We start from the raw sequence: 72,089 nt of genomic DNA, 5'->3' as shown, positions 1-72,089 counted from the left end.
TAGTTTTGCTTTATTTCAACTAAATAACAGAAAGTAAAAAGAGGGCAGAGAAGGTTGTGCTTTCTAACTTCATCCATCTCATGCTCATCAAAAGGAATCCACTAACAAGGTTGATCAGGTCTTGTTAACAAACTCATTCCGAATAACATGGAACCGGAGAAATTTCGAATAGCACTATGTTACCTCAACGGGGATATGCACATCCTCAATAATAAGAATATCATATTTCTTCTTGACAATAGGCAGAGGAAATTCAAAACCTCCAAAAATAATCGATGGAATTTTTCCAATAGAATTGATACTGTGGACTTGAGGTTGTTACCTCGGAAAGTGTACCGTATGCTCATTACCATTAATATGAAAAGTGACATTGCCTTTGTTGCAATTAATAACAGCCCCTGCAGTATTCAAAAAAGGTCTTCCAAGAATAATAGACATACTATCGTCCTCAGGAATATCAAGAATAACAAAGTCCGTTAAAATAGTAACGTTTGCAACCACAACAGGCACATCCTCACAAATACCGACAGGTATAGCAGTTGATTTATCAGCCATTTGCAAAGATATTTCAGTAGGTGTCAACTTATTCAAGTCAAGTCTACTATATAAAGAGAGAGGCATAACACTAACACCGGCTCCAAGATCACATAAAGCAGTTTTAACATAGTTTCTTTTAATGGAGCATGGTATAGTGGGTACTTCTGGATCTCCAAGTTTCTTAGGTATTCCACCCTTGAAAGTATAATTAGCAAGCATGGTGGAAATTTCAGCTTCCGGTATCTTTCTTTTAGTAGTAACAAATTCTTTCATATACTTATCATAAGGATTCATTTTGAGTATATCAGTTAATCGCATACGCAAAAAGATAGGTCTAATCATTTCAGCAAAGCGCTCAAAATCCTCATCATCCTTTTTCTTGGATGGTTTAGGAGGAAAAGGCATGGGTTTCTGAACCCATGGTTCTCTTTCTTTACCGTGCTTCCTAGCAACAAAGTCTCTCTTATCATAACGTTGATTCTTTGATTGTGGGTTATCAAGATCAACAACAGGTTCGATTTCTACATCATTATCATCGCTAGCTTGAGCATCATCATGAAGATTATCATTAACATTTTCACTAGTTTCATGTTCATTAGTTTCAGCATCAGAAATGGAAATATCATTTGGATTCTCAGGTGCTTCAGCAATAGGTTCACTAGAAGCATGCAAAGTCCTATCATTTTTATTTTTCTTCTTTTTAGAAGAACTAGGTGCATCAATATTATTTCTCTGAGAATCCTGCTCAATTCTCTTAGGATGGCCTTCAGGATACAAGGGTTCCTGAGTCATTTTACCAGTTCTAGTAGCCACTCTAACAGCATAATCATTATTCTTACTATTCAATTCATTGAGCAAATCATTTTGAGCTTTAAGTACTTGTTCTACTTGAGTGATAACCATAGAAGCATGTTTACTAATGAGTTTAAGTTCACCTTTAAGTCTAGACATATAATCACCCAAGTGTTCAATCATATAGGCATTTTGTGTTAATTGTCTACCAAAATTAGCATTGAAATTTTCTTGTTTAACAATAAAATTGTCAAACTCATCTAAGCATTGTCTAGCAGACTTATAGTGAGGAATATCACCTTCATCAAATCTATAGAGAGAATTTACCTTTACTACCTGTGTCGGGTTATCAAGACCATGAGTTTCTTCAATAGGTAATGGATTAAGATCATACATTTCTTCAACAGGCGGTAAATTAAGACCATGTATTTCTTCAATAGGAGGTAAATTCTTAACATCTTCAGCTTTTATACCCTTTTCTTTCATAGATTTCTTTGCCTCTTGCATATCTTCAGGACTGAGAAATAGAACACCTCTTTTCTTCGGAGTTGGTTTAGGAATAGGCTCAGGATCTGGCTCAGGAAGTGTCCAATTATTTTGATTTGTCAACATATTATTCAATAGAATTTCAGCTTCATCCGGTGTTCTTTCCCTGAAAACAGAACCAGCACAACTATCCAGGTAATCTCTGGAAGCATCGGTTAGTCCATTATAAAAGATGTCAAGTATTTCATTTTTCTTAAGAGGATGATCAGGCAAAGCATTAAGTAATTGGAGAAGCCTCCCCCAAGCTTGTGGGAGACTCTCTTCTTAAATTTGCACAAAATTATATATATCCCTTAAAGTAGCTTCTTTCTTATGAGCAGGGAAATATTTAGCAGAGAAGTAATAAATCATATCCTGGGGACTATGCACACAACCAGGATCAAGAGAATTATACCATATCTTAGCATCACCCTTTAATGAGAACGGAAATATTTTAAGGATATAAAGTAACGAGTTCTCTCATCATTAGTGAACAGGGTGGCTATATCATTTAATTTAGTAAGATGTGCCACAACAGTTTCAGATTCATAGCCATAGAAAGGATCAGATTCAACCAAAGTAATTATATCAGGATCAACGGAGAATTGATAATCCTTATCAGTAACAAAGATAGGTGAAGTAGCATAAGCAGGATCATATTTCATTCCAGCATTCAGAGTTTTTTGTTTAAGCTTAGCTAATAATTTGTTAAGATCACTCCTATCATTGCAAGCAAGAAAGTCTCTTTTAGTTTCTTCATCCATAACATAGCCCTCAGGCACAACAGGCAATTCATATTTATTAGGGGGAGAGTGTTCATCATCACTATCATCAAAATTATCAGTTTCAATAATTTCATTCTCTCTAGCCCTAGGAAGTTGTTCATCAAGAAATTCACCAAGTGGCACAGTAGTATCAAGCATAGAAGTAGTTTCATCATAAGTATCATCCATAGCAGAAGTGGCATCATCAATAACATGCGACATATCAGAATTAATAGCAGAAGCAGGTTTAGGTGTCGCAAGCTTACTCAAAACAGAAGGTGAATCAAGTGCAGAGCTAGATGGCAGTTCCATACCTCCCCTCGTAGTGGAGGGATAAATTTTTGTTTTCTTGTCTTTCAAGTTCTTCATAGTGACCAGCAGATATAAATCCCAAGTGACTCAAAGAATAGAGCTATGCTCCCCGGCAACGGCGCCAGAAAATAGTCTTGATAACCCATAAGTATAGGGGATCGCAACAGTTTTCGAGGGTAGAGTATTCAACCCAAATTTATTGATTCGACACAAGGGGAGCCAAAGAATATTCTCAAGTATTAGCAGTTGAGTTGTCAATTCAACCACACCTGGATAACTTAGTAATTGCAGCAAAATATTTAGTAGCAAAGTAATATGGAAGTAACGGTAACGATAGCAAAAGTAATATTTTTGGGTTTTGTAGTGATTGTAATAGTAGCAACGGAAAAGTAAATAAGCGGAGAACAATATGTGAAAAGCTTGTAGGCATTGGATCGGTGATGGAGAATTATGCCGGATGTGGTTCATCATGTAACAATCATAACATAGGGTGACACAGAACTAGCTCCAATTCATCAATGTAATGTAGGCATGTATTCCGAATATAGTCATACGTGCTTATGGAAAAGAACTTGCATGACATCTTTTGTCCTACCCTCCCGTGGCAGCGGGGTCCTAATGGAAACTAAGGGATATTAAGGCCTCCTTTTAATAGAATACCAGACCAAAGCATTAACACATAGTGAATACATGAACTCCTCAAACTACGGTCCTCACCGGGAGTGGTCCCGATTATTGTCACTTTGGGGTTGCCGGATCATAACACATAGTAGGTGACTATAGAATTGCAAGATAGGATCAAGAACTCACATATATTCATGAAAACATAATAGGTTCAGATCTGAAATCATGGCACTCGGGCCCTAGTGACAAGCATTAAGCATAGCAAAGTCATAGCAACATCAATCTCAGAACATAGTGGATACTAGGGATCAAACCCTAACAAAACTAACTCGATTACATGATGAATCTCATCCAACCCATCACCGTCCAGCAAGCCTACGATGAAATTAGTCACGCACGGCGGTGAGCATCATGAAATTGGTGATGGAGGATGGTTGATGATGACGACGGCGACGGATTCCCCTCTCCGGAGCCCCGAACGGACTCCAGATCAGCCCTCCCGAGAGGTTTTAGGGCTTGGCGGCGGCTCCGTATCGTAAAACGCGTTGAATCCTTCTCTCTGATTTTTTCTCCCCGAACACGAATATATGGAGTTGGAGTTGAGGTCGGTGGAGCAACAGGGGGCCCACGAGGCAGGGGCGCGCCCCCACCCTCGTGGACAGGTGGTGGTCCCCTGACGTGGATTCTTCTTCCAGTATTTTTAATATTTTCCAAAAATAAGTTCCGTGGAGTTCCAAGCCATTCCGAGAACTTTTGTTTCTGCACATAAATAACACCATGGCAATTCTGCTGAAAACAGCGCCAGTCTGGGTTAGTTCCATTCAAATCATGCAAGTTAGAGTCCAAAACAAGGGCAAAAGTGTTTGGAAAAGTAGATACGACGGAGACGTATCAACTACAGGTTCCACACTAAGGAACAACAGGACTTCTATGAGACTGTGCTCCTGGATAAGAAGCCCATAGTCAGTGATTTGAAATGGGTTGATTGGGAATACATTGATGAAAATGTAGATCACTTTGTTGGAGTTCATGAGAGCTTCAGAATGAATGGAGTTGATGCCTTTGTGGGTCAAAAATTGACCAAGTGGAATGATGAGCTTATGATGCAGTTTTATTCAACAGCTCACTTCTACCCAGATGGAAGAATTGTTTGGATGTCTGAAGGTACAAGGTACCAGTATACTGTTGCTGAGTGGGCCAAGCTTATCAATGCCTTTGAAGAGCATGATCCTGATACATATGTGTATGCCAAGCCAAGGAAAGGACACAACTCCATGGCACATATGTACAAGGAGATTCCTGATGCAGCCTTGGAACATCACAAGTTTGGATCTGTCTATTACCTTCTGGCAGGACTGCCCACAATCAATACTATCCTCAGGCACACGTTGTTTCCCAAGTCTGGAGATCACAGAATGATAAGAGGGCATTCCATCAATTTGCTGCATATGTTTGATGTGCCCGAAAAGTTCTAAGTGATGACACTGATTGTAGAGACAATCAAGAGGACTGCTGCTGATCAGAAGAGATCATGTGGGTATGCTCCACACGTTCAAATGCTCATCAACTCCAAGATGGGCAAATGCATATACCTATTGGACAAAGAGAACCTTCCCTTGAGGCATGATTTTGAGGACAACACAGTTGTCATGGATGCTACAGATCCTACTTCAGTAGAGGTTCAGGAGAAGAGAGCAAAAGCAAAAGCAGAGAAGGCAGCCAAGATGCCAAGTGTTGAAGAGGCATCTCAAGTTTTTCTCAAGTCAAAACAAGACCAACTTGGCTATCTTATTCAGGATACTTTGAGGATTGAGAAAGGATTGGCCACCCTGACTCAGAATCAAGAGAGACTTGAGAGAATTTTTGAGACAAAACTTCATGACTTGGATGTCAAGGTGACAGAGATTCAGACTTCTGTGGAGAAGATCCAAGAAGAGCTTGAGGATAGGAGTGACAAGACCACCACTGATGCTTATCAAAGGGTGCCCAGAAGACAGAGGTCTGCAGCAGTGCTAGTGACAGACACTAGAGCTACAACTTCAGCTCCTACAGCCACAGCTTTAGTTGCCCCTCCAGTTGCAACTCCACCAGCTCCTACAACCTCTTCAGATGCATTTTTTGCAGGACTCCTCTCCACGCCACCTCCCGAAGATCAAGCTTAGAGAGCCGCATAACACTATGCATTTTCAAGCTTTTTGGTAACTTGTTTCCAAAGGGGGAGAAAGTGTATAGATCATAGGCTGAGAGAGAGAGAGAGAGCTTTGATTCTTTTTGCCTCTTTTGCTACTTATTTGCTACTTGTTTGTTTGCTTGCTTGGATGATACACTATGGTTGTGAGTGTGAGATACTTGTATGGTCATGTGGTTGATTATATCTTCCTTTAATGTGTGTGCTTGCATGATAATATTTTCTATCTCTCATGTATGATCATTCACTTTGTCTTGGTGATGAGTGTATATTTCATATGCTATAATTTTGAGCGCTCCACCAAGATGTATGTGACATGGAAGAGTAACCCATGTTCCTAATCAATTGTGCATTTGCATTAAAAAGAAAATTTTAAATAATGCACAAATTTAGGGGGGCTCTTGCTTATCACATACTTCTCAAAGCAACGATTTATTTAAATCTATTATCATTTGTCGAAGCTTTGATCTATATGTTGTCATCAATTACCAAAAAGGGGGAGATTGAAAGTGCAACTAATCCCTGGGTGGTTTTGGCAATTCTTAACAACATATAGCTCATTGAACTAACACTCTTTCAAGATGATCATTTCAGAAAGTTCAATGATTGGCATGGCATGGACTAGAGATGTGGACCCCTCAAAATGCTAAGGACACATATTGGCAAAAGCTCAAGACTCTAAATTTTCATTTTAGTGATCCAAGATCACATTGAGTCCATAGGAAAAGCCAATACTATTAAAAGGGGATGAGGTGTTGCTTAATGGCTTGCTTGCACAAAGTGCTTAGTGATATGCTCCAAAAGCCCTCAACCACTTTCTCAAATCCACATATGTCCTAAACCTAAAGTCAAACTCGGCCCCACCGATTTGATCTATCCGGCGCCACCGAGTTCATTTGACATAGCCACAGCCAGAAACCCTAATCGGTTCGATCTCACCAAGATGGGATTGCAAACTCTATGTTTCCTTTTCACAGCATTTTGGTCTAACCGAAATGAGCGATCGGTCCCAGTGAGTTCGCAATGCAAACTCTCTGTTTCCTTTTCTTAACGGTCTCACCGAAATGAGCGATCGGTCCCACCGAGTTTGCCTGACCAACTCTCTGTTTGCCTATTACTGAAATGGATCTCACCGAGATCAAGTTATGCCCTAACCCTAGCACATCGGTCTCACCGAGTTGATCATGTCGGTCCCACCAAAAAGCCTATCGTTCACATTTTGAACGGAATTAGTCTGACCGACTTCCACTATTTGGTCCCACCGAGTTTGGTAAATTGTGTGTAACGGTTAGATTATTGCGTAGAGGCTATATATACCCCTCCACCCTTCCTCCATTCATGGAGAGAGACATAATAACGTGCCTACACTTCCACTACTCGTTTTCTGAGAGAGAACCACCTACTCATGTGTTGAGACCAAGAATTTCCAATCCAACCACAAGAATCTTGATCTCTAGCCTTCCCCTAGTTGCTTTCCACTCAAATCATCTTTCCACCATATCCAAATCTGGGAGAGAGAGTTGAGTGTTGGGGAGACTATCATTTGAAGCACAAGAGCAAGGAGTTCATCATCAACACACCATCTATTACCTTTTGGAGAGTGGTGTGTCCTAGATTGGTTAGGTGTCCTTGGGAGCCTCCGTAAAGATTGTGGAGTTGAACCAAGGAGTTTGTACGGGCAAGGAGGTCGCCTACTTCGTGAAGATCTGCCCTAGTGAGTCAAGTCCTTCATGGGCGATGACCATGGTGGGATAGACAAGGTTGCTTCTTCATGGACCCTTCGTGGGTGGAGCCCTCCGTGGACTCGCGCAGCTGTTACCCTTTGTGGGTTGAAGTCTTCATCAACGTGGATGTATGATAGCACCACCTATCAGAACCACGCCAAAAATCTCCGTGTCTACTTTGCGATTGCTCCCTTCAAACTCCTCCCCTTTACCTTCATATGCAATGATTTACATTCCGCTGTTATACTCTTAGAATTGCATGTGTAGGTTGATTGCTTGACTTGTGCTAAGTTGCTAAAATCTGCCAAGACTTAAAATTGGGAAAAGGATAGATTTTTATTTGGTCAGGTAGTCTAATCACCCCCCTCTAGACATAATTTCGATCCTACAAGTGGTATCAGAGCTTTGGTCTCCATTTTCCTTGATTTCCATAGCTTTGGTGATCATAGCCTTGGTTTCACAACCTAGGAGAGTATGGCGTCAAGCGAGGGAAATTACCACCATAGAGGTCCTTACTTTGATGGTAATAATTTTGCTAGTTGGAAGCATAAGATGAAAATGCATATTCTTGGACATAACCCCGCCGTTTGGGCTATTGTGTGTATTGGCTTGCTAGGTGAAATCTTTGATGGGAGAGAACCAAATCGTGAAGCGACCGCGGAAGAATTGAAGATGTTGCAATACAATGCTCAAGCCTACGATATCCTCTTCAACGGATTATGCCCCGAAGAATTAAACAAAATCAGCCGTCTTGAAAATGGAAAGGAAATTTGGGATACTTTGATTGATATGTATGAAGGTACCGACTCCGTCAAGGAATCCAAATTGGATGTGCTTCAAAGTCAGCTTGACAAGTTAAAAATGAAGGATGGTGAAGGTGTCGCTGAAATGTACTCTAGGCTTGCACTCATCACAAATGAGATTGCCGGCTTAGGAAGTGAAGAAATGACCGACAGATTCATCATCAAGAAGATCCTAAGAGCCTTGGATGGAAAATATGATACTGTGTGCACTTTGATCCAAATGATGCCCAAGTACAAAGATCTCAAGCCAACTGAAGTCATTGGAAGAATTGTTGCTCATGAGATGTCACTCAAAGATAAAGAAGAGCTTCACAACAAGTCTAGTGGTGCTTACCAAGCCTCATGTGATGATCCTACATCATCAAGTGAGAAACAAGCCTTCAATGAAGAATTGAGCCTAATGGTGAAGAACTTCAACAAGTTCTACAAGAGTAGAAGCAAAGAAAGAAGTTCCAAGTCAAGGTCCTACAATGACAAAAGATCTTCTAGTCGTGAGCATAATTGCTACAATTGTGGAAGACCCGGACACTACTCCAATGAGTGTACAACTACCTACAAAAGAAGAGAAGAATCACCTAAAAGGAGAAGCAAAAGAGAAGAATCACCTCCAAGGGAGAGAAGGAGTAGAGATGATCGTAATGAACGAAGAACCTCTCGCAGAAGCAAGGTTTCGGAAAGGAAGGACAAGTCATCGAGGAGCTATACAAAACGAAGACATCAAGCTCATGTTGGTGAATGGGTATCCGGCTCCGACTCCGACCATCACTCCGACTCTGAATATACTCAAGATGAAGGTGTTGCCGGTCTAGCACTTGTGTCAACCAACTCCTATGACATTTTTGATTCACCAAATGAAGGACCTGGAAGATTCTTCATGGCTAAAGGCCCAAAGGTATCACACCCCGAGTATGTTGATTTCAATAGTGATGAAGATGATTTGCTAGGTGATGATGATTTACTTGTTGAAAACTCTAGTGATGAAAACTATGATGAATTTGTTATTACTCATGCTAATCAAGATAAAGCAAATGACGATGATAAGAAGGAGATTGAGCATCTAACTAAAGAACTAAACACTCTTAAGTTAGCTCATGAAACTACCTTAGAAGATCATCAAGAGCTTTTAAAGACTCATGAGAAGCTACGCTTTGAAAAGCTCAACCTAGAGCAAGAGCATGGGTTCAAAAAAGCAATCAATGATGATCTTTGTAAGAAAAGTTCTTCTTACATTGCTAAGCATTTACTCTTGTCTACTTACATGCCACAAGTAAAATCTAGCAACAAGAATAAGAAAGATTCTTCATCTAGTAGTAACAATAATCATGCTAAATCCAATATTGCTGCTTCTAGTAGTTCTCTTGATTCCACTAATTATTCTATTAGCCAAGTTACACTTGAGCAAGAAAATAGCTTATTGAAGGGAATTATAGAGAAAGGTGTTTACAAGATCCTTGCCGGAAGTAAGCAATTTGAGGAAATTGTACGCAAGCAAGGAAGGCACCGGAAGAATCAAGGTGTTGGTCTTGAATGAAAGTTCAATGCCAATGGAGTTGAGTGGGAAGAAGATCAATACCCCAAGACAAAGTTTGTTCCTCAACAAGAGAAGTATGATCCTACTTCGTTCAAGGGGACACAAGCTTAAGATGATCTTCCACCACAAGCAAAAAGGCAAGGACAAGCTTCAAGAGGAGATTGATGTATTTGAAGAAGCTCCTAAGGCCTTGGTCAAGTGGGTTCCCAAGACTATGTCAAGTTCTACTTCATCAAGTACAACAACAACTCCAAGGATTCCCATCAAGTTGATGTGGATCCCGAAGAATAAGAACTAGAGAGTTCTTGAGGGTGACTCCGCCAACATACTTCACTCATATTTATTTTGGCAATGACAAGTGCAATCAACTTCCACATCTTGCACTAGTTCAAGGAGTCACAAACCCTCTTGTTGGTAAGATAAGGGACAAGGTACTCTAATGCTTTCATGGACATCATCTTGTGTGTACTTCACTCTATGTCTATGGATATCCTTGTTTGTTCCTTGTGGGACTAACCCATGTAGGTATTGAAAGTGCAACTCACTCCAACGGATAGCTCCAAATAATCTACAACAACATTGAGCATCCACATCTTCAACATCTACATGAAGTCATCATCGACAAAACCCAAGGTTACTTCATCCCTCTTAGGGGGATATCACATCTAGGGGGAGCTTTACTCTAAGAATTGAGCTAAAGCAACTCTAATGGTTTGAACACAACAATGCTTTATGTAAAAGTGGTAACCCCACTTGTGCTTAAACGATGAGTATGACCTACGATCAAATGTTCTCATTTGACTCCTCAGTCAATATACTCATATATAGATGACCTAGTCATCGCCAATTGATTGATAGATGCTAGAGTGTTTGTGCATGCTTTGCCACATATTTCATTTGCCATCTTATTGTGTGAGCATGTTGATTGCATATTTTTCTCATTCGAGGACATCCATTTGTTGCTTTGATTGTTTGGTCTTTTTCTTTTGCCAAATGGATGGACAAGAATGCCTAAGAACTTCCTCTAGCTATCTATGCTTTTCTCGTCTCAAAATTTATTCATGCTACATCACAAAGTTTGATCAAGTCAGATTCAAACACTCAGGGTGAGGAGCACCCAGAGCCACCGATTCGTCATAGACTTAAACTTCCAAAACCTCTCTGTTTATTTCGGTCTGACTGATTCATCCCTTTCGGTCATACCGAGTTCATTGAGTTGATCTAGGTTTTCAATCTCGGTGCAACCGATTTGAACAGTTCGGTCACACCGAGTTGCAGCAACTGCTTGCGATTCTGCATCTTGGCGCCACCGAGTCGTTCCACTCGGTCACACCGACAGGGTCAGGATATACATACCCATGGGTCAAATTCTGGAAATTCCTCTGAAACCCTTCGCCCGCGCGTATCCTGCTCTGCCGACTCGAGTCTCCGGATCGTCTCCTCATCGCCAGCGACCTCCTGCCACTGGTCTCCGCCGCTGTCAACGTGAATCTTCACCGCCGTTGTCGCTGTAGCGAGCTCATCGCCAAGTTAGGGTATGAGTTCGATCCTTTGTGCTTTCTCACGCCGATTCTTAGCACAAAGACAATGCCATGATTCCTGCTATGTTTGAGATACTTCTATATCCAGCAAAAACTTCCGTTAGATTAGTTTTGATTCAAAAATTTAGGGTTAGGTTTCTGCCGAACTCATCCCGGACCGACCGAGTTGTAGAAATCAGTCTCACCGATTTGGCCTAGGCCATTGCACTTGTAACTTTCGGTCTGACCGAAACTTGCAAATCGGTGTGACCGAGTTCAATTCTCAGTGAAACCCTAGCAATCTTGGAGTCACTGAACTGTGTCTCAGTCTGACCGATATCACTAGTTCAGACTCAAATATTGCTTTGGTGTCACCGAGTTTAACAAATCGATAGCTCCGAAATGCTTTCTGTAGAAAACTAAAACTAAGTTTTTGACTCAATTGTTTTGCAAAATCTCTGCACTTTGTGATGCTCATCCACTCTATCTCAACTACATCTATTCATAGGGTCAGCTTTTAGTTTGCAGTATAAGCTGTGTCAGATCAAAGTGATAGCCAGAACAAGTCTGAGGAGCAAGTTAACTTGAGTGAGGGCACTAGTCCCTCTGGCAGCAATGATGAGGGTAGCAGAAGCACCCCAAGCAACTTGCCCAAGGCAGCAACAAGGACAAGGAAGAAGAGAAACTCAGACTCTGAGGATGAAGATTATGTTGCTGTTGAGGAGGAACTCAGCTCAAGGAAGAAGGTTGTCAAGAAAGAATTTGGCACAGCAGCTTCAACTAAGCCTGGTCTGAACAAGAAGGCTCCTGCCAAGAGAATGCCAATGTCCAAAGTAAGAGCCTCAACTCTTGAAGCCTCCAAATCAACTGTTGGAGAGGCTGTTGGTGAGGGCAAGAAAAAGAAGGAAAGGAAGAGAGGGAGATGGTGCAAGCGTGTTGATCCCATGGCTGAATTTGAAAAGCACTCATCTGATGAGGAAGAAGATGAAGAAGAGGATGCTGCACCAGCACCCAAAGCTCAGAAGCTGATGGGGGATGCCGTCAAGTCTGGGGCTGCTCCATCAAAGCCCAAGACTGCCCCCAAAGCTACTGCGCAAGGCTCTAAGACTGCACCAAAGAGAAGCACCAGAAACATACCTGCTACAGAAAAGAACAAGGCCCCAGTGCCTGAAATGGAAGAAGAAGAGGAAGCCCAAGTGCTGAGGAAATTGAAGCCCAAGATCCCAGATCATGATGATACACATCCAGTGGCTGAAAACATGAAGATAAGGAAGGATGCAGGTCTCAGATTCTGGAGATAGTCAGATCCCTATGCTGCAATAAGGAGAACTGTTGTAGACTACAAGTTCCAAACTAAGGAACAACAGGACTTCTATGAGACTGTCCTCTTGGATAAGAAGCCCATAGTCAGTGACATGAAATGGGTTGATTGGGAATACATTGATGAAAATGAAGACCACTTTGCTGGAGTTCATGAGAGCTTCAGAATGAATGGAGTTGATGCCTTTGTGGGTCAAAAATTGACCAAGTGGAATGATGAGCTTATGATGCAGTTTTATTCAACAGCTCACTTCTACCCAGATGGAAGAATTGTTTGGATGTCTGAAGGTACAAGGTACCAGTCTACTGTTGCTGAGTGGACCAAGCTTATCAATGCCCCTGAAGAGCATGATGATGATACAGATGTGTATTCCAAGCCAAGGAAAGGACACAACTCCATGGCACATATGTACAAGGAGATTCCAGATGCAGCCTTGGAACATCACAAGTTTGGATTTGTCTATTATCTTCTGTCAGGACTGCCCACAATCAATACTGTCCTCAGGCACACATTGGTGCCGAATTCTGGAGATGACATAATGATAAGAGGGCATTCCATCAATTTGATGCATATGTTTGATGTGTGAGAAAAGTTCAAAGTGATGACATTGATTGTAGAGACAATCAAGAGGACTGCTACTGATCAGAAGAGATCATGTGGGTATGCTCCACACATTCAGATGCTCATCAACTCCAAGATGGGCAAAGGCATATACCTGTTGGACAAAGAGCACCTTCCCTTGAGGCCTGATTTTGAGGACAACACAGTTGTCATGGATGATGAAGCTATGTACCTAGGGTAGGGTCATAGGCCTGACCTAGATACCCTTCCCAAGGTCATCACCCTAAGACCAGAAGCATTCGAAGAGGAGTCACCATCCACTCGACCACGAAGCATTCCACTCGAAAGACTCGAAGTCACTCGACCGTGGAGACAGTCATTCGACCGCCAGAAGATCTAAAGCCACTCCGCACTGCAACGGTCGGACATTACTCCATAGCTTTAATGATCATTATGACTCTTTATTACTAGCGTTACCAGTAACGCCCCCCCTCTTGATGTACCTTAAACCCTTTGTAACGTGGGCTGGCTGGGGTCCTAGCGCACTCTATATAAGCCACCCCCCTCCACATGCACAAGGGTTCGCACCCCTGTAAACACACATACGCATAATTCAGTCGACCGCCTTCAGGCTCCGAGACGTAGGGTTGTTACTTCTTCTGAGAAGGGCCCGAACTCGTAAAACTCGTGTGTACAACTTCGCCATAGCTAGGATCTTGCCTCTCCATACTACCCCCTATTCTACTGTCAGTCTTAGTGTGACACCCAAAATTTCATTTGGATTTTTCAAAAATTTTACTTGACTTGAGGGAGGTGATTTAAAATTTTTCTTCAAAAGAACCCTCCCTTTCAAAATATTTTTTTTGGCAAGAGTTTTATTTGGATTCACCCAAGACTTGTTTTTGGTCTTGGAGGTTCTTGCTTTTTATTTTGGACTCAAGCCAAAATGCTTTTCACTTGGGAAAAATGTCTTTTGAAAATGCCCTATAGCTTTTGGAATGATCTTTTCCCACTTTCAACAAATCTCTCTTGCCATGACCTTAGTGCAAATCCACTCTCATAAACCTTTCCTCATCTTTGGATCATGTTTTACTTCAAATCCAGCAAGTTGAACCTCTCCATATATTTATTTTCCTTTACTTCTTATCAAAAACAATTTCTGCCATATATCTTGGTCCTTGGAGATTTACAAAGGAACTACTCCTTCTGCTTTGATTTTTGCTCCCAAACCTTTTTCCCTTCCTAGTCCTTTGAACCCTCAACCAAGATCCATGAAGATCCACTGGTCTCCAGTTCAAAATTTTCAAACTATACTTGCTACAAGTTTGGACCAGATTTGCCAAATTTGATGAAATTCATTCCAATCCTTCTCCAAAAATTCTGAGTAAAATCAGGCAGCCTCTGGGTGCATTGAGTGGTCACCTCACCAAGCCCCAGCTCCAGGAAAATTTCTCTTCATACCTAATCATTTCATCGAACACCTTCAGAGCACTGTCAATATCAGGTTCAGTCAAATTCAGTTAACAGTGTCTGAACCACTGTCGTTTCTTCAGTGTCTGTTGTCGATCACACCAGTGCCCCGGCGTCGCCATGTTTCCTGTCTCCTCCCCCTTGTCCTCTGCACCGCACGAGCACCTGGAAGCTTGCGGACGTCGGCGACGAGCAGCAGAAGGTGCGCCGCCCCGTGACCGACGCCAGCGGCGGCTTTGCGGCCGTCAGAAGAGTGGCGCAGCGCAGACGACGCCGTTCGGTGCCACCCAATCCACCGGAGGTCGCCGCGTGGCCTTCCACTCCCCAGTGCACGCTGCCACCCTCGTCGTGAACCGCTGGGCGCGGAGCGCGCTCTCTGCCGCCGTCGTGCCAGTACGGCGACCCCGACGAGGACCGGCGCCATTACGCCATGCCCGACCGAGTTTAGCAGTGAAACGGGACCAGTAACTCCCACTGATGCTGCCTGGCCACCTAATACCCCTGCCAATCCACTGCCTCGCCGTAATTGCTCACCGGAGATTCTCCGTTCACGGCCACCCCCTCGAGCCGCCTATAAATAGAGGCCCCGAGCTCCAGCTAGTACCCACACCACCTCTACACCCCACCAAGACCCTGCCTAGCCACTGGGAGAGCCCCGAGGAAGTCTTCTTCCTCAACTCCGGCCGCCGCGACCCGCCACGGGATCCAGCTCGATTCGCTCCCGTGCGTGCACCTCTGCCTCCCATCTCTTGCCAGTAACTCTCTAGTGCATCCCTCCTTCTGACCCGCGCTTCAATTCGAGGTTTGCAGCACACCACCGGAGTTCCCCACCATCGCCCGAGCCGCCGTCCGCCGGAGAAAGTGTCGCCGTCGACGTGGTGCTCCCCGACGCCCAAGTCCACCACCCACCGATGCGGAAGGACACGCTGATACTCTTGGTACACTCCGATCTCCCTGACTCGCCGTGGTTTGACGCCGGCGACCACCGCAACCTTCGGGCGCCGGCGAGGTTTTTCAAACCTGACATGTGGACCCCCCACGTCAGCCTCTCTTTCTTTCCCCGCGAACCGTTTTCTGTTGGCGCCTTCGGGCAGAGTACGTTTTCTCTGCGGGCTGGCGCGTTTCTATTCGAACTGTTCTCTGTTTTCTCAGTTAAACCCCTGGAACTTTTCTGTTTCATTACAGATGAGTCCCTGGACAGAAACCCTTATAACTTTTTAATAAAGAGTGATTTTTGAGTGATTCTTTTTCTGACAGTCTTATAATTTTATCTAGTTTTTTATGGGATTTATTTTAAAAAAAATTGAGACAACTTTTATGCACGCGTTGGCTTTCACGTTAGTATGCAGTTTTTGCTATACCGTAGGTTCCGGGAGAGGTGACGGAGCCGCGAACTTCGCCGAGCTAGACTCCGACTTCTCCGAACCAGGCAAGCATGTTTGAACCTTCGATATGATGGATGTTTTTGCATGATTTCGTGAAAGGTTGTGCATGACATATGAGCATCGGTGAGTACCTAGTTGCATGTGAGGCAACTACCCGGGTGTTCCTAAGTACTGTAATTTCTGTTGAGAGACGGCCTTGTCATGTGGTGACATGAAGGGCAGTAAGGTGGTACTGTTGTAGCATGCCAGCCTTACGTCATCCGATAAATTCCGACGTTAACGTGGACGGAGTCCCGTTATCGTTCTTCCCCTTTCCGTGCCGCCACATGTTTTCTGCCAGAATGCGGTTTAGTAAGTTGGTAACCTCTTTCCGTGTACACACCAAATAGAGGGGCCGGGATGAGGGTTCCATGGCCCTGGATTAAAGCCAGTCATCCGGTCAGGGGGCATGGGTGTTTCCGGTTGGGACCGAGAGGGGGGCACCCCTTAGAGCGCGCGTATATAAATTTGATCCCATGCTACGCGAGGTTGTAGCCTCCCCGTCTCAAGGTTTTTCTTGAACGTTGCCGAGGGTGATTCCTGGCTTCAAAATGTTGAATGGGTGTGTACTGGTTAGATGTGTTTCTTCCAAAACACCGTAAACGAAACTAGTCCCCGTGACTACAGAAATCCGTTGGCTGTGGTTAAAGTACAAACTCTGCAGAGTCAAATCCTTCCGAGTCATCGTATCCATTATCAAGTATAGTGATCAGTGTATCCTTATCTACGTCAAGCCCTCGTGGTTTATTCTTCTTTCCGGTAAGCGAGCATGAGTAGTAAACTGGGCTGAACGTTACTCCTGTGGATGGACTAACCCTGTTGTTTATCTCATGCCTGATTATTCCCTAGATATAATTTAAATTCTTGAGCTACTAAGATGTTAAGTTATGAAGCCCTTTATGTGATGTCGCTCAGACGTCCGACTGTGGCATGTTTGATATTAACTTTCGTATAAGCCCTTTATGTGATGTCGCTCAGACGTCCGACTATGGCATGTTTGTTATTTACTTTCGTATAAGCCCTTTATGTGATGTCGCTCAGACGTCCGACTGTGGCACGTTTGTTATTTACTTTCGTATAAGCCCTTTATGTGATGTCGCTCAGACGTCCGACTGTGGCATGTTTGTTATTTACTTTCGTATAAGCCCTTTATGTGATGTCGCTCAGACGTCCGACTGTGGCATGATTGGTTATTTACTTTTGATATAAGCCCTTTCTGCGATGTCGCTCAGACGTCCGACTATGCCACGCACTATCTTTTATTTTCTATTATAAGCCCTTTATGTGGTGTCGCCCTGACGCCCGACTGCGGCATTGTTATTCTTGCATTTTCCTCTTGAGGAGTCATTCAGACCCTCGTTTGGCACCCAGTATTTAATTTGGGATTTCGGGAGGACTACCGCCCGACTTCTCTTTTATTCCCCATGCATTATTGTCTCTATGTCTGAATGCACTTGTTAATCTGTTCATATGCTTCATGTTTACATTTGTTATATCTTATGTCCGAACTGTCTTGCGAGTACTTTCACAGTACTCACCTGGCTTGTTGATTTGGCCAGATGTTGACGAAGGCGATCTCTTGGATGAAGAGTTTGATAGTGCGTCCGACGCCTAGAGGAGTCCCAGTCAGTCCCATGCGATCCTGGATATTGGTCACTTGTATTATATACGCTTCCGCCACCCGCAATAAGTCTCCTCGAGCCTCACTCCGACGCTCGAAGAGCTGTAGTTTTCAGGAGTCATATCACCCACTTCGCGGTGATATTTCCACCACCGTTGTTATCGTGAGTTAGTAGTTATGCCACCCTATCCGCCGTTATGTTTTATCGGCGTTCATGTAATAAATTGTTGAGTAGTCTCCGCTCAACCTTGTATTATATTCAGTACTCCTGGTAGTTTTTCTTCTGTGACCAAGATATTGTCTACCAGTGAGAAGGAATTCTTCTTTACTGGTCCGTAAAAGGGATTGGTCTCTCAATAAATATTTTATTGAAAAACCGGTCGTGACAAGCTTGGTACCAGAGCCAGGCTGACTGTAGGAAGCCACTAGGTGCGATCTCTAATCGGTTATTAGCGTCTTTTGTGCTTTTTCAGCATTTTGCAATTGTAGCTATTTTCTGTTGGTCATCATAAATTTATGACTTGACTACTCAGAATTTTTGCCTACTTTTGTAAATGGCTGGCAGCAACTGCGAGACTCGAGTGTTCACGAACGTGCCCGAGGGGTTTGTCAAACTCCTCGTCTCCATCACCAAGCTCGCGATCGGGCCAGCAACTCGTCCGGAGTTCACGCTTTACCAGCACAAGCTCAGTGACGACGTGTCTATGCACCAAGCTGTGGTGCAATTCAAGGGAGGACGTTCTGCATCTCGCCACTTCCGTTTTGTGGGAAGGGCCATGCCTACGGAGAGGCATGCCATGCAGATGGCTGCCCGTGAGGCGATAGCTCGTCTTCGGGACATCCTTCCTATGATGAAGACTCGTCGCTACCGCTACCTCCCATGCCATGTGCCATATACCTGTCACTATGCATTTGCCTGCCATCGGGGAGAGCGAGATGAAGCCATCAAGATGGTCGTGGAGTACCTCAAGGCTCTGGAGGAATCCTTCGACAACCTCGTGGATGATCTTGTGGCTGCCCACATGGACTTAGTCCGGGGCGGTCCTGCCAGCAGGAAGGAGCTTCTCCTCACGGCACCGCCTCTGACATTCGTCTCGTCTTCAGCCTCTTATGCACCGGCCATTTTGGCCACTGCTCGCCGTCTGCCTACCACTGAGGAGTTCGACCGAGTCATCGCTCCTACTCCAGTCAGAGTTGCACCGCCTGCCACACCCGCACTACCACCTGTCGCCCCCGCGCCATCACCGCAGCGCAGTGTTACGCGCCAGGAGCCAGCTAGAGAGGAGGTGGAGGTTGAATCTCCTGCACCGCTGAGTCTTGCCCTCGGCAAGGGAAAGGACATCGTCACCATCTCCGACTGATAGCGCCGAGTAGTCGTGCGTTATGTCTGCTTGTATGGTGTGTTTTATCTGTACGCTAGTTTGTATTAGTGTGTTCGCTGCTTTCCGGAGGAGTATGCTAGTCTAAATAACATGTCAGGAATGTGTACGCACATCCTGAGTGCTGTATCGTGTGTTTGCTTTTCGCGTGTAAGATATATGCTAAGCGGTTCTTCTCCGTGCGAAATCGTTTATGTTTTCTTGAAAAATCTTGAGGTCTTTTAAATTGTTGCCTTTGCAAGATTTTCCTTGTGCCACACAGTTCTTCTCATGAGTTTTACAAAATAATACCCCAGACTGGAAAAATGTCTCGTCCGTGGACTCACTCCATGCCCAGTCAGCCAGAAGAAGTTTATGGGACACAGACTAGCAACAACTTCACTCAGGGACAGTCCGGTTAACAGGACAGCGAAGCAGCCCTGTCTCAAGTATGCCGTCTCTTCGAACAAAGCCAGCAACAGCACCAAGAGATGATGAATCACGTCATCAATATGGGAAACCACTGTGAACCCTATCAACCACATTCCAAGTTATCTGAGTTACAGAAGACTCGCCCTTCAACTTTTGCTCACACTGATAGGCCGCTGGAAGCCGATGATTGGCTTCGTGACATCGAGAGAAAGCTGATTATCGCTCAGTGCTCAGACCATGAGAAGGTGCTTTATGCACCACACTACCTTACTGGAGCAGCTGTAGCATGGTGGGAGAACTTCTTACACATGCATCCCAGTGAACACAACATCACCTGGGAAGAATTCAAGGAAGGCTTTCGTGGGGCACACATCCCCAGGAGCATCATAAAAATCAAGAAGAGAGAATTTGATGACCTCAAGCAAAGAGGCATGTCAGTGACCGAATACAACGGTCAGTTTACCCAGCTATCTCGTTATGCCTACGACGAGCACATGACAGAGAACAAGAGGATGGAAAAGTTCTTGGACGGTCTGGCACCGGCACTAAGATGCCAACTGGTTGTACACACTTTCCCAGATTTTAAAACTCTGGTTGACAAGGCCATTACCTTGGAGAATGAGCGCCGTAGTCTGGAAGATATCCGTAAGCGAAAAAGGGATAAGACGACCCTCGCTCGCAACAACCGAAGCAAGACAGATGTTCAGAGGACTGAAGCAAGGAAATCCACAACTACTGCTGTAAGACCAACCAGACAATTTCATTCCAGGGACAAGGACTTCTCATATCATCCAGGGGTCACATGCTATGCTTGTGGTGAAGAAGGGCACTATGCTAAACAATGCCCAAAGCCGAGGAACTCGGCCCCCAAGCCGAACAATGGTGGAAACAATCCAGCCCCCAAGCACAACAATTTCAATCCCAACAACAACCACAGGAAGGGTCACCTAAACCATGTGACCAGGGAAGAAGCGCAGAATGCCCCAGACATCGTGCTCGGTACGTTCCCTGTCAACACAGTACCTGCCACGGTTTTGTTTGATTCTGGAGCTTCCCATTCGTTCCTTTCGAAGAATTTTGTTTTGCAACATGGTTTTCCGATACTTCCCTTGGAAAAATCTATGATCATCAAGTCCCCCGGAAATAAACAAATCGCTCAAAGTTACTGCCAAGGAGTGATCATTGAGTTTGAAGGACTACAGTTTCAAGATAATCTCATCGTGTTGGAAAATAAAGGACTAGATGTCATTTTAGGGATGGACTGGTTGACCACCAACAAAGGATTCGTTGACTGTTTCAATCGGACTGTGATTCTCACTCACCATCGCGGCAAGACAATAAAGGTTACAGCTCAAGAAAGGCCACGGTCACGGCAACCAAAGCTGAACAAAGTGGACATGTCAGAACTGAGAAAAGTTCCAGTGATATGCGAGTTTCCTGACGTATTTCCTGAAGAACTACCAGGCATGCCACCAGACCGAGAGATAGAATTCAGCATCGAACTAGCGCCTGGCACCGCTCCCATCTATAAGAAACCTTATAGAATGGCACCCTCAGAATTGGTGGAGTTGAAGAAGCAGATAAAGGAATTATTCGACAAAGGTTTTATTCGAGCCAGCTCCTCACCATGGGGTTCGCCAGTATTATTCGCCAAGAAAAAGGATGGGATACTGAGACTGTGTATAGACTATCGAGCTCTCAATATGGTCACCATCAAAAACAAATATCCGATGCCACGGATAAATGATTTGTTTGACCAGCTCGCACAAGCCAAGGTGTTCTCAAAAATTGATTTGAGATCGGGATATCATCAATTGAAAGTACGGACAGAAGATATCCCTAAAACAGCATTCACCTCCAGATACGGATTATATGAGTTCACAGTGATGCCTTTTGGTCTAACAAACGCCCCCGCATATTTCGTCCACCTCATGAACAAAGTGTTCATGAAATTCCTGGACAAATTTGTTGTGGTGTTCATCGACGATATTCTGGTATATTCAATGACACTAGAAGAGCATGCTGAGCATCTCAAAATTGTTTTGGGAGAATTAAGGAAACATCAGTTGTACGCCAAATTTAGCAAGTGTGAGTTTTGGCTAAGGCAAGTTTGTTTCCTAGGCCACATATTAAACCAAGAAGGCGTGGCCGTAGACCCAGAGAAGGTCAAAGCCATACTTGACTGGAAGCCACCCGCCAACGTGACAGATGTGCGGAGTTTCCTGGGAATGGCCGGATATTACAGAAGATTTATTGAAGGATTCTCCACTGTGTCAAAACCTATAACACAGTTGCTCAAGAAAGACAAGAAGTTTGTATGGACGGAAGCATGCGAGAGAAGCTTCCAAGAGCTTAAGAAGAAGCTAACAACCGCACCGGTATTAACCGTGCCAGACATACACAAGAGTTTTGAAGTATATTGTGACGTGTCCCGAAAGGGCCTCGGATGTGTACTAATGCAGGATGGCAAAGTTGTCGCGTATGCCTCCAGGCAGCTGCGAAAACATGAGAAAATTACCCAACACATGACTTGGAGCTAGCAGCAGTCATACATGCACTCAAGGAGTGGAGGCACTTTCCGTTGGGAAATCGTTGTGAAGTATATACGGACCATAAGAGCCTTAAATATATTTTCACACAACCAGAGCTAAATTTACGCCAACGACGCTGGTTGGAATTGGTCAAGGACTATGATGTCGGCATTCACTACCATCCAGGAAAAGCAAATGTAGTGGCTGATGCCCTTAGTCGAAACCCCAGCCCGGACAACGACGGTCCGCAAAACTTGAGGCCTGAGTTTCAGCAAGAGTTCGCTAGGCTCAACATGGTGTTAGTCTCTGAGGGCACCGTATCAAACCTGGAAATACAACCCACCCTAGTGGAACAAATTAAGAAGGCTCAACAGGGACATCCCAGCATCGAAGGAATAAAGAAGAAAATGAACTTGGGTAAGACTTCAGAGTTCGTCACAGACAGTGAAGGAATACTATGGTACGGAGACAGACTTTGCGTACCTAACATTGAGGAACTCAAGCAACAAATCCTAACCGAAAGCCACACCGCTCCATACTCGATCCACCCTGGGGGAACCAAAATGTACAAAGACATTCAGGAAAGATTTTGGTGGCACGGTATGAAAAGGGATATAGCCGCATTTATTGCTTGTTGCGATTCATGTCAGCGCATCAAGGCCGAGCATCAAAAGCCAGCAGGGCTACTCCAGCCAAACAGGATACCGGAGTGGAAATGGGATGAAATAGGAATGGACTTCATCATCGGACTACCACGATCACAACGCGGAAATGACGCCATATGGGTCATCACAGACCGACTAACCAAGGTTGCTCATTTCATTCCCGTGAAGACTACCTACTCCACACAAAGGCTGGCCAAGCTTTATCTCTCCCGTATAGTTTGTTTGCATGGAGTCCCAAAAACTATAATATCCGACCGAGGCACCCAATTTGTCTCCAAATTTTGGGATCACCTGCAACAAGCTCTGGGCACGCAACTAGCTTTCAGTACAGCATACCATCCTCAGACTGATGGACAAACGGAACGTGTGAACCAAATCCTAGAGGATATGCTAAGAGCCTGTGTGCTCACCTATGGATCCAGTTGGGAAGAGAGTTTGCCGTATGCCGAGTTTGCTTACAACAACAGTTACCAATCCAGCTTGCAAATGGCACCCTTTTGAAGCATTGTACGGACAGAGGTGTCGTACCCCACTGAATTGGTCAGAAACAGGTGACAGCCGTATCTTCGGCCCAGACATGCTTAAAGAGGCCGAGGAGAAAGTTAAGCAGATCAGGGACAGACTCAAGACAGTGCAGAGCCGACAAAAGAGCTACTATGATCAGAAGCATCGTGAGGTCAGCTTTGAACCCGGTGATTCCGTATACCTACGAGTGTCTCCTATGAGGGGCCTGCAACGATTCAAAATTAAGGGGAAGCTAGCCCCGAGATTTATCGGACCATTCTGTATAGAGGCACGAAGAGGCACAGTGGCCTACAAACTAGACTTACCCAAGGAGCTGTCAGACGTCCATGACGTGTTCCATGTCTCACAATTGAGATAATGTGTAAGTAACCCGGAGTAGCATGTATCTCATGAAAGCATTGATATACAACCAGACCTCACCTATAGAGCGAGGCCAGTAAAGATACTGGAAGAGTCTGAACGGAGGACCCGTCAGAAAACGACAAAAAATTTCAGAGTTCAGTGGAGCAACCACACTGAGGACGAAGCCACATGGGAAAGGGAAGATTTTCTCCAGGCAGAGTATCCATATCTATTTGAGGATCAGCTGAAATCTCGAGGACGAGATTTTTCCTAAGGGGGTAGGTGTTGTGACACCCAAAATTTCATTTGGATTTTTCAAAAAATTTACCTGACTTGAGGGAGGTGATTTAAAAAATTTCTTCAAAAGAACCCTCCCTTTCAAAAAAAATTTTGGCAAGAGTTTTATTTGGATTCACCCAAGACTTGTTTTTGGTCTTGGAGGTTCTTGCTTTTTATTTTGGACTCAAGCCAAAATGCTTTTCACTTGGGGAAAATGTCTTTTGAAAATTTCTTTGAAAATGCCCTATAGCTTTTGGAATGATCTTTTCCCACTTTCAACAAATCTCTCTTGCCATGACCTTAGTGCAAATCCACTCTCATAAACCTTTCCTCATCTTTGGATCATGTTTTACTTCAAATCCAGCAAGTTGAACCTCTCCATATATTTATTTTCCTTTACTTCTTATCAAAAACAATTTCTGCCATATATCTTGGTCCTTGGACATTTACAAAGGAACTACTCCTTCTGCTTTGATTTTTGCTCCCAAACCTTTTTCCCTTCCTAGTCCTTTGAACCCTCAACCAAGATCCATGAAGATCCACTGGTCTCCAGTTCAAAATTTTCAAACTATACTTGCTACAAGTTTGGACCAGATTTGCCAAATTTGATGAAATTCAGTCCAATCCTTCTCCAAAAATTCTGAGTAAAATCAGGCAGCCTCTGGGTGCATTGAGTGGTCACCTCACCAAGCCCCAGCTCCAGGAAAAAATTTCTTCATACCTAATCATTTCATCGAACACCTTCAGAGCACTGTCAATATCAGGTTCAGTCAAATTCAGTTAACAGTGTTTGAACCACTGTCGTTTCTTTAGTGTCTGTTGTCGATCACACCAGTGCCCCGGCGTCGCCGTGTTTCTTGTCTCCTCCCCCTTGTCCTCTACACCGCACGAGCACCTGGAAGCTTGCGGACGTCGGCGACAAGCAGAAGAAGGTGCGCCGCCCCGTGACCGACGCCAGCGGCGGCTTTGCGGCCGTCAGAAGAGTGGCGCAGCGCAAACGACGCCATCCGGCGCCGCCCAATCCACCGGAGGTCGCCGCATGGCCTTCCACTCCCCAGTGCGCGCTGCCACCCTCGTCGTGAACCGCTGGGCGCGGAGCGCGCTCTCTGCCGCCGTCGTGCCAGTACGGCGACCCCGACGAGGACCGGCGCCATTACGCCATGCCCGACCGAGTTTAGCAGTGAAACGGGACCAGTAACTCCCACTGATGTTGCCTGGCCACCTAATACCCCTGCCAATCCACTGCCTCGCCGTAATTGCTCGCCGGAGATTCTCCGTTCACGGCCACCCCCTCGAGCCGCCTATAAATAGAGGCCCCGAGCTCCAGCTAGTACCCACACCACCTCTACACCCCACCAAGACCCTGCCTAGCCACTGGGAGAGCCCCGAGGAAGTCTTCTTCCTCAACTCCGGCCGCCGCGACCCGCCACGGGATCCAGCTCGATTCGCTCCCGTGCGTGCACCTCTGCCTCCCATCTCTTGCCAGTAACTCTCTAGTGCATCCCTCCTTCTGACCCGCGCTTCAATTCGAGGTTTGCAGCACACCACCGGAGTTCCCCACCATCGCCCGAGCCGCCGTCCGCCGGAGAAAGTGTCGCCGTCGACGTTGTCCTCCCCGACGCCCAAGTCCACCACCCACCGACGCGGAAGGACACGCTGATACTCTTGGTACACTCCGATCTCCCTGACTCGTCGTGGTTCGACGCCGGCGACCACCGCAGCCTTCGGGCGCCGGCGAGGTTTTTCAAACCTGACATGTGGACCCCCCACGTCAACCTCTCTTTCTTTCCCCGCGAACCGTTTTCTGTTGGCGCCTTCGGGCAGAGTACGTTTTCTCTGCGGGCTGGCGCGTTTCTATTCGAACCGTTTTCTGTTTTCTCAGTTAAACCCCTGGAACTTTTCTGTTTCATTACAGATGAGTCCCTGGACAGAAACCCTTATAACTTTTTAATAAAGAGTGATTTTTGAGTGATTCTTTTTCTGACAGTCTTATAATTTTGTCTAGTTTTTTATGGGATTTATTTGAAAAAACTTTGAGACAACTTTTATGCACGCGTTGGTTTTCACGTTAGTATGCATTTTTCGCTATACCGTAGGTTCCGGGAGAGGTGACGGAGCCGCGAACTTCGCCGAGCTAGACTCCGACTTCTCCGAACCAGGCAAGCATGTTTGAACCTTTGATATGATGGATGTTTTGCATGATTTCGTGAAAGGTTGTGCATGACATATGAGCATCGGTGAGTACCTAGTTGCATGTGAGGCAACTACCCGGGTGTTCCTAAGTACTGTAATTTCTGTTGAGAGACGGCCTTGTCATGTGGTGACATGAAGGGCAGTAAGGTGGTACTGTTGTAGCATGCCAGCCTTACGTCATCCGATAAATTCCGACGTTAACGTGGACGGAGTCCCGTTATCGTTCGTCCCCTTTCCGTGCCGCCACATGTTTTCTGCCAGAATGCGGTTTAGTAAGTTGGTAACCTCTTTCCGTGTACACACCAAATAGAGGGGCCGGGATGAGGGTTCCATGGCCCTGGATTAAAGCCAGTCATCCGGTCAGGGGGCATGGGTGTTTCCGGTTGGGACCGAGAGGGGGGCACCCCTTAGAGCGCGGGTATATAAATTTGATCCCATGCTACGCGAGGTTGTAGCCTCCCCGTCTCAAGGTTTGTCTTGAACGTTGCCGAGGGTGATTCCTGGCTTCGGAATGTTGAATGGGTGTGTACTGGTTAGATGTGTTTCTTCCAAAACACCGTAAACGGAACTAGTCCCCGTGACTACAGAAATCCGTTGGCTGTGGTTAAAGTACAAACTCTGCAGAGTCAAATCCTTCCGAGTCATCGTATCCATGATCAAGTGTAGTGATCAGTGTATCCTTATCTACGTCAAGCCCTCGTGGTTTATTCTTCTTTCCGGTAAGCGAGCATGAGTAGTAAACTGGGCTGAACGTTACTCCTGTGGATGGACTAACCCTGTTGTTTATCTCATGCCTGATTATTCCCTGGATATAATTTAAATTCTTGAGCTACTAAGATGTTAAGTTATGAAGCCCTTTATGTGATGTCGCTCAGACGTCCGACTGTGGCATGTTTGATATTTACTTTCGTATAAGCCCTTTATGTGATGTCGCTCAGACGTCCGACTATGGCATGTTTGTTATTTACTTTCGTATAAGCCCTTTATGTGATGTCGCTCAGACGTCCGACTGTGGCATGTTTGTTATTTACTTTCATATAAGCCCTTTATGTGATGTCGCTCAGACGTCCGACTGTGGCATGTTTGTTATTTACTTTCGTATAAGCCCTTTATGTGATGTCGCTCAGACGTCCGACTGTGGCATGATTGGTTATTTACTTTTGATATAAGCCCTTTCTGCGATGTCGCTCAGACGTCCGACTGTGGCACGCACTATCTTTTATTTTTTATTATAAGCCCTTTATGTGGTGTCGCCCTGACGCCCGACTGCGGCATTGTTATTCTTGCATTTTCCTCTCGAGGAGTCATTCAGGCCCTCGTTTGGCACCCAGTATTTAATTTGGGATTTCGGGAGGACTACCGCCCGACTTCTCTTTTATTCCCCATGCATTATTGTCTCTATGTCTGAATGCACTTGTTAATCTGTTCATATGCTTCATGTTTACATTTGTTATATCTTATGTCCGAACTGTCTTGCGAGTACTTTCATAGTACTCACCTGGCTTGTTGATTTGGCCAGATGTTGACGAAGGCGATCTCTTGGATGAAGAGTTTGATAGTGCGTCCGACGCCTAGAGGAGTCCCAGTCAGTCCCGTGCGATCCTGGATATTGGTCACTTGTATTATATACGCTTCCGCCACCCGCAATAAGTCTCCTCGAGCCTCACTCCGACGCTCGAAGAGCTGTAGTTTTCAGGAGTCATATCACCCACTTCGCGGTGATATTTCCACCACCGTTGTTATCGTGAGGTAGTAGTTATGCCACCCTATCCGCCATTATGTTTTATCGGCGTTCATGTAATAAATTGTTGAGCAGTCTCCGCTCAACCTTGTATTATATTCAGTACTCCTGGTATTTTTTTCTTCTGTGACCAAGATATTGTCTACCAGTGAGAAGGAATTCTTCTTTACTGGTCCGTAAAAGGGATTGGTCTCTCAATAAATATTTTATTGAAAAACCGGTCGTGACACTTAGTACCACGACAGTTGGCGCCCACCGTGGGGCAGGTGTCTTAGCGACTTGTTGGAGAAGTTCCAATTTTTCCGATCCCCATCATCATGGTTTCTGGCGGAGGATTGGACGAGGGCCGCGAGATCCGTCTCGGCGCGCTCGTGTTTGTCGCCGACGACTCCGCTTGGCTCCAAGAGGCTCCACTCGACGTCGAGGCGCTCCCCGTCCGCGGGGCAACGCACTTTCGCGCGTGCGTCCGCGGTGTCCTTCTGCGGCAGCCGTCGACTCAATATCGCTCGGCTCCCGTGGCGTCCTCACTCCCTGCTGCTCGCCGGCACAAGCGTTCCGGTCGGTCGCGGCTCTAGCGGTGGGTGAGGCATGCGGTGGCTCGCCAGTCGGCCACCCCACAAGTCGCGGCAATTGAGCCCAACGAAACTCTCTACAGCCTGTTCGATTTGTCGACTGGCTCCGTCGAGACTACATCCGAGTGCGACAGCAGTGACCCCGCGGCGGAAGTCCTGATGGTCAACGGACCGCGTAGTCCTCCTGGCTTCCCCCGCGGCGACGGTGGTGATGGCGGTGGTGATCCGTCACGCGTCCATGACGAGTATCGCCCCGAGCCCCTATCTTCGCAGCAGAGGGAAGAGCTTCGTCGCCGTAACATGGATGCACTTCACACTCCTATCGTCGGAGAAACCCCCGAGGCCCAGGCCTTGGAGGAAGCGCGCCTGGCCAACTTGGCTGACCGCACTCGACTGGAGAACCTCCAGCACGCACTCGACGAGCGTGCTCGGCAGCGGATTCCTGAGTCCAGTCGACGACAGCTTTTTCCGCCTCCAACTCAGGTATATCGAACTCCGATTCAGAATCTCACAGCTGCAGCCCGAATAGCAGAGTCGATTCAGCCTTCCCAGTCAGAAGCTGGCAGAGGTTTGATGCAGATCAGGGCTTTACTCCGGGCAGCGGGAGAACAAAATATAGCAGTGTCACAGTCGCGGAATGGGATCCATAGCAGATCCGTTGTAGCAGACACAGTCCAGTCGGCTCACAACCCAAGATCGCCCCCGAGGCATGAGGGACGTGGAGACCGACGAGATCAGTACAAAAATCGTGAGCAGTATGATCACCGACTCGACCACGATGATCGTCGTCGAGTGCCCACACCTCCCCCAAGGAGTGGGTCGTACATGCCTCAGCAGCACGATGACAGACGCCCTCACAGTGGAGGGCGAAGGATTCCAGTCGACCCCCGGGAGCCGGGCTTTGATGCGAGATCTACTCTCGTTCAAGGTCTGGTTGACAGGAACAGAGCGCACAAAGAAGGCCATGATAGAGATTACCCGACTGGCAGTAGAGTGCATGTTTCAGGTCCCGGGTGTTTCAGCAGGGCCATCAGGGCTGCAGTGATTCCTCCCAACTTCAGGTTGGCGACTGGAGTCAGCAAGTTCACTGGTGAGTCCAAGCCTGACACTTGGCTTGAGGACTACCGAGTGGCTGTTCAGATTGGTGGTGGCAATGATGAAGTGGCCATGAAGCACCTTCCTTTGATGTTGGAGGGCTCGGCCAGAGCATGGTTGAATCAGTTGGTGCCAGGCAGCATTTATAGTTGGGAGGAACTCGCCTGAGTGTTTGTTAGGACCTTTGAAGGCACATGCAAACGACCAGCAGGGTTCACAGAGTTGCAGTCTTGTGTGCAGAAACCGAACGAAACCTTGAGAGATTATATCCAGAGGTGGATCACGTTGCGCCACACGGTGGAGAACGTGTCAGATCACCAAGCAGTTTGTGCCTTCAAGGAAGGTGTCAAGTATCGAGAATTGAATCTGAAGTTTGGTCGGACTGGAGATATGTCTCTGAGTCGAATGATGGAAATTTCCACCAAGTATGCTAACGGTGAAGAGGAGGATCGGCTCCGGAGTGGGAAGCACAAAACAGTCGCCCATGAAACCGGAGGAGGGAACTCCAGTCGGAAGCAGAAGCGCAAAGCCGAGCCAGCTGCTCCTGGTGAAGCCTTAGCCGTGACTCAAGGAAAGTTCAAGGGGAAGCCCAAAGGGTCGTGGAATCCCAAGAAAGTGAAAGATCAAGATGGAAATGATGTGTTGGATTTACCCTGTCACATCCATACCAAGAAAGATGAGGAGGGTAACCTGATTTACCCCAAACACACCACCCGACAATGCCGGCTCCTGATTCAACAGTTCCGAGAGAAACAGCCCAAGGAAAAGGAAAAGGAGTCGGACAAGGGTGAAGATAAAGAAGAAGATGATGATGGTTTTCCCAACGTTAATTCCGCTCTGATGATTTTTGCTGATGTTGAAAGCAAAAGTCGATTGCAAGTTATAAACAGAGAGGTGAATATGGTTGCTCCGGCGACACCCAGTTATCTGAAGTGGTCCCGGACTACCATCACATTCGACCAGTCTGACCACCCAGCACGTATAGCCACCCCTGGGAGGCAAGCGCTGGTGGTCGACCCAGTTGTTGAAGGCACTCGATTGACTAAAGTGCTGATGGATGGTGGTAGTGGACTAAATATCCTGTATGCGGAGACTTTGAAGGGAATGGGCATTCCGATGTCCAAGCTCAGTGAAAGCAATATGAGTTTAAATGGTGCCATACCTGGCAAGAAGGCTGAATCACTCGGCCAGATCGCCCTTGACGTGGTTTTCGGTGATTCCAAAAATTACCGAAAGGAAAAGTTGACGTTTGAGTCGTGGATTTCCAGAGTGCTTATCATGCTATTCTGGGTAGGCCTGCTTATGCACATTTTATGGCTCGACCATGTTATGTGTACCTCAAAGTGAAGATGCCTGGTCCCAAAGGGGTGATCACTATCACTGCCAATTGGCAGAAGGCGGAAGAGTGCTTCCAGAAGAGCTCAAAGATCGCCAATGGACAAATGGCAGTAGTAGAATTGCAAGAGTATCAGAAAAATGCAGATCTGAGTGATTTGCTACGAGCCAAGAAGCCTGCCACAGAATCTGCATTTCAGTCGTCTGGTGAAAGGAAGTCGATTCATATTCACTCGACCAATCCCAATGCTGCTCCGACTCACATTTCGACAACACTTGACTCCAAATAGGAAGAAGCGCTCATCCAGTTCCTCCATGAGAACTGGGACATCTTCGCATGGAAACCTCCTGACATGCGGGGCGTTCCCAGGGAGCTGGCTGAGCACCGTTTGCGAGTCGACCCAAAAGTGAAACCAGTCAAGGAACATCTTCGACGGTCTGCCATACAGAAGAGAAAAGCAATTGGTGAAGAAGTAGCTCGGCTCCTGGCAGCTGAGTTTATCCAAGAAATTTACCACTCCGAGTGGCTCGCCAATGTTGTCATGGTCCCCAAGAAGGACAACTCACTTCGCATGTGCATTGATTTCAAGCATATAAATCGGGCCTGCCCGAAAGATCATTCTCCTCTCCCCCGCATCGACCAAATAGTCGACTCAACTGCGGGGTGTGAGCGCTTGTCCTTTTTGGACACCTATTCCGGGTATCATCAGATCCGACTGTATGGACCCGATGAGGTAAAAACAGCTTTCATCACTCCATTCGGGTGCTTCTGTTATGTCTCCATGCCATTCGGCCTGAAGAACGCTGGAGCCACATTCATGAGGATGATTCAAGAGTGCTTGCTTACTCAAATCAGTTGGAATGTGGAAGCGTACATGGATGACATTGTGGTCAAGTCACGTAAGGGTTCTGACCTGTTGGCTGACCTTGCTGAAACCTTTGCCAACCTCAGAAGGTATGATATCAAGCTTAATCCATCAAAGTGCACATTCGGAGTTCTGGGTGGAAAATTACTCGGTTTCCTCGTTTCCGAACGAGGAATCGACGCTAACCCAGAAAAGGTTGGTACTATACTCCGGATGAAACGCCATGTGCGTGTACACGATGTACAAAAGCTTACTGGTTGTTTGGCTGCCTCAAGTCGATTCATTTCTCGCCTCGGTGAAAAGGCATTGCCTCTTTACCGACTGATGAAGAAGTCTGATAGGTTCTAGTGGACTCCCGAAGCTGATGCAGCGTTTGAAGAGCTCAAAGCCCTGCTTTCCACCCAGCCGGTGCTTGCTGCCCCAATCAGCAAAGAGCCTTTACTACTTTACATTGCAGCCACTAGACAAGTTGTCAGTACAGTACTTACGGTCGAGCGGGAAGAAGAAGGAAAAGCTTATAAAGTTCAGCGCCCAGTATATTATGTTTCTGAAGTTTTGACTCCATCCAAGCAAAGATATCCACATTATCAGAAGCTTGTCTATGGTATTTATATGACCACGAAGAAGGTTGCACACTATTTCTCTGACCACTCCATTAAAGTCGTCAGCGACGCTCCATTATTAGAGATTTTGAACAACAGAGATGCAACTGGTCGAGTGGCAAAGTGGGCGATTGAACTCCTTCCCTTGGATATCAAGTTTGAGGCAAAGAAAGCTATCAAGTCCCAAGCAATAGCAGATTTCCTTGCCGAGTGGATTGAACAGAAGCTGCCGACTCAAGTCCACTTGGAGCACTGGACCATGTTCTTTGATGGCTCCAAGATGCTGAATGGTTTCGGTGCTGGGGTGGTGCTGGTATCCCCCAGAGGAGACAAGCTCGGATATGTTCTCCAGATTCACTTTGATTCCTCCAATAACGAAGCTGAATATGAAGCACTCTTATACGGGTTACGTATGGCCATTTCACTCGGCGTCAACTGAGGCACCTGCTCCGCCTCTTGCCGTGCTCTGTCTTGGTCTGCTGCGTGAAAGGCTCCATTATGAGCCGGGCCATGGCCAGGGGGCGGGTCATGGCGTTGGACATTACTTGAGCCTGTCGCTGAGACCATGTGTCTGCTGTAACTCGGGCTCCGGCCTGGACGAGGGGTCGAGTGGATCCTGTCCCGGCTGTAGGAGTACGCCTCTTGTTGCGCCAGTGCTGTCTGAAGGAGTTCCCGGACCCGGCGGGTTTCAATAGCCTTCGGAGAGTCGCCGTCGACTGGGAGAGCCGCCAGCCGTGCTGCCGCGGCGACCATGTTCTCCAGCGGGTTATTATAATGACCCGGTGGTATTGGCACGTACTGAGGCGGGGCAGGGGGCATCTGGGGAGACCCCATCACCTGCGGCTGAATAGGGGTCCCAGACCCGGGCACTATGACCCCTGGCGGGTTACTAGACCCTGCACCTGGCGTGTTGAAGAGGTTGCGTGGATCGTAAACCGGAGGGAGTCGAGATTGGGCCTTTTGATGCCTCCTCCTCAGGACCTCATTGGACGCGTTTTGATCCATCGTGAGCCGGAAGGACTGCGCTTGAATCAACTGGGTTTGGGCATCGAGAGCCGCCCTCTCCGCAGCCATCCTGATCCCTTCTGCTGCCAGATCCTCCTTAGCTTTCACTAGATCCAACTTTAACTGTGCCACCTCCGCATCATGCTGAGCTTGATCCGCTGGGTCAACCATGGCGGTTAACAGGGCCGTCATCTTGTCCGTGAGATCCATTAGCACCTGAGCCGGCGAAGGCACTGGGTTTCCCGCTCCAGCAGCAGGGTTCTGAACAGGCTGTGCACCGGCCATAAAGACTCCAACCTGACTTGGCGGCTCAAACGGGTCCGGAATACTGTCACCATCGGAATAACCCATGAGCCTGCCATCTTGAAGTTGATACAACGAGTTTGACTCATCGGTGGACGACTCGCCGTCAGAGCCGGCTTTCGTCTCATCACCAGATCCAGATTGATCAGAGAGCCCTCCATGGATACATCCCACAAAAACATGCCTTACGGCAGGCCGGGCCCGGGCGGGTCGTACCCGCTGAGCCGTCTCGACGAGATCGGCGCAGAGATCCGGCTCAGCGCCCGGCTCACCAATCTTGCCAATGAAAACATGAAATCCGCCAAAGGGGACCCGGTACCCGTACTCAATTGAGCCGGCGTCGGGGCCCCAGTTTGCATCGTCGATGTAGAGCTTGCCGCGACGACTCTTGGTCATCCGGCCCACAGCGTATCCCTTGAGCCATTCGAAGCTGCCCTTCAAGAACTCAAATCCACCATGCGCTGGCCCCACGGTGGGCGCCAACTATCGTGGAATTGTCACGGCAGATGTCCTCGAGCTAGGACTTAGTCGTGGAGCCATCGCGACTAGGAAGCTTGAAGGGGTTAAGTGGGACAAGGAACACGAGGGTTTATACTGGTTCGGCCCCTTACGATGAAGGTAAAAGCCTACGTCCAGTTTGAGGTGGTATTGATTAGGGTTTCGATGACCAGGGAGCTTAACTGCTATGCCTGGCTCTCGACGAGATCTTTCTTGTCCCTAAACCGCTGCCGGGTCGTCCCTCTATATAGGGAGGCTGACGCCCAGCAGCTCTCAGAGTCCCGGCCGGCTCATAAGAGTGTCCGGCTCGGACTCTCAACTATTCTTGCCTTACACTACAAGTTCTACCAGGATAATGATTGCAACTACGGGCCTTAAGCCGTATCCGGGTCTTAAGCCCATCTCTGGCCCACCGTCTTCAAGCTTGGCGTCGGGCTTCCGGCGATGACCATTACGAGTAACCCGGCCCCTTCTGGCGGGTGACTCTAAGGTCTATATCCTCAACATTCCTCGTTCACGAACTCGTCTCCCGTCTCTACCCAAGACAAGAACACAAGCAACGGAACCACAATCAATCACGAGGAATGCACAAGCAACATGATGCAAAACATGTATGATATGCAAGATATGATATGCGATGCATATGCGTGCTCCGGAAGGAAAATGATGAACATGGCAGTAACTTGGCAAACCAAGCATGCCACTGGAAAGATGAGATGATTTCGGTCGAAATCGATATAAAGATCACCGGAATCGGATGCACGGTTTGCAAATGGCAAGCAAAACAAGAATGACACGAATCTGCGATTAACAGCATGATAACACTTAAAATGCAACAAACAACAATGCTACAGCACTCCAACATAGCAACAAAGCATATGACAGTAATCTACAGGAGATGCTTGACAAAAGATGAACACTGAGCTACGGCTAGATCACAACATATCAAGCTCAAACAAGCATGACAAAAGTGCAAAAGATAACAGGATCACAGACTTGGTGAAAAACTGGACATGGCAGAAAACAGCATCAGGTAGCAATGTTCGGAGCATGAAATCAACATGCTACAGGAACTTAACATAGCAAAACAAGGCATGGTAGTGTTCTACTAAATTCACATGACAAAAGTCTCTTACTGACCATAAGCCAAAAAGGACCAGAAGATATGATGGCAAGCATGTAAACATAGCAAGTTCCGTTATCAGGTTTCAGACTTAGCAGAAAACAGAGCATGGCAGAAATAATAATATGTAGGCCTCTTTGTGAGCTTGATGCACTCACTACAGAGCAACGCATGACAAACCAAGCACACCTACAGCAAGATGGCATGTTTATGAAGCTAACCATGGCAAGAACAAAAGCATAGCATGTATGGATCAACTACAATAAGCTTGGCAAAAATGAATATCATGTTAAGAATCTGCCAGAAATATTTTATAGCAAAAGTAGAGCAAGATTGAGTCATGCTATGGCACTCCATAATTGCAAACAAGGGCAGGAATAGATCAATTACAACAATAGCTACAAAACATCCTTACTGAACATCTCCAAAATGTGCATGGATCTCTCTGTAGCATCAAGTTTACAAGGCAACAAAATAACAGCAGACAAGGACTTAGAGAAATCACTAAGTCCCTGAAATCAGAAACATTACGGGGCCTACTTTGCATGCTTGTGCTAGTCACCACAGAGATCACAAAAATACATGGACTACACCACTGGAAATATGGCATGGCATACTTCAAAACACATGTAGAGCTCATGCCCATAAGATGAACAGAATTAAAGATACAAAAATGACAAATCTCCAAGTTCTGATAAGAACCAGAGAATAACAGCAACTAGCCCTCTTCCAACAGAGGTTTGGGCATCAAGATGACCTCTAAAGAACATGGTGCAATTGAATAAAATGAAGAGCATCACGAGACGAACAATTTGACATATCACACGCGCAAATCGGAGCTACCTGTAAGGAGTTATGGCATCACGAACATGGCAAGATGCTGTAAAGATTTGAGGACTTGGAAGATTTTGGAGGCTCGGGAAAAAGTCAACGCTCACCGAAACTGGATCCAGATCGGGAGCTCCTCGAGCTCGGGCTCGGCTCGTGCTCCGGTGGCACTGCTCGCCGGCGACAGGAGGAAGAGGAGGCGGCGAGGTCGGCGGGGCCGGCGCCGGAGGAGGAGAGGGAGGCCGGCCGGGGCTCCGGTGGAGGGGGGGCGCGGCCCGAGGCGGCGGTGGCCGCGGCGGCGGCGGCGGCGGCGGCCGGTGGCGATGGCGGCGGTGGTGGCCGGAGGCGAGGGCGGCGGCGGTTCGGGTCGGCGGGCCCGCGGCGGGCCTGCGGGCCGGCGCGGCGGCGGTGGCGGGGCTGATGACGTGTCGGCGTGGGATTCGTCGGAGGGCGGCGGTGGACGCGTCCGGCTCCGCCCGGACGTGTCCGGCGGCGGAGTGGGACGAGGGCTAGGGTTTGGACTGCGATTGTATTTCGGGAGTCTCACATATTTATAGGTAGAGGGAGCTAGGAGGCTCCAAATGAGGTGCGGTTTTCGCCCACACGTTCGGGATCGAACGACCTAGAGCATGGAAGAGAGTTTGGTGGGTTTTGGGCTGGTTTTTAGAGGGGTTTTTGCTGGACACTCAAATGGACATGACGGATGCCCGGTTAACCGTTGGAGTACCAATCGACCTCCAAATGGAACGAAACTTGACCGGTGGTCTCCGGGTGGTATATTAAGGCCACTTGACAAGCCTCGGTCCATTCCGAGAAAGTTTGACACCCGCACACGAAAGAAAACGAAAGGGGTGCACCGGAGGAGATAGGAGCGCCGGATTGCAAAACGGACAACGGGGAAAATGCTCGGATGCAAGAGACGAACACGTATGCAAATGCAATGCACATGATGACATGATATGAAATGCATGACATGACAAAATACAAAACGAAAGACAAAACCCGACCACGGAGGAAATAACATAGCACATAGCCGAAAATGGCAAGAGTCGGAGTTACAAATATGGCAAGATACATCCGGGGTGTTACACCTTCGCCGTCAGAATGCCATTCGCCACTGTCGCCTCCGCTTGCCTTCCCTTCCGGGTCCTGCTCCTGCTCTCCGTTGGGCATCGCGTACATCTCAGTAAGGGCCTAGAAGAAAACAAGCAGGACAAAATCAGTCGGCGGTTCATAAACAATTGCATGATAAATTAAGATAACACTCGGTAATTCAGAGATGGACCTTGTCTGGTTCATAGGATTGGTCGAGTGGAGGAATTCTCATGGCCCCTCTGGGGTTATCTTTGTTGCCAGTGATACCCCTCAACCACTTCTCCACCGTGTCCTCGTCGACTTCCTATGGATGCACCCGAGTGGAATCTTCAATGCCCGAATACATCCACATCGGATGGTCACGGGCCTGAAGCGGCTGAATACGTCGTCTGAGGAAGACTTCCAGCAGACCCATACCGGTGACGCCCTCACGGATGAGGTAGACCACTCGCTCAACCAGCACCTTCACCGCTGCTTTCTCCCCGGGGTCACTTTCAAGGCGGAGGGCTTCTCCACGCGAACCATGGAAAAGGGAGGAAGTCCAGTCGACTGCCCTGGAGTCGGCTAGTCTTTGCAGTAAAACCAGGTCGACTGCCACCCTCGGACCGACTCGGGAAGGATTATGGCTGGGAAAGAGCTCTTACCCCTCATTTGAATTCCAAGACCTCCACACATCTGAATTACTTTCATCCTCTCGTCACTCGGATTGGCCTTTTTGACCGACTGGGAGCGGCACGTGAGGATGTGCTTGAAAAGGCCCCAGTGTGGTCGACAACCCAAGAAGTTTTCGCACAGAGACACGAAAGCAGCAAGATACACGATGGTGTTGGGAGAAAAGTGGTGGAGTTGTGCCCCAAAGAAGTTCAAAAAAGCTCGGAAAAAGGGTGTGGAGGCAAAGAAAAACCGCGGTCGATGTCGGTGGCGAGGAGGACACACTCACCCTCCTGTGGTCGAGGCTCGGTCTCATTACCCGGGAGCCGCGCAGATCCGTGGGGAATCAGTCCCTCCTCCGCCAGATCGTCGATGTCGTCCTGGCGGATCGTCGACCGGATCCAGTCGCCCTGGATCCAGCCGCGCGGCAGACAAGACCTTGACGAGGATCCGCCCCGGCTGGTCTTCTTCCCCTTCGCCTTCGCCGTCGTCTTCTTCGCGCGTTCCAGGGCCTCCGTCTTCTCTTTCCCCATCGCGGCGGACAGAGCTCAAACGGAGCGGCGGTGCTGGAGCAGGAGCGGACGCAGTGGGGAAAACTGAGAGGAAGGAAGAAGAATGGGAGCGCACTGTTCAAAAAACCCCGGTCTGGCGCCTTATATGAGGTTGCTTCCGAGTGACTGACCTGTAGGCCTGGACGATCTTATCAAATCCCGCAACAATCGCGCGTGCGATACGTGGTGAAAAAGGTGGCGCAAAAATCGAGGCGACCCTGCCTTATCCAGCCCGGTTACTGCGGCCTCCTCCGCCCCACGCGCTTCCCAAAATTTGAATCCCGCAAGATCCGCGGATAGCAGAACAACCTGTCAGACGGAAGATCTTCTCCATATTAACACTCAGCTCTTTTCGGCAAAAGTTCACTCGACAAAACTAGGAATGGACCAAGGCGACTGAAAAAGAAGTTGGTGTCATCATGCTGGTCCGTCGATCCAAACAAGACACATCTGAAGCACGAAAAGCGAATCGGAAGTATTTCCAACTCCTTCTCCACTCAAACCCTGATCCATTCGGGGGCTAATGATGAAGCTATGTACCTAGGGTAGGGTCCTAGGCCTGACCTAGATACCCTTCCCAAGGTCATCACCCTAAGACCAGAAGCATTCGAAGAGGAGTCACCATCCACTCGACCACGAAGCATTCCACTCGAAAGACTCGAAGTCACTCGACCGTGGAGACAGTCACTCGACCGCCAGAAGATCTAAAGCCACTCCGCACTGCAACGGTCGGACATTACTCCATAGCTTTAATGATCATTATGACTCTTTATTACTAGCGTTACCAGTATCGCCCCCCCTCTTGATGTACCTTAAACCCTTTGTAACGTGGGCTGGCTGGGGTCCTGGCGCACTCTATATAAGCCACCCCCCTCCACATGCACAAGAGTTCGCACCCCTGTAAACACACATACGCATAATTCAGTCGACCGCCTCCGGGCTCCGAGACGTAGGGTTGTTACTTCTTCTGAGAAGGGCCCGAACTCGTAAAACTCATGTGTACAACTTCGCCATAGCTAGGATCTTCCTCTCCATACTACCCCCCCCCCCCCTATTCTACTGTCAGTCTTAGTACCACGATAATGGATGCTACAGATCCTACTTCAGTAGAGGCTCGGGAGAAGAGATCAAAAGCAAAAGCAGAGAAGGTAGCCAAGATGCCAAGTGTTGAAGAGGCATCTCAAGTTTTTCTCAATTCAAAACAAGACCAACTTGGCTATCTTATTCAGGCTACTTTGAGGATTAAGAAAGGATTGGCCACCCTGACTCAGAATCAAGAGAGTCTTGAGAGAATTTTTGAGACAAAACTTCATGACATGGATGTCAAGGTGACAGAGATTCAGACTTCTGCGGAGAAGATCCAAGAAGAGCTTGAGGATAGGAGTGACAACACCACCACTGATGCTTATGAAAGGGTGCCCAGAAGACAGAGTTCGGCAGCAGTGCCAGTGACAGACGCTAGAGCTACAACTTCAGCTCCTGCAGCCATAGCTTCAGTTGCCCCTCCAGTTGTAACTCCACTAGCTCCTACAACCTCTTCAGATGCATTTGTTGCAGGACTCCTCTCCATGCCACCTCCCGAAGATCAAGCTTAGAGAGGCACATAGCACTATGCACTTTCAAGCTTTTTGGTAACTTGTTGCCAAAGGGAGAGAAAGTGTATAGATCATAGGCTTCGAGAGAGAGAGAGAGCTTTGCTTCTTTTTTCCTCTTTTGCTACTTATTTGCTACTTGTTTGTTTGCTTCCTTGGATGATACACTATGGTTGTGAGTGTGAGATACTTGTATGATCATGTGGTTGATCATATCATCCTTTAATGTGTGTGCTTGGATGATAATATTTTCTACCTCTCATGTATGATCATTCACTTTGTCTTGGTGACGAGTGTATATTTCATATGCTATAATTTTGAGCGCTCCACCAAGATGTATGTGACATGGAAGAGTAACCCATGTTCCTAATCGATTGTGCATTTGCATTCAAAAGCAAATTTTAAATAATGCACAAATTTAGGGGGGAGCTCTTGCTTATCACATACTTCTCAAAGCGACGATGTATTTCATTCTTATTATCATTTGCTAGAGCTTTGATCTATATGTTGTCATCAATTACCAAAAAGGGGGAGATTGAAAGTGAACTAATCCCTGGGTGGTTTTGGTAATTCTTAATGACATATAGCTCATTGAACTAACACTCTTTCAAGATGATCATTTCAGAAAGTTCAATGATTGGCATGGCATGGACTAGAGATGTGGACCCCTCAAAATGCTAAGGACACATATAAGCAAAAGCTCAAGACTCTACATTTTCATTTTAGTGATCCAAGATCACATTGAGTCCATAGGAAATGCCAATACTATTAAAAGGGGATGAGGTGTTGCTTAATGGCTTGCTTGCTCAAAATGCTTAGTGATATGCTCCAAAAGCCCTCAACCACTTTCTCAAATCCACATATGTCCTAAACCTAAAGTCAAACTCGGCCCCACCGATTTGATCTATCCGGCGCCACCGAGTTCATTTGACATAGCCATAGCCACAAACCCTAATCAGTTCGGTCTCACTGATAGGGATCTCGATCTCACCGAGATGGGATTGCAAACTCTCTGTTTCCTTTTTGTAACGTTTCGGTCTCACCGAAATGAGCGATCGGTCCCACCGAGTTTGCCTGACCAACTCTGTGTTTGGCTATTACTGAAATCGGTCTCACTGAGTTCATGTGATCGGTCTCACCGAGATCAAGTTATGCCCTAACCCTAGCACATCGGTCTCACCGAGTTGATCATGTCGGTCCCACCGAAAAGCCTAACGTTCACATTTTGAACTGAATCGGTCTGACCGAGTTTCACTATTCGGTCCCACCGAGTTTGGTAAAGTGTGTGTAACGGTTAGATTTTGTGTGAAGGCTATATATACCCCCTCCGCCCTTCCTCCATTCATGGAGAGAGCCATCAGAACGTGCCTACACTTCCACTACTCATTTTCTGAGAGAGAACCACCTACTCATGTGTTGAGACCAAGACTTTCCAATCCAACCACAAGAATCTTGATCTCTAGCCTTCCCCAAGTTGATTTCCACTCAAATCATCTTTCCACCATATCCAAATCTGTGAGAGAGAGTTGAGTGTTGGGGAGACTATCATTTGAAGCACAAGAGCAAGGAGTTCATCATCAACACACCATCTATTACCTTTTGGAGAGTGGTGTTTCCTAGATTGGTTAGGTGTCACTCGGGAGCCTCCGTCAAGATTGTGGAGTTGAACCAAGGAGTTTGTACGGGCAATGAGATCGCCTACTTCGTGAAGATCTACCCTAGTGAGGCAAGTCCTTCGTGGGCGATGGCCATGGTGGGATAGACAAGGTTGCTTCTTCGTGGACCCTTCGTGGGTGGAGCCCTCCGTGACCTCGCGCAGCTATTACCCTTCGTGGTTTGAAGTCTCCATCAACGTGGATGTACGATAGCACCACCTATCGGAACCACGCCAAAAATCTCCGTGTCTACATTGTGTTTGCTCCCTTCAAACTCCTCCCCTTTACCTTCATATGCAATGATTTACATTCCGCTGCTATACTCTTAGAATTGCATGTGTAGGTTGATTGCTTGACTTGTGCTAAGTTGCTAAAATCTGCCAAGACTTAAAATTGGGAAAAGGCTAGATTTTTATTTGGTCAAGTGGTCTAATCACCCCCTTCTAGACATACTTTCGATCCTACAGGTGTTACACTGCTGCATAGAGGGGGAGAGAGTTGGTGTTGATGGTAGCAATATTTTTTATGTAGATCGCCGTCACGATCCTTGCCCCGGCGGCACTCGGCGCCACCGGGAGAGAGGGGGAGAGAGCCCCCCTCCTTCTTCTTCTTCCTTGGAATCCCCCCTAGATGGGAGGAGAGTTCCCCCCTCTGGTCCATGGCCTCCATGGCGGGGGAGGGGCGGGAGCCCCTCCGAGATTGGATCTCCCTCTCTGTTCTCTTCTGCTTCGCGTTCCCCAGATCTGGCCGAAAACCATTTCTTATATTCCGGCAGATCCGTAACTCCGATTGCGCTGAGATTTTAACACGATTTTTTCTGGATATAAGCTTCCTTGTGCCCGAAGTAGAGCTCCAACCGACGTACGAGGTGAGCACAACCCACCACCACGCGCCTGGCTCCTCTGGCGTGCCCTGGTGTCTTGTGGGCTGTGTGGGCCTCCGTTTGCGGTGATTCCAACTCCCAAAATCACATATATTCCAAAATAATTCTCCGTAAAGTTTTATTGCATTTGGAGTTCGTTTGATATGGATATTCCGCGATACAAAAAACAGGAACAAGCACCCGTTTGATAGGATCACCCATGTTCTCAATTTCTGAAGTTGTGGCAGCATCGTCACCCTCATACTCTACGATCATGTTGTGCATGCTCACACAACATGTCATCACCTCCCACAAGGTCTCTGGATCCCATTGTTTCGCAGGTCCACGAACAACTGCAAACGGGCCTGAAGAACTCCAAATGCCCTCTCGACATCCTTTCCAGCTGCTTCTTGTCTTCGGGCAAAGTGAGCCTTTTTCTGGCCAACTGGGTTTGAGATGGTGCTGACAAAGGTAGCCCATGGAGGATAGATATCATCAATGAGATAGTAGCCCATGTTGTACTCATGTACATTGATAGTATAGTAGCAAGGAGGAGCTTTTCCTTCAGTCAGCCTCGCAAACAACAACGATCATTGCAACACATTGTTGTCATTGTGAGACCCGGGCATGCCAAAGAAAGCGTGCCAAATCCAAAGATCATGTGATGAAACTGCTTCAAGAATGATGGTGGGCTTCTTAACATGACCCTGATATTTCCCTTTTAAAGTCTTCGGGCAGTTCTTTCATTTCCAATGCACACAGTCAAGAGATCCAAGCAAACCTGGCCATCCTCTTGCTTCTGAGATTGCAAGTAGGCTCTTGGTGTCTGCCACAGTTGGTTCTCTCAGGTACTGAGGTCTGAACACCTCGACCACGGCAGTTGCAAACCTGACCATGGCATCTCCACATGTGCTCTCAGACATCCGTAGGTACTGGTCCCACAAATCAGCGGTCGTGCCATATGTAAGCACCCAGAGTGCGGTCGTGCACTTCTGGTTACCAGAGAAGCCAATCGTTCCCACGACGTCCTTCTTCGAGATGAAGTAGTCATCATGGACCGGACGTCATGGTACAAACGATCAAAGACAGTCTTGCGCATTTGAAAACACCGGCTAAAATGGTCAGTGAAGAGTTCATCGGGGCCAAAGTAGTGAACCATCAGTGTCAAATGCCCGCGCACCATGTTGTGGTTGAGCACTCGATGACCCTTGATCGAGCCCTTGAAATAGAGAACATGCTCCTCCGCACGCTCCGCGTCTTCAAGGATCACCTGCATCATTATCGTCTCATCGGAGTACTCCTCCTCGTCCGACGAGCCGTCGGAGGACTCAACATACTACTCGTATATGTACTCCAAATCAAAATCCATTGCTACAAACAAGAAGGGACAACTGTTTTCAGCTCCGGTGATTCATCGAACAGTTGTCAGGCATGGTAGAGGATGGTACCTGGCGGGGCGGTCAGAGGACAGGGGGTTGAACGGAGATGGAGGAGAAGCGGGGGGAGCCCTGGTGGATCGCCAGAGGTGACGAAGACGCAGACTTCCGGCAGGGGTGTGGCGTGGTGGCCGGGGTGGTTGAGCGGCGACGACGGCAAAAGAGAAAGAAGGAAGGAGAGAAAATGGGGAGGATGGAGTCGCGGGGTCGGATGTCTACTACAAAACTTTATTCTTTTAGACACGTGTTGGGCCTCCAAGTGTAGAGTTTTGTAGGACAGTAGCAATTTTTCCTCAAGTGGATGACCTAAGGTTTATCAATCTGTGGGAGGCATAGGATGAAGATGGTCTCTCTCAAACAACCCTGCAACAAAATAATAATAAGTCTCTTGTGTCCCCAACACACCAAATACAATGGAAATTTGTATAGGTGCACTAGTTCGGCGAAGAGATGGTGATACAAGTGTAATATGGATAGTAGATATTGGTTTTTGTAATAAGAACAATAAAAATAGCAAGGTAGCAATTGATAAAACGGAGCACAAACGGTATTGCAATGCTTGAAAATGAGGCCTAGGGTCCATACTTTCGCTAGTGCTATCTCTCAACAATGCTAATATAATTGGATCATATAACCAACCCTCAAAGTGAGATGAAGAATCACTCCAAAGTTCCTATCTAGCGGAGAACATAAGAAGAAATTGTTTGTAGGGTACGAAACCACCTCGAAGCTATTATTTCCGATCAATCTATCCAAGAGTTCATACTAAAATAACACCAAATAATTTCAGATTCATAATACTCAATCCAACACAAAAAAAACCTCAAAGACTGCCCCAAGATTTCTACCGGAGAAACAAAGACAAGAACGTGCGTCAACTCCTATGCATAGATTACCCCAATGTCACCTCGGGAATCCGCGAGTTGAGTGCCAAAACATACATCACGTGGATCAATATGATACCCCATTGTCACCAGGAGTATTCATTTGCAAGACATATATCAAGTGCTCTCAAATCCATAAAAGTATTCAATCCGATAAAACGAAATCTCAAAGGGAAAACTCAATTCATCACAACAAGATAAAGAGGGGAAAACACCATATGATCCGACTATATTAACAAAGCCCGCGATACATCAAGATCGTGACATCTCAAGAACACGAGAGAGAGAGAGAGATTAAACACATAGCTACTGGTACAAACCCTCAGCCCCGAGGGTGGACTACTCCCTCTTCATCATAGTGGCCGCCGGGATGATGAAGATGGCCACCGGTGATGATTTCCCCCTTCGGCGGAGTGCCGGAACGGGGTCTAGATTGGTTTTCGGTGGCTACAGAGGCTTGCAGCGGCGGAACTTCTCATCTAGGGTTACATACGGGGGTTTTGGAATAATTGGGAATTTATTGGGCGAATAGGTGGTGCGGGAGGCCTTCGAGGTGGACACAACCCACCTGGGCGCGCCTGGTCCACCAGGCGCGCCCTGGTGGGTTGAGCCCCCTCGGGGCACCCCCCGCCCCCTAGGTGCTGCTCTGGCCCATTGGATGTCTTCTAGTCCATAAAAAATCCACAAAAAGTTTCACGGTGTTTGGACTCTGTTTGATATTGATTTCCTGCGATGTAAAAAACAAGCAAAAAAATAGCAACTGGCACTGGGCACTGGGTCAATAGGTTAGTCCCAAAAATGATATAAAGTTGCTATAAAATGATTGTAAAACATCCAAGAATGATAATATAATAGCATGAATACTTCATAAATTATAGATACGTTGGAGACGTATCAGGGTCCTGGAAGGTGATGTCTACTACGCAACCTTCTTCTTGTTGACTCGTGTTGGGCCTCCAAGCGCAGAGTTTTGAAGGACAGTAGCAATTTTCCCTCAAGTGGATGACCTAAGGTTTATCAATCCGTGGGAGGCGTAGGATGAAGATGGTCTCTCTCAAACAACCCTGCAACTAAATAACAAAGAGTCTCTTGTGTCCCCAACACACCCAATACAATGGTAAATTGTATAGGTGCACTAGTTCGGCGAAGAGATGGTGATACAAGTGTAATACGGATGGCAGATATGGGTTTTTGTAATCTGAAAATGTTAAAATAGCAAGGTAACTAGTAAAAAAAGTGAGCAAAAATGGTATTGCAATGCTTGAAAATAAGGCCTAGGGTTCATACTTTCACTAGTGCAAATTCTCTCAACAATGATAACATAATTGAATCACATAACAATCCCTCAACGTGCAACAAAGAATCACTCCAAAGTTTCTATCGGAGAACGTAGGACGAAAACATGCATCAACCCCTATGCATAGATTACCCCAATGTCACCTCGGGAATCCGCGAGTTGAGTGCCAAAACATACATCAAGTGAATCAATAGAACATCCCATTGTCACCACAGATATCCCATCACAAGACATACATCAAGTGTTCTCAAATCCAATACTCAAATCAACATAATGAAACCTCAAAAGCAAGACTCAATTCATCGCAAGAAGGTAGAGTGGGAGAAACACCATATGATCCAACTATAGTAACAAAGCTCGTGGTACATCAAGATCGTGCCAAATCAAGAACACGAGAGAGAGGGAGAGAGAGTGAGAGAGATATCAAACACATAGCTACTGGTATATACCCTCAGCCCTGAGGGTGAACTACTCCCTCCTCGTCATGGAGACCGTCGGGATGATGAAGATGGTCACCGGTGATGGTTTCCCCCTCCGTCTGGGTGCCGGAACGGGCTCCCGATTGGTCTTTCGTGGCTACAAAGTCTTGCGGCGGTGGAACTCCCGATCTAGGTTTCTTTCTGGGGGTTTCGTGATTTATAGGATTTTTTGGCGTCGGTCTCACGTCTGGGGGTGATGTCTACTACGCAACTTTATTCTTGTAGACTCGTGTTGGGCCTCCAAGAGCAGAGTTTTGTAGGACAGTAGCAATTTTCCCTCAAGTAGATGACCTAAGGTTTATCAATCCGTGAGAGGTGTAGGATGAAGATGGTCTCTCTCAAGCGACCCTACAACCAAATACAAGAAATCTCTTGTCTCCCCAACACACCCAATACAATGGCAGATTGTATAGGTGCACTGGTTCGGCGAAGAGATGATGATACAAGTGTAATATTGATGGCAGAAATATATTTTTATAATCTGAATAAATAAAAACAGCAAGGTAACAAATAGTAAACGGGCACAAAAACGGTATTGCAATGCTTAAAAGCAAGGCCTAGGGTCCGTACTTTCGCTAGTGCAACCTCTCAACAATGCTAACATAGTTGGATCATATGATTATCCCTCAAAGTGCAATAAAGAATCACTCCCAAGTTCCTATTAGCGGAGAACAAAAGATAGAAATTGTTTGTAGGGTACGAAACCACCTCAAAGCTATTCTTTCTGTTCGATCTATTCAAGAGTTCGTACTAAAATAACACAAAGCTATTGTTTCCGTTCGATCTATCCTAGAGTTTGTACTAAAATAACACCAAAGCAAATTCATATTCATAATACTCAATCCACACAAAGAACTACAAAGAGACCCCAAAGTTTCTATCGGAGAAAAGATAATAAAAACATGCATCAACCCCTATGCATAGATTACCCCAATATCACCTCGGGAATCCGCAAGTTGAGTGTCATAACATACATCAAGTGAATCAATATGATACCCCATTGTCACCTCAAGTATTCATACCGCAAGACATACTTCATGTGTTCTAATATCTGAATATTCAATCCGACAAGACAAAACTTCAAAGGGTGAAGACTCAATTCATCACTACAAGAGTATAGAGGGGAGAAACATCATATGATCCATCTATGTTAACAAAGCGCATGATATAGATCGCGCGAGAGAGAGAGAGAATAACACATAGCTAATCATACAAACCCTCAGCCCCGAGGGTGGACTACTCCCTCCTCATCGTGGTAGCCGTCGGGATGATGAAGATGGCCACCGGAGATGATTCCTCCCTCCGGCAGGGTGCCGGAAAGGGTCTAGATTGGTTTCTCGTGGATACAGAGCCTTGCAGCGGCGGAACTTCTGATCTAAGTTAACCCCCATGGGTTTTGGAATATTTTTGAATTTATAGGGTAAAGAGGGGGTGCGGGAGGCCACCGAGGTGGGCACAACCCACCTGGGGCCCCAGGCGCGCCCTGGTGGCTTGTGCCCCCTCGGGCACCCCCCCCCCCATGTGCTTCTTTGGTTAACTGTTGGTCTTCTGGTCCATAAAAATCTCCGTGAAGTTTCGTTGCATTTGGACTCCGTTTGGTATTGATTTCCTGCGATGTAAAAAAACAAGCAAAAAACAGTAACTGGCACTGGGTCGATAGATTAGTCCCAAAAAATGATATAAAGTTGCTATAAAATGATTGTAAAACATCCAAGAATGATAAAATAACAACATGAATACTTCATAAATTATAGATACATTAGAGACGTATCAGGGGGATTCCCGAGGGACCCACAAGGCAGGGGCGCACCCTAGGGGGCGCGCCCTCCACCCTTGTGGTTGCCTCGGGACTCCTCTGGTCCATCTCTGATGCCCCGTGGGTCTCTTCTGGTCCATAAAAATTCATCGTAAAGTTTCAGCTTGTTTGGACTCTGTTTGATATTCCTTTTCTATAAAACTCAAAAACAAGGAAAAAACAGAAACTGGCACTGGGCTGTAGGTTAATAGGTTAGTCCCAAAAATAATATAAAATAGCATATAATGCATATAAAACATCCAAAGCAGATAATACAATAGCATGGAACAATAAAACATTATAGATACATTGGAGACGTATCAAGTATCCCCAAGCTTAATTCCTGCTCGTCCTCGAGTAGGTAAGTGATAAAAATAGAATTTTTGATGTGGAATGCTACCTAACATACTTATCCATGTAATTTTATTTATTGTGGCATGATGTTCAGATCCATAAGATTCAAAACAAAAGTTTAATATTGACATAAAAACAATAATACTTCAAGCATACTAATAAAGCAATCGTGTCTTCTCAAAATAACATGGCCAAAGAAAGTTATCCCTACAAAATCATATAGTCTGGCTATGCTCCATCTTCATCACACAAAGTATTAAATCATGCACAACCCTGATGACAAGCCAAGCAATTGTTTCATACTTTTGATGTTCGCAAACTTTTTCAACTTTCATGCAATACATGAGCTATGGAGATTGTGGAGAAGACAAAAGAAGGAGATAGTCTCACATCAACTAGGCGTATCAACGGGCTATGGAGATGCCCGTCAATAGATATCAATGTGAGTGAGTAGGGATTGCCATGCAACGGATGCACTAGAGCTATAAGTTTACGAATGCTCAAAAAGAAACTAAGCGGGTGTGCATCTAACTCTCTTGCTCACAAAGACCTAGCTCAAAAAGAAACTTGTTCTATAATGAAAATTTCCCACGAGATATGAAAGTGACAAAATAGGAGACTCTCTATCATGAAGATCATGGTGCTACTTTGAAGCACACGTGTGGAAAAAGGATAGTAGCATTTCCCCTTCTCTCTTTTCTCTCATTTTTTAGTTTGGGCTCTTTGGCCTCTTTTTTCTTTTTTTTTCTTTTATCTCTTTTTTAAATTTTTCGTCCAGAGTCTCATCCCGACTTGTGGGGGAATCATAGTCTCCGTCATCCTTCCCTCACATGGAACAATGCTCTAATAATGATGATCATCACACTTTTATTTACTTACAACTCAAGAATTACAACTCGATACTAGAACAAATATATGACTCTATATGAATGCCTCCGGCGGTGTACCGGGATGTGCAATGATCAAGAGAGACATGTATAAAAAAATGAATGGTGGCTTTGCCACAAATACGATGTCATCTACATGATCATGCAAAGCAATATGACAATGACGAAGCTTGTCATAATAAATAGAACGGTGGAAGTTGCATGGCAATATATCTCAGAATGGCTATGGAACTGCCATAATAGGTAGGTATGGTGGCTGTTTTGAGGAAGGTATATGGTGGGTGTAATGCACCGACGAAAGTTGCACGGTACTAGAGAGGCTAGCAATGGTGGAAGGGTGAGAGTGCGTATAATCCATGGACTCAACATTAGTCATAAAGAACTCACATACTTATTGCAAAAGTCTACTAGCTATCGAAACAAAGTACTACACACATGCTCCTAGGGGGATAGATTGGTAGGAAAATACCATCGCTCATCCCCGACCGCCACTCATAAGGAAGACAATCAAAAAATAAATAATGCTCCGAATTCAGCACATAACGGTTCACCATACGTGCATGCTACGAGAATCACAAACTATTTCTACCAATCCACAATTACTCTAGTATGACTCTAATATCACCATCTTTATACCTCAAAACAATCATAAGGAATCAAACTTCTCATAGTATTCAATGCTCTTTATATGAAAGTTCTATAATATCCCTCTTGGATGCCCATCATATTAGGACTAAATTCATAACCTAAGAAAATTACCATGTTGTTTAGAGACTCTCAAAATAATATAAGTGAAGCATGAGAGTTCATCAATTTCTATAAAATAAAACCACCGCCGTACTCTAAAAAGATATAAGTGAAGCACTAGAGCAACTACCTAGCTCAAAAGATATAAATGAACCACATAGAGTATTCTAATAAATTCATGATCCATGCGTGTCCCTCTCGAAAGGTTTGTCCAGCAAGGATGATTTTGGCAAACTAAAAAGCAAAGACTCATATCATACAAGACACTCCAAGAAAAACACATATCATGTGGTGAATACAAATATAGCCTCAAGTAAATTTACCGATGGATTGAAGACGAAAGAGGGGATGCCATCCGGGGCATACCCAATATTATATGCTTGGTTGTCCTTGAATATTACCTTGGGGTGCCTTGGTGATCCCCAAGCTTAGACTCTTACCACTCCTTATTCCATAGTCCATCAAATATTTACCCAAAACATGAAAACTTCACAACACAAAACTCAACAGAAAACTCGTAAGATCCGTTAGTATAATAAAACAAATCATTTACTTTGGTACTGTCAAGACAAGATTCATAATTTTTCTCACATGATGCCTACTATACCCTATCATTTCTACAATTTATATTAAGCAATATAAGCCACGGATACTATAGAACAGGCAAATTATGCATCGAAAACAGAATCTGTCAAAAATAGAACAGTCCATGAAGATCTGAATTGAAATCATACTTCTGTAACTCCAAAAATTCTGAAAAATTAGCACAACATAGAAAATTTGTATATAAATGCTCTGTAAAAAAATTCAGAGTTTTTCCACATTCCAGTGAAGTTTAACAATTCTGTTACTGGACGCAAAAGTTTCTATTTTTGCATATAATCAAATCAACTACCAACCACACTATCCCAAAGGCTTTAATTGGCACTTTATTCAAACAAAAGCTATAAAGCATGATTAATACAGTAACTTAGTCATGTGAACACACAAAAATAGTAGGGGTAAATATTGGGTTGTCTCCCAACAAGCGCTTTTCTTTAATGCCTTTTTAGCTAGGCATGAAGATTTCAATGATGCTCACATAAAAGATAAGAATTGAAACACAAAGAGAGCATCATGAAGCATATGGCTAGCACATTTAAGCCTAACCCACTTCCTATGCATAGGGACTTTGTGAGCAAACAACTTATGGGAACAAGAATCAACTTGCATAGGAAGGCAAACCAAGCAAAACTTCAAGATTTTCAATACATAGAAATGAAACTTGATATTATTGCAAAATGTAGAAGCATATGTTCCTCTCTCATAATAATTTTAAGTAGCATCATGAATGAATTCAACAATATAACTATCACATAAATGAAGGAAATATGCCCTAGAGGCAATAATAAAGTTGTTATTTATATTTCCTTATATCCTGATAAATGTTTATTATTCATGCTAAAATTGTATTAACCGGAAACTTAGTACATGTGTGAATACATAGACAAACAGAGTGTCCCTACTATGCCTCTACTAGACTAGCTCGTTAATCAAAGATGGTTAAGTTTTCTAGCCATAGACATGTGTTGTCATTTATGAACGGGATCACATCATTACCCATCTGTTAGCTTAGCACTATGATCGTTTAGTTTATTGCTATTGCTTTCTTCATGACTTATACATGTTCCTATGACTATGAGATTATGCAACTCCCGAATACCGGAGGAACACTTAGTGTGCTATCAAACGTCACAACATAACTGGGTGATTATAAAGATGCTCTACAGGTGTCTCCGATGGTGTTTGTTGAGTTGGCATAGATCGAGATTAGGATTTGTCACTCCGATTGTCGGAGAGGTATCTCTGGGCCCTCTCGGTAATGCACATCACTATAAGCCTTGCAAGCAATGTGACTAATGAGTTAGTTGCGGGATGATACATTACGGAACGAGTAAAGAGACTTGCCGGTAATGAGATTGAACTAGGTATGGTGATACCGACGATCGAATCTCGCGCAAGTAACATACCGATGACAAAGGGAACAACATATGTTGTTATGCGGTTTGACCGATAAAGATCTTCGTAGAATATGTAGGAGCCAATATGGGCATCCAGGCTCCGCTATTGGTTATTGACCGGAGATGTGCCTTGGTCATGTCTACATAGTTCTCGAACCCGTAGGGTCCGCACGCTTAACGTTCGATGACGATTCGTATTATGAGTTTATGTGATTTGATGTACCGAAGGTTGTTCGGAGTCCCAGATGAGATCACGGACATGACGAGGAGTCTCGAAATGGTCGAGACATAAAGATTGATATATTGGAAGGTTATATTCGGACACCGGAATGGTTCCGAAGTGTATCGAGTATTTTCCGGAGTACCGGGGGGTTACTGGAACCCCCCGGGGGGTTAATGGGCCTTCATGGGCCCTAGTGGAAGAGAGGAGGCACCAGCCAGGTGGAGGCGCCCCCCCCCCCCCCAAGCCCAAACCGAATTGGACTAGGAGTTGGGGGCGGCCCCCCTTTCCTTTCTCTCCTCCTCCTTTTTCCCCCTTCTCCTTGTAGGAATAGGAAAGGGGACTCCCCCCCCTTGGGCATGCCACCCTTGGCCGGCCTCCTCCTCCCTCCCTCCTTTATATACGTGGGGAGGGGGGCACCCTAGAACACACAAGTTTATCTTTTAGCCGTGTGCGGTGCCCCCCTCCACAGAAACACACCTCGGTCATATCGTCGTAGTGCTTAGGAGAAGCCCTGTGCCGGTAACTTCATCATCACCGTCGCCACGCCGTCGTGCTGACGGAACTCTCCTTCAGCCTCAACTGGATGAAGAGTACGAGGGACGTCATCGAGCTGAACGTGTGTTGAACACGGAGGTGCCGTACGTTCGGTGCTAGGATCGGTCGGATCGTGAAGACATACGACTACATCAACCGCATTGATAAACGCTTCCGCTTTCAGCCTACGAGGGTACGTGGACACACTCTCCCCGCTCGTTGCTATGCTTCTCCTAGATAGATCTTGCGTGATCATAGGAAAATTTTGAAAAACTACGTTCCCCAACAATAAAGCATTATTTTCATGATCCACAAGCATAGAAAATTTACTACTCTCCACATAAGAAAATTTCTTCTCATGAATAGTAGTGGGAGCAAACTTAACAAAATAACTATCATGTGAGGCATAAGCCAATAGAAAATTAAAATCATGATGACAAGTTTCATTGTTGTCATTACTCTTTATAGCATACATGTCATCACAATAATCATCATAGATAGCAACTTTGTTCTCATAATCAATTGGAACCTCTTCCAAAATAGTCGAATCATTACTAAGTAAAGTCATGACCTCTACAAATCCACTTTCATAATTATTACAATAAGATTCAACTCCCTCCAAAATAGTGGGTCAATTATTGTCTAAAGTTGACACTCTTCCAAACCCACTTTCATCATGCTTTCATCATAATAAATTTTCTCATCAAAACTTGGGGGACAAAAAATATCATCTTCATCAAACATAGCATCCCCAAGCTTATGGCTTTGCATATCATTAGCATCATGGATATTCAAATAATTCTGAAAGTGCAACTATCCCTGGGTGGTTTTGGTAATTCTTAACAACATATAGCTCATTGAGCTAATGCTACTTCAAGATAAACATTTCAGGAAAGTTCAATGATTGGCATGGCATGGATCAGGAATGTGGACCCCTCAAAATGCTAAGGACAAAAGATTGGCTCAAGCTCTAAAGCTCAAGACTCTACATTTTACTTTTAGTGATCCAAGATCACATTGAGTCCATAGGAAAAGCCAATACTATTAAAAGGGGATGAGGTGTTGCTTAATGGCTTGCTTGCTCAAAATGCTTAGTGATATGCTCCAAAAACCCTCAACTACTTTCTCATATCCACATATGTCCCAAACCAAAAGTCAAACTCGGCCCCACCGAAACATTCTATCCGGCGCCACCGAGTTCACTTGACATAGCCACTGTGTCACGACCGGTTTTTCATAAAAATATTTATTGAGAGACCAATCCCTTTTACGGACCAGTAAGGAAGTATTCCTTCTCACTGGTAGACAATATCTTGGTCACAGAAGAAAAATACCAGGAGTATTGAAAATAATACAAAGTTGAGCGGAGACTGCTCAACAATTTATTACATATATGCCGATAAAACATAACGGCGGATAGGGTGGCATAACTACTAACTCACGATAACAACGGTGGTAGAAATATCACCGCGAAGTGGGTGATATGACTCCTGAAAACTACAGCTCTTCGAGCGTCGGAGTGAGGCTCGAGGAGGCTTATTGCGGGTGGCGGAAGCGTATATAATACAAGTGACCAATATCCAGGATCGCACGGGACTGACTGGGATTTCTCTAGGCGTCGGACTCACTATCAAACTCTTCATCCATGAGATCGCCTTCGTCAACATCTGGCCAAATCAACAAGCCAGGTGAGTACTATGAAAGTACTCGCAAGACAGTTTGGACATAAGATATAATAAATGTAAACAAGAAGCATATGAATAGATTAACAAGTGCATTTAGACATAGAGACAATAATGTATGGGAAATAAAAGAGAAATCGGGCAGTAGTCCTCCCGAAATCCCAAAAATAAATACTGGGTGCCAAACGAGGGTCTGAATGACTCCTCGAGAGGAAAATGCAGGAACAATAATGCCGCAGTCGGGTGTCGGGGCGACACCACATAAAGGGCTTATAATAGAAAATAAAAGACAGTGCGTGCCACAGTCGGACGTCTGAGCGACATCACATAAAGGGATTATATCAAAGGTAAATAACAAATATGCCACAGTCGGACGTCTGAGCGAAATCACATAAAGGGCTTATATTGAAAGTAAAAGACAACATGCCACAGTCGGACGTCTGAGCGACATCACGTAAAGGGCTTATATCATAACTTAGTAGCTCATGAATTTTTAAATCATATCAACCGAATAATCAGGCATAAGATAACCAACAGGGTTAGTCCATCCACAGGAATAATGTTCAGCCAAGTTTGCTACTCACGCTCGCTTACCGGAAGGAAATATACCACGAGGTTTTGACATATACATGGACACGCTGAACACGTCACTTGACCATGGATACGATGACTCGGAAGGATTTGACTCTGCAGAGTTTGCACTTTAACCACAGCCAACGGATTTCAGTACTCACGGGGACTAGTTCCGTTTACGGTGTTTTGGAAGAAACACATCTAACCAGTACACACCCATTCAACATTCCGAAGCCAGGAATCACCCTCAGCAACGTTCAAGAAAAACCTTGAGACGGGGAGGCTACAACCTCGCGTAGCATGGGATCGAATTTCTATATGCGCGCTCTAAGGGGTGCCCCCCTCTCGGTCCCAACCGGAAACACCCATGCCCCCTGACCGGATGACTGGCTTTAATCCAGGGCCATGGAACCCTCATCCCGGCCCCTCTGTTTGGTGTGTACACGGAAAGAGGTTACCAACTTACTAAACCGCATTCTGGCAGAAGACAAGTGGTAGCACGGAAGGGGGAAGAACGATAACGTGACTCCGTCCACGTTAACGTCGGAGAGTATCGGATGACGTAAGGCTGGCATGCTACAACAGTACCACCTTACTGCCCTTCATGTCACCACATGACTAGGCCATCTCTCATCAGAGATCACAGTAACTTTGGAACACACGGGTAGTTGCCTCACATGCAACGAGATACTCACCGATACTCATATGCCATGCACAACCTTTCACGCAAGCATCCAAAACACCTATCATATCAAAGGTTCAAACATGCTTGCCTGGTTCGGAGAAGTCGGAGTCTAGCTCGGCGAAGTTCGCGGCTCCGTCACCTCTCCCGGAACCTACGGTATAGCGAAAATGCATACTAACGTGAAAACCAACGCGTGCATAAAAGTTGTTCCAAAAAAATTTCAAATAAATCCCATAAAAAACTAGACAAAATTATAAGACTGTCAGAAAAAGAATCACTCAAAAATCACTTTTTATTAAAAAGTTATAAGGGTTTCTGTCCAGGGACTCATCTGTAATGAAACAGAAAAGTTCGAGGGGCTAAACTGAGAAAACAGAAAATGGTTCGAATAGAAACGCGCCATCCCACAGAGAAAACGTACTCTGCCCGAAGGCGCCAACAGAAAACGCTTCGGGGTGAAAGAAGAGAGGCTGACATGGGGGGTCCACATGTCAGGTTTGAAAAACCTCGCCGGCGCCCGAAGGCTGCGGTGGTCGCCGGCGTCGAACCACGGCGAGTCAGGGAGATCGGAGTGTACCAAGAGTATCAGCGTATCCTTCCGCGTCGGTGGGTGGTGGACTTGGGCGTCGGGGAGCACCACGTCGACGGCGACACTTTCTCCGGCGGACGGCGGCTCGGGCAATGGTGGGGAACTCCGGTGGTGTGCTGCAAACTTCGAATTGAAGCGCGGGTCAGAAGGAGGGATGCACTAGAGAGCTACTGGCAAGAGATAGGAGGCAGAGGTGCACGTACGGGGGCGAATCGAGCTGGATCCCGTGGCGGGTCGCGGCGGCCGAAGTTGAGGAAGGAGACTCCCTCGGGGCTCTTCCAGTGGCTAGGCAGGGTCTTGGTGGAGTGCAGAGGTGGTGTGGGTACTAGCTGGAGCTCGGGGCCTCTATTTATAGGCGGCTCGAGGGGGTGGCCTTGAACGGAGAATCTCTGGCGAGCAATTACGGCGATGCAGTGGATTGGCAGGGGGTTTAGGTGGCCAGGCAGCACCAGTGGGAGTTACTGGTCCCGTTTCACTGCTAAACTCGGTCGGGCATGGCGTAATGGCGCCGGTCTTCGTCGGGGTCGCCGTACTGGCACGGCGGCGGCAGAGAGCGCGCTCCGCGCCTAGCGGTTCACGACGAGGGTGGCAGCGCGCATGCGGGAGTGGAAGACCACGCGGCGGCCTCTGGTGGCTTGGGCAGCGCTGGCCAGCGGCGTCTTCACTGTGCTTCTTCCTGGCGGCCGCAAAGCCGCCGCTGGCTTCAGTCACGGGGCGGCGCACCTCCTCCTGCTCGTCGCCGACGCCCGCAAGCATCCAGGCGCTCGTGCGGTGCAGAGGACAAGGGGGAGGGGACAGGAAACACGGCGATGCCGGGGTACTGGTGAGATCGGCAACGGACACTGAAGAAACGACAGTGGTTCAGACACTGTTAACTGAATTTGACTGGACATGATATTGACAGTGCTCTGAAGGTGTTCGATGAAATGATAAGGTGTGAAGAAAATTTTTCCTGGAGATGGGACTTGGTGAGGTGACCTCTCAATGCACCCAGAGGCTGCCTGATTTTTCTCAGAATTTTTGGAGAAAGATTTGAATGGATTTTATCAAATTTGGCAAATCTGGTCCAAACTTGCAGCAAGTATAGTTTGAAAAATTTGAACTGAAGACCAGTGGATCTTCATGGATCTTGGTTGAGGGTTCAAAGGACTAGGAAGGGAAATTGGTTTGAGGGCAAAAATCAAAACAGAAAGGGTAGCTCCTTTGTAAATCTCCAAGAGCTAGAATAGAAGGCAGAAATTGTTTTTGATAAGAAAAAAGTGGAAATAAATATAGGGAGAGGTCCATCTTGCTGGACTTGAAGTAAATCATGTTTCAAAGATGAGGAAAGGTTTATGAGAGTGGATTTGCACTAAGGTCATGGCAAGAGAGATTTGTTGAAAGTGGCAAAGGATCATTCCAAAAGTCATAGTGCATTTTCAAAGAAATTTTCAAAAGGCATTTTTCCCAAGTGAAAAGCATTTTGGTTTGAGTCCAAATAAAAAGAAAGAACCTCCAAGACCAAAATCAAGTCTTGGGTGAATCCAAATAAAACTCTTGCCATAAAAAAATATTTTGAAAGGGGGGGGGTTCTTTTGAAGAAAAATTTAAAACACCTCCCTCAAGTCAAATCAAATTTTTTGAAAAGGCCAAATAAAATTTTGGGTGTCACACACTGCCACAGACCCTAGTCACTTCGGTCTCACCGATAGGGATCTCGGTCTCGCCGAGATGGGATTGCAAACTCTCTGTTTCCCTTCGTAATGTTTCGGTCCAACCGAGATGAGCGATCGGTCCCACCGAGCTCGCAATGCAAACTCTCTGTTTCCCCTTCGTAACGTTTCGGTCTCACCGAGATGAGCGAATTGGTCCCACCGAGTTTGCCTGACCAACTCTCTGGTTAGCTTATTACAAAAATCGGTCCCACCGAGTTTGTGTAGTCGGTCTCACCGAGATTACGTTATGCCCTAACCCTAAAGAAATCGGTCCCACCGAGTTGACATGTCGGTCCCACCGAGTTGACATGTCGGTCCCACCGAATATCCTAACGTTCACATTTTGAACTAAATCGGTCTGACCGAGTTCCATTATTCGGTCCCACTGAGTTTGGTGATTTGTGCGTAACGATTAGATTTTGTGTGGAGGCTATATATACCCCTCCACCCACTCTTCATTCGTGAGGAGAGCCATCAGAACATGCCTACACTTCCAGCATACATTTTTTGAGAGAGAACCACCTACTCATGTGTTGAGACCAAGATATTCCATTCCAACCCTATGAATCTTGATCTCTAGCCTTCCCCAAGTTGCTTTCCACTCAAATCATCGTTCCACCAAATCCAAATCTGTGAAAGAGAGTTGAGTGTTGGGGAGACTATCATTTGAAGCACAAGAGCAAGGAGTTCATCATCAACACACCATCTATTACCTTTTGGAGAGTGGTGTCTCCTAGATTGGTTAGGTGTCACTTGGGAGCCTCCGTCAAGATTGTGGAGTTGAACCAAGGAGTTTGTACAGGCAAGGAGATCGCCTACTTCGTGAAGATCTACCCTAGTGAGGCAAGTCCTTCGTGGGCGATGGCCATGGTGGGATAGACAAGGTTGCTTCTTCATGGACCCCTCGTGCGTGGAGCCCTCCGTGGACTCGCGCAACCGTTACCCTTCGTGGGTTGAAGTCTCCATCAACGTGGATGTACGATAGCACCACCTATCAGAACCACGCAAAAAATCTCTGTGTCTACATTGCGTTTGCTCCCTCCAAACTCCTCCCTTTACCTTCATGTGCAATGTTTTACATTCTGCTGCTATACTCTTAGACTTGCATGTGTAGGTTGATTGCTTGACTTGTGCTACGTTGCTAAAATCTGCCAAGACTTAAATTCGGAAAAGGCTAGATTTTTATTTGGTCAAGTAATCTAATCACCCCCCCCCTCTAGACATACTTCCGATCCTACAAGTGGTATCAGAGCTACGGTCTCCATTTGCCTTGATTTCCATAGCTTTTGGTGATCATAGCCTTGGTTTCACAACCTAGGAGAGTATGTCGTCTAGCGAGGGAAATTACCACCGTAGAGGTCCTTACTTTGATGGTACTAATTTTGCTAGTTGGAAGCATAAGATGAAAATGCATATTCTTGGACATAACCCTGCCGTTTGGGCTATTGTGTGTATTGGCTTGTAAGGTGAATTCTTTGATGGAAGAGAACCGAACCATGAAGCTACCGCGGAAGAGTTGAAGATGCTGCAATACAATGCTCAAGCTTGTGATATTCTCTTCAAAGGATTGTGCCCCCGAAGAATTCAACAAAATCAGCCGTCTTGAGAATGCAAAGGAAATTTGGGATACTTTGATTGATATGCATGAAGGTACCGACTCCGTCAAGGAATGCAAATTGGATGTGCTTCAAAGTCAACTTGACAAGTTCAAAATGAAGGATGGTGAAGGTGTTGCTGAAATGTACTCTAGGCTTGCTCTCATCACAAATGAGATTGCCAGCTTAGGAAGTGAAGAGATGACTGATAGATTCATCATCAAGAAGATCCTAAGAGCCTTGGATGGAAAATATGATACCGTGTGCACATTGATCCAAATGATGCCCAATTACAAAGATCTCAAGCAAACGGAAGTCATTGGAAGAATTGTTGCTCATGAGATGTCACTTAAGGATAAGTAAGAGCTTCACAACAAGTCAAGTGGTGCATACAAAGCCTCATGTGATGCTCCCACATCTTCAAGTGAGAAACAAACCTTCAATGAGGAATTGAGCCTAATGGTGAAAATTTTCAACAAGTTCTACAATAGTAGAAGCAAGGAAAGAAGTTCCAAGTCAAGGTCCTACAATGACAAAAGATCTTCGAGTCGAGAACGTAATTGCTACAATTGTGGAAGACCCGGACACTACTCCAATGAGTGTACAGCTCCCTACAAAAGAAGAGAAGATTCTCCCAAAAGAAGAAGTAGAAGAGAAGAATCACCACCAAGAGAGAGAAGGAGTACAGATGATCATTATGAACGAAGAACCTCTCGGAGAAGCAAGGATTCGGAAAGGAAGGACAAATCATCAAAGAGCTACACAAAACAAATACATCAAGCTCACGTTGGTGAATGGGTATCCGGCTCCGACTCCGACCATCACTCCGAAAGAAGTTACCACTCCGACTCCGAATATACTCAAGATGAAGGTGTTGCCGGTCTAGCACTTGTGTCAACCAACTCCTACGACATATTTGACTCACCAAATGAAGGAATTGGAAGATGCTTCATGGCTAAAGGCCCAAAGGTATCACACCCCGAGTATGTTGATTTCAATAGTGATGAAGATGATTTGCTAGGTGATGATGATTTACTTCCTGACAACTCTAATGATGAAAATTATGATGAACTTGCTATTAATCATGATAATCAAGATAAAACGAATGATGATGATAAGAAGAAGATCATCGAGAACTTTTAAAGACTCATGAAGCTACGCTTTGAAAAGCTCAACCTTGAGCAAGAGCATGGGTTCTTAAAAGCAATCAATGATGATCTTCGCAAGAAAAGTTCTTCTTACATTGCCAAGCGTTTACTCTTGTCTACTTACATGCCACAAGTAAAATCTAGCAACAAGAGTAAGAAAGATTCTTCATCTAGTAGTAACAATAATCATGCTAAATCCAATGTTGTTGCTTCTAGTAGTTCTCTTGATTCCACTAATGATTCTCTTAGCCAAGTTACACTTGAGCAAGAAAATAGCTTATTGAAGGGAATTATAGAGAAAGGTGTTTACAAGAGCCTTGCCGGAAGTAAGCAATTTGAGGAAATTGTATGCAAGCAAGGAAGGCACTGGAAGAATCAAGGTGTTGGTTTTGAACGAAAGTTCAATGCCAATGGAGTTGAGTGGGAAGAAGATCAATACCCCAAGACGAAGTTTGTTCCTCAACAAGATAAGTATGATCCTACTTCTTTCAAGGGGACACAAGCTCAAGATGATCTTCCACCACAAGACCACAAGAAAAAAGGCAAGGACAAGCTTCAAGAGGAGATTGATGCATTTGAAGAAGCTCCCAAGGCCTTGGTCAAGTGGGTTCCCAAGACTACATCAAGTTCTACTTCATCAAGTACGACTACAACTCCAAGGATTCCCATTAAGATGATGTGGATCCCAAATAAAAGGAACTAGAGAGTTCTTGAGGGTAACTCCGCCAACATACTTCACTCATATCCTTTGGCAAGGACATGTGCAAACAACTTCCACATATTGCACTAGTTCAAGGAGTCACAAACCCTCTTGTTGGTAAGACAAGGTACAAGGTAACCTAATGCTTCCATGGACATCATCTATGTGTACATCACTCTATGTCTATGGATATCCTTGTTTGTTCCTTGTGGGACTAACCCGTGTAGGTATTGAAAGTGCAACTCACTCTAATGGATTGCTCTGAATGATCTACATCAACTTTGAGCGTCCACATCTTCAACACCTACATGAAGTCATCATCGACAAAACCCAAGGTTAGTTCATCCCTCTTAAGGGGGATATCACATCTAGGGGGAGCTTTACTCAAATAAATTGAGCTAAAGCAACTCTAATGGTGTGAACACAACAATGCTTAATGTGAAAGTGGTAACCCCACTTATGCTTAAATGATGAGTATGACCTATGATCAAATGTTCTCATTTGACTCCTAAGTCAATATACTCATATATAGATGACCTAGTCATCGCCAATTGCTTGATATATGCTAGAGTGTTTGTGCATGCTTTGTCACATATTTCATTTGCCATTTTATTGTGTGAGCATGTTGATTGCATATTTTACTCATTCGAGGACATCCATTTGTTGCTTTGATTGTTTGGCTTTTTCCCTTTTTCCAAATGGATGGACAATAATGCCTAAGAACACCCTCTAGCTATCTATGCTTTTCTCTTCTCAAACTCTATTCATGCTACATCACAAAGTTTTATCAAGTCAGATTCGAACCACTCTGTGTGAGGAGCACTCGGAGTCCCCGATTCGTCATAGGCTTAAACTTCCAAAACCTCTTTGTGCATTTCGGTATGACCGAGTCATCCACTCCGGTCACACTGAGTTCACTAAGTTGATCAAGGTTTTCCATCTCGGTGCAACCGATTTGAACCTTTCGATCACACCGAGTTGCAGTAACCGCTTGCGATTCTGCATCTCGGTGCCACCGAGTTGTTCCACTCGGTCACACCGACAGGGTCGGGATATATAAACCCACGGGTGAGATTTTGGAAATTTCTTCAAACTCCTCAGCCTGCGCGTATCCTGCTCTGCCTCCTCGGGTCTCTGGATTGTCTCCTCGCCGCCAGCGACCTCCCGCCGCTGGTTTCCATCGCCGTCAATGGAATTCTGCTCCGCCGTTGCCGCCGTAGCGAACTCCCGCCGAACTAGGGTATGGGTTCGATACTTTGTGCTATTTCCTTACTCCGATTCCTAGCACATTGCTTTGCCATGATCTTTACCACGTAGGAAAACAATCTATCCAGAGAAAACATCCTTTAGGTTAGATTTGATTCTAAAATTTAGGGTTAGGTCTCCACCGAACTCATCTCGGACCGACCGAGTTGTAGAAATCGGTCTCACCGATTTGGCTTAGGCCATTGCACATGCATTTTCGGTCTGGCCGAAAACTGCAAATCGGTTCGACCGAGTTCGACTCTCTGTGAAACCTTAGCAATCTCGGTGCCACCGAACTGTGACTCGGTCTGACCGAGTTCACTAGTTTAGGTTCCAAAAGTTGCTTCGGTATCACCGAGTTTAACAAATCGGTAGCTCCGAAATGCTTTCTATGGAGAATTAAAACTAAGTTTTTGACTCATCTGTTTTGCAAAACTCTGCACTTTGTGATGCTCATCTACTCTACCTCATCTACATCTATTCACAGGGTTTGTTGTCAGTGTGATTGCTAAGATGTCCTATCAAAGTGATAGCCAAAAAATCCGAAGAGCAAGTGAAATTGAGTGAGGGCACTAGTCCCTCAAGCAGCTATGATGAAGGCAGCAGGAGCACTCCAAGTAACTTGCCCAAGGCAGCCACTAGAACAAGGAAGAAGAGAACCTCAGACTCTGAGGATGAGGACTATGTGGCTGTTGAGGATGAGGCCACCTCAAGGAAGAAAGTGCTGAAGAAATAGTATGGCACGGCTGCTGCAACTAAGCCAGGGTTGCATAAGAAGGCACCAGCAAAGAGAGTCCCAATGTCAAAGCCAAGGAAAGTTCCAACAGGAGAAACCATGAAATTCACAATAGAATCAGATGATGGTGAGGCAGTTGGAGATGGCAAGAAGAAGAAGAGGGAAGAACCACATCTGCAAAAGTTCTTGGAAAATCAACTACGGTAAGAGATTCAGAAGAAAAGGAAGAGGAAGAGGATGTTGCACCAGCACCCAAATCTCAGAAGCTTATGGGAGATGCCATCAAGTCAGGGGCTGCAACATCAAAGCCCAAGACTGCTCCCAAAGAAACAGCTCAAACTCAGAAACCCTCTAAGCCAAAGAGAAGCACCAGAAACATTCCTACTAAAGAGAAGAACAAGGCCCCAGTGCCTGAGGTTGAAGAAGAGGATGATGAAGCCCATGTATTGAGAAAACTGAAACCCGAGATTCCAGACCACAATGATACTCATCCAGTGGCTGAGGACATGCACATCAGGAAAGATGCAGGATTGAGACTTTAGAGACAATCTGGTCCTTATGCTGTGAGAAGGAGAACTGCAGTGGACTACAGGTTCCACACCAAAGAACAACAAGACTTCTATGAGACTATTCTGCTTGACAAGAAGCCAATTGTCTGCGACATGAGATGGGTCGATTGGGAATACATTAAAGAGAATGAAGATCACTTCCCAGGAGTACATGACAGCTTCAAAGCTTGTGGAGTTGACAAGTTTGTTGGACAGAAGCTCACAAAATGGAATGATGAGCTAATCATGCAATTTTACTCTACTGCTCATTTCTATCCAGATGGGAGGATAGTGTGGATGTCTGAAGGTACAAGGTACCAATCAACTGTTGAAGAATGGGCCAAGTTGATCAAAGCCCCAGAAGAGCATGAGGATGATTTGGATGTGTATGCCAAGAAGAAGAAAGACCACAACTATATGGCAAATATGTACAAACAGATCCCTGATAAAGCTTTGGAGACACACAAGCTTGGATCTGTGCACTATTTGTTGTCTGGTCTGCCCACTATCAACAACATCTTAAGGCATACTCTATTACCCAAATCTGGAGATCACAAGATGATTAGAGGACATTCCATCAACTTGCTGCAAATCTTTGATGTTCCTCAAAAATTCAAGGTCATGAGTCTGATTGTGGAAACAATCAAGAGGACATATGTTGATCAGAAGAGATCTTGTGGGTATGCTCCACACATTCAGGTGCTCATCAACTCAAACATGGGCACAGGCACTTACTTATTAGACAAAGAGCATTTACCCATGTATCTAGATTTTGAAGATAATGAAGTTGTAATGAATGAGAATGAACCTTCATCAGCACAAGCAAAAGAAAAGAGAGCTAAGGCAAAGGCAGAGAAAGCTGCAAAGATGCCAAGTGTTGAAGAGGCATCTCAAGTGTTCTTGAAGAGCAAACAAGATCATCTAGCATATCTGATCCAATCGACTTTGAGGATTGAGAAGGGCTTGGCCACCCTGACTCAGAATCAGGAAAGCTTGGAGAGGATCATAGAGACCAAGTTTTATGATCTTGATCTGAAGGTCACTGAGATTCAGACAGCAGTTGAGCAGCTCCAGGAGGAAGCAGAGGAGAAGAGAGGACAAGGTACTATGGATGCTTTTCAGTGAGTGCCAAGGAGTCAGAGGTCTGCTGCAGTGCCAGTACCAAATACTAGAGCTACATCGTCAGCACCAGTAGCTACAGCTTCAGTGCCACCTCCAGCAGCTACTCCACCAGCTCCAACTACATCAACTGATGCCTTCGTCCTTGGAGTTCTCTCTACACCACCTCCCGAAGACCAAGCCTGAGAGACGCATAGCACTATGCATTTTTGAACTTTTTGGTAACTTGTTGCCAAAGGGGGAGAAATGTATAGATCATAGGCTTCGAGAGAGAGTGTTTTGCTTATTTGTCTCTCTTGCTTTTGGTTGAACTTTTTTGTGTGCTTGGTTGATACTCTATGTCTGTGTGAGATACTTGTTTGATCATGTGTTTGATCATATGCTACTTTAATGCTTACTTGGATGATATTATCTCTTATATCCCATATATGTTCATTCACTTTGCTTGGTGATGAGTGCATGCTTTTAATTTCCATCATTTTGAGCGCTCCACCAAGATGTATGTGACATGGAAGAGTAACCCATGATCCTAATCGATTGTGAATTTGCATTCAAAAGCAAATTTTAAATAACGCACAAATTTAGGGGGAGCTCTTGCTTATCACATACTTCTCAAAGCGACGATGTATTTCAATCTTATGGTCATTTGTCGAAGCTTTGATCTATATGTTGTCATCAATTACCAAAAAGGGGGAGATTGAAAGTGCAACTATCCCTGGGTGGTATTGATAATTTTTAACAACATATAGCTCATTGAGCTAATGCTATTTCGAGATAAACATTTCAGGAAAATTCAATGATTGGCATGGCATGGATCAGGAATGTGGACCCCTCAAAATGCTAAGGACAAAAGATTGGCTCAAGCTCTAAAGCTCAAGACTCTACATTTTACTTTTAGTGATCCAAGATCACATTGAGTCCATAGGGAAAGCCAATACTATTAAAAGGGGATGAGGTGTTGCTTAATGGCTTGCTTGCTCAAAATGCTTAGTGATATGCTCCAAAAACCCTCAACTACTTTCTCATGTCCACATATGTCCCAAACCAAAAGTCAACCTTGGCCCCACTGAAACATTCTATCCGGCGCCACCGAGTTCACTTGACATAGCCACTGCCGCAAACCCTAGTCACTTCGGTCTCACCGATAGGGATCTCGGTCTCACTGAGATGGGATTGCAAACTCTCTGTTTCCCTTCGTAACATTTCGGTCCAACCGAGATGAGCGATCGGTCCCACCGAGTTTGCAATGCAAACTCTCTGTTTCCCCTTCATAATGTTTCGGTCTCACCGAGATGAGCGAATCGGTCCCACCAAGTTTGCCTGACCAACTCTCTGGTTAGCTTATTACCAAAATCGGTCCCACCGAGTTTGTGTAATTGGTCTCACCGAGATTACGTTATGCCCTAACCCTAATGAAATCAGTCGCACCGAGTTGACATGTCGGTCCCACCGAATATCCTAACGTTCACATTTTGAACTAAATTAGTCTGACCGGGTTTCATTATTCGGTCCCACCGAGTTTGGTGATTTGTGTGTAACGGTTAGATTTTGTGTGGAGGCTATATATACCCCTCCACCCACACTTCACTCGTGAGGAGAGCCATCAGAACATGCCTACACTTCCAGCATACATTTTCTGAGAGAGAACCATCTACTCATGTGTTGAGACCAAGATATTCCATTCCAACCATATGAATCTTGTTCTCTAGCCTTCCCCAAGTTGCTTTCCACTAAAATCATCTTTCCACCAAATCCAAATCTATGAAAGAGAGTTGAGTGTTGGGGAGACTATCATTTGAGGCACGAGAGCAAGGAGTTCATCATCAACACACCATCTATTACCTTTTGGAGAGTGGTGTCTCCTAGATTGGTTAGGTGTCACTTGGGAGCCTCCGTCAAGATTGTGGAGTTGAATCAAGGAGTTTGTACGGGCAAGGAGATAGCCTACTTCGTGAAGATCTAACCTAGTGAGGCAAGTCCTTCGTGGGCGATGGCCATGGTGGGATAGACAAGGTTGCTTCTTCGTGGACCCTTCGTGGGTGGAGCCCTCCGTGGACTCGTGCAACCGTTACCCTTCATGGGTTGAAGTCTCCATCAACGTGGATCTACGATAGCACCACCTATCAGAACCACGCCAAAAATCTCCGTGTCTACATTGCATTTGCTCCCTCCAAACTCCTCCCTTTACCTTCATGTGCAACCCTCCAAACTCCTCCCTTTACCTTCATGTGCAATGTTTTACATTCCGTTGCTATACTCTTAGACTTGTATGTGTAGGTTGATTGCTTGACTTGTGCTAAGTTGCTAAAATCTGCCAAGACTTAAAACTGGGAAAAGGCTAGATTTTTATTTGGTCAAGTAGTCTAATCACCCCCCTCCCCTCTGGACACACTTTCGATCCTACAAATTCATACTAACAACACTGCAATCATGCTCATCATTCAAAGATTTAGTGCCAAATTTTATTGAATTCTTCTTCTAGCACTTGAGCACAATTTTCCTTTCCATCATTTTCACGAAAGACATTAAAATGATGAAGCATATGAGGCAACCTCAATTCCATTTTTTTGTAGTTTTCTTTTATAAACTAAACTAGTGATAAAACAACAAACTAAAAGATTCAATTGCAAGATCTAAAGATATACTTTCAACCACTTACCTCCCCGACAACGGCGCCAGAAAAGAGCTTGATGTCTACTACGCAACCTTCTTATTGTAGACTCGTGTTGGGCCTCCAAGCACAGAGTTTTGTAGGACAGTAGCAATTTTCCCTCAAGTGGATGACCTAAGGTTTATCAATCCGTGGGAGGCGTAGGATGAAGATCGTCTCTCTCAAACAACCCTGCAACCAAATAACAAAGAGTCTCTTGTGTCCCCAACACACCCAATACAATGGTAAATTGTATAGGTGCACTAGTTCGGCGAAGAGATGGTGATACAAGTGTAATACGGGTGGTAGATATGGTTCTTTGTAATCTGAAAATATTTAAACAGCAAGGTAACTAGTAACAAAAGTGAGCAAAAACGGTATTGCAATGCTTGAAAACAAGGCCTAGGGTTCATACTTTCACTAGTGCAAATTCTCTCAACAATGATAACATAATTGAATCACATAACAATCCCTCAACGTGCAACAAAGAATCACTCCAAAGTTTCTATCGGAGAACGTATGACGAAAACGTGCATCAACCCCTATGCATAGATTACCCCAATGTCACCTCGGGAATCCGCGAGTTGAGTGCCAAAACATACATCAAGTGAATCGATAGAACATCCCATTGTCACCACAGAAATCCCATCGCAAGACATACATCAAGTGTTCTCAAATCCAATACTCAATCCAACATAATGAAATCTCAAAGAGCAAGACTCAATTCATCACAAGAAGGTAGAGGGGGATAAACACCATATGACCCAACTATATTAACAAAGCTCGCGGCACAGAAAGATTGTGCCAAATCAAGAACACGCGAGAGAGAGAGACAGAGAGAGATCGAACACATAGCTACTGGTACATACCCTCAGCCCCAAGGGTGAACTACTCCCTCCTCGTCATGGAGACCACCGGGATGAGGAAGATGGCCATCGGTGATGGTTTCCCCCTCCGGCAGGGTGCCGGAACGGGCTCCCGATTGGTTTTTCATGGCTACAGAGGCTTGCGGCGGCGGAACTCCCGATTTAGATTTCTTTCTGGGGGTTTCGTGATTTATAGGAATTTTTTGCGTCGGTCTCACGTCAGGGGGGTTCCTGAGGGACCCACAAGGCAGGGGCGTGCCCTTGGGGGAGCGCCCTCCACCCTTGTGGTTGCCTCGGGACTCCTCTGGTCCATCTCCGATGCCCCGTGGGTTCTCTTCTGGTCCATAAAAATTCATCGTAGAGTTTCAGCTTGTTTAGACTCCGTTTGATATCCCTTTTCTGTAAAACTCAAAAACAAGGAAAAACAGAAACTGGCACTGGGCTCTAGATTAAAAGGTTAGTCCCAAAAATAATATAAAATAACATATTAATGCATATAAAACATCCAAAAAAGATAATATAATAGCATGAAACAATCAGAAATTATAGATACTTTGGAGACGTATTAGAAGGGTTTTGGGTGGGCCTGGGGTGTCGGGCTCGTATGTTTCGCGTGTTCGGACTCCCGCAAACCTCCCCCGCTTTTGTCTTCGTTTTGCGGGAGAAATCGCATCCGGACCGCCCGGTAGACCGATACAGGGCTGCATTGGATGGCTTCCGTGGTCCGTACAACATGGTCCGAACAGTTGCGGGAGGTTTACGGGTCCGCCTTGGAGATGTCCTTACTATCTATCGGTTAGGAGACATGTTCCGAATCTACGTGATAATTCATCTGTCTTTCAGACGAACAAGTTATCCCAGTTTTTAGATTCATATCATTGTTTATCTTTCTTCCCCTTCTTTTCTTTAAGAGCCAAGCCTATGCCCATGTCACTGCAAATTGCTTATCCCTTTTTCGAGCGTGACATGCAAATATATGCATGGTTCTTTATATCGATAATGGGGGGTTTTCACAAGTAATTTAATTTTTTTCAGAAAACATTTTTCCGGAAAAGTAACTTGTTCTATTATTATTCACTTGGATCATTAGCTATCCAGCATCACCAAGGTTTTTTTAGAATTACTGAAATAAGCGTGATCTATCTCATCTACTTGTCAACCTCTTCTATCCAATCGATACTAAAGGTGTGGAAGACCTATAATCATCTCTCTCCAGTAAAAATATTTAGCATACAGTAAAATTTCACATCCAACGCAATTTCAGGAACACAATAATAGAGCATTCATCTAAACATCCATGACTCATTGGATATAAGATCCCTTCCTCCATCAAAGGAAGCATGTTGTCTACCTTTATTCAAACGAAGTAAAACTTCAACGAAAAATTAACTAAAGCGAAATAAGGAAGTAATTGATTACATGAAATTTAAAAATTATGGACCATGTTTCTTACCTATTCGAATATTTTTAATGCTTGAACACTTTTAGTTACATGAACATATTTTGAAAAGTTTGGGCACTTTTTAAAAGTTATTTGAATATTTGATTAAACATGAAAACCCTTTTTAAAATATATATGAATACCATTTTAAATACTAAAATAATTTGCTAATTAAATCAATATATTTCAAAAATAAATGTACACATTTTAAAATATGTGAAAATAATTATTCACACACACACACATGTGTGTGTGTGTGTAATGTCGTGTATTTTACCTAAAATAATTAAGGAAAAAGAAGCGAAAAAATGAAGCATAATAAAATAAAATAAAAGAGGATACAATTGCATGAGTATGAATGTTGACGTCTGTACCGCACGCGGTGTGGTCCGTATGCGGAGGAGCCGCTGTATTAGGCAGTGCAGCATTCCTAAAAAGCGCCCGACGCACCCGTTAACGTGTCAAATGCAAACCGGCGCACACCGCCGCACGAATCTGGCCCGGGCCGTTTAGGTCTTTTTTTCCCGTTACAAACCGCAAAAATAAACGGGCGCAAGTAAGTTTGCGGTGACTCGAACTTCGGATCTCAAAGTACTTGATAAATGGCCTTGACCACCCAGGTCACCGCGATCTCGAAGTACTTGATAAATGGCCTTGACCACCCGGGTCACCGTGTTTGTTGTGGTTTCTTCTCCCTTTCTTTGTTTTTCTTCTATCTCTTATTTTCCTTTTTTATTTTTATTTTTCTATTTTCACATCCCTTTTGATTTCTTTTTATTTTTTCCTTTTTCCTTTTTCCTAATTTCGTGAACTTTCTCAGAATCCGTGACTTTATTCCAAATTGATGAATTTTTTTCGAGATTGATGAACCTTTATTCTATTTCATGAACTCTTTTTGAAAATCGATGAACTTTTCTTAAAATCGATAAACTCTTTTTCAGAATTTGTGAACTTTTTTGAAAATCAATGAATTTTTTCCAAATCAATGAATTTTTTTTCAAAATCGATGAACTTTCATTCAAATTTGTGAACTCTTTTTGAAAATCGATGAACTTTTGTGGATTTGTGAACTTTGTTTTGAAAATTGATGAACTTTTTTTCCAAATCGATGAACACTTTTCCGGATTTGTAGCTTTTGTTTTAAATCGATGAACTTTTTTTCAATTTTGTGAACTTTTTTGACAATCGGTGAACTTTTTGCAAGATCAATGAACATTTTTAAAATTTGTGAACTTTTTTATATTTGATGAAAGTTTTTGAATACATGAACTTTTTTCTAATTCACGATTTTTTATACTTCCACATTTTTCCATTTTTTAAAAATCACGTCTTTCTAAAATGTTTGTGCCAGAAATAGCGCGGTTAGTGTTGTTCTTAAGCATCTCGCGCAGTAAAAAATCACCTTATTCTAATAGCTGTAGTGGTTAGGCACGCTGCATTGTATCTAAACGGCGTGAGTTCAAATCCTGTAGTTTTTTCTCTGCGTGTTCCTGGGCCGGCCCACCAAATAGCGGCAGCAGACGCCAGTTGCCTGTACCGGCGCATCGTATAGGAGCTCCCTCGTACAAACCTTTTAAATTTCGTGAATTTTTCATATTATTGATTTTTTTGTGAATTCCTTTCCAAATTTCTGTTTTCCTTTTCAACTATATTGGGTATATAATATATGTCAATATTATATTAAAAGAAGGGTCAAATAACACTGTTTCCTAATAGTAGACAGCAAAGTCAGCACACCCTAGTGGTTATTTGTGAAGATATGCCTA

The sequence above is a fragment of the Aegilops tauschii genome, chromosome 2 (assembly GCF_002575655.3).
Source record: "Aegilops tauschii subsp. strangulata cultivar AL8/78 chromosome 2, Aet v6.0, whole genome shotgun sequence".
NCBI classification, from domain to species: domain Eukaryota; kingdom Viridiplantae; phylum Streptophyta; class Magnoliopsida; order Poales; family Poaceae; genus Aegilops; species Aegilops tauschii.
The sequence above is the reverse complement of the archived record's forward strand: the minus strand, read 5'-3'. Positions refer to the sequence as shown.